At 32.8% G+C, this 72,089-nt stretch overlaps 3 protein-coding genes across 3 annotated transcripts; all 3 read left to right on the forward strand.

The window, feature by feature from the left end:
• The first annotated feature begins 4,156 nt into the window (after positions 1-4,156).
• LOC134717726 (carboxypeptidase N subunit 2-like) lies at positions 4,157-24,329 on the forward strand. The gene is made up of 10 exons (XM_063580218.1): positions 4,157-4,269; positions 15,814-15,885; positions 16,276-16,347; positions 16,745-16,816; positions 18,749-18,820; positions 20,102-20,173; positions 20,976-21,047; positions 21,864-21,935; positions 23,265-23,336; positions 24,254-24,329. The coding sequence occupies exons 1-10, from the start codon at positions 4,157-4,159 to the stop codon at positions 24,327-24,329; spliced, it is 765 nt and encodes a 254-aa protein (XP_063436288.1).
• A 467-nt stretch (positions 24,330-24,796) lies between these two features.
• LOC134719500 (protein slit-like) lies at positions 24,797-35,536 on the forward strand. Its single transcript, XM_063582488.1, has 5 exons — positions 24,797-24,862; positions 27,232-27,303; positions 27,946-28,017; positions 29,632-29,789; positions 35,219-35,536. The coding sequence occupies exons 1-5, from the start codon at positions 24,843-24,845 to the stop codon at positions 35,338-35,340; spliced, it is 444 nt and encodes a 147-aa protein (XP_063438558.1). The 5' UTR covers positions 24,797-24,842; the 3' UTR covers positions 35,341-35,536.
• A 24,812-nt stretch (positions 35,537-60,348) lies between these two features.
• On the forward strand, positions 60,349-61,291 carry LOC134719501 (GTPase IMAP family member 9-like). The gene has a single exon (XM_063582489.1). It carries the CDS (start codon positions 60,351-60,353, stop codon positions 60,810-60,812), a length of 462 nt encoding a protein of 153 aa, XP_063438559.1. The 5' UTR covers positions 60,349-60,350; the 3' UTR covers positions 60,813-61,291.
• Positions 61,292-72,089: the final 10,798 nt, after the last annotated feature.

Consider the following 72,089-nt stretch of genomic DNA (forward strand, 5'->3'; position numbering starts at 1 on the left):
TGTCATCTTGTAAGTCAAAGAATTTATAATTGTAAATAGAAGATAGTTGTTTATATTGATACAACACCAAGAAAAATAATGTAGAATTAAATTGGGCAAACATATTTTCAATTTTCATTTTCCATTCTCAATTTTATATGAATTATTCTCTTATTTCCATCAGTAACGTAGTATATAGGGATCTAGTTATACAAGCGAGCTTTGCGAGTTATAAATTAGCAATTATTACACGCGCTTATATATTTCAATATGTTTGTCAATTATTGCATATGCCTCTGGGTGCGAGAATTCCTCGCTACATTGAAGACCTGTTGGTGACCTTCTGCTGTTGTTTTTTTCTATGGTTGGTTTGTTGTCTCTTTGACACATTCCCCATTTCCATTCTCAATTTTATTTGTCACATTCAGTAATAAGCAATCGAAAATAGTGGGCAATATACTGTTGTTGCGATACATAGAACATATCTGTAACTATTCATATCAATCATATGAATTCGTCAATTTGTCAAGAGGATGAATTTAAAGAATGATTCATTTAAAAAAAAATCTTTTTTTTAGAGAACTGAACAATAATAACATTCAAAGTATCAACATAACCAGTTTCATAGATCTGCTCGAACTAAAAAGCCTGTAAGTATTGTATATTGCAATGTTTCTTAGACAAATTCGTACATGTAGCAAGGAAGATTACTCCAGCAAATAGAAAAATAACAGAAACATTTTAATGAAATATATGCATGCAGCTTTTGAAAGAAAAGTGTTTTAACTAGCATAATTTTTTTATGTTCAAATTTATATCACACTAAATAGCAAAAAATATATATCACTATTCATTACAGTACAGTCTCAATATCTTAATTATATCTTTAGACGGGTAGCATTCAAAATCGCTACTTACAAATATTTAGTTAGCTACGTTGTTTGCTTCACTGCAATATCATTTTATGTATCTTTTCTCAGAACATGTATATTTTTTTTCTTTCTATAAAGAAGAAGATGTGGTATGATTGCCAATGAGACAACTATCCACAAAAGACCAAAATGACACAAACAACTATAGGTCACCGTACGGCCTTTAACAATGAGCAAAGCCCATACCGCAAAGTCAGCTATAAAAGGCCCCAATAAGACAATGCAAAACAATTCAAACGAGAAAACAAACGTCCTTATTTATGTATAAAAAATGAACGAAAAACAAATATGTAACACATAAACAAACGACAACCACTGAATTACAGGCTCCTGACTTGGGACAGACACATACATAAATAATGTGGCGGGGTTAGACATGTTAGCGGGATCCCAACCCTCCCCTAACCTGGGACAGTGGTGGTATAACAGTACAACATAAGAACGAACTATAAAAACTAGTTGAAAAAGGCTTAACTCATCAGATGTCCAAAAATACAAGTGGGCGTGGCCGTATACTTATACTTCCCGACACAAAAAGACACAATGAACAGATCTGAGAGTACTCGCAGTTCTAACATGTTTACTCTAAACGGGGTTTGATTTAGACAGGATGTTTCTGATGTGATAGGTATAGTTGAAACCATACGTGTTTTTTTTTTATACCTGGCACCAGAAACCCCGATATTATAGTTTTGTTTTTGACGATTATCCGCCAAAACTGTATAACCACACTTTGCCCAGGGGAACTACACCATATACTTGATTAATTAAAAAGCCTGATAATGCGTGTTGTTAATAGAATATTTAATAATATAAAAAAGAAGATGTGGTATGATTGCCAATGAAACAACTATTTACAAAAAACCTACTATAAGTCACCGTACGACCTTCAACAATGAGCAAAGTCAATACCACATAGTCAGCTATAAAAGGCCCTGATAAGACAATGTAAAACAATTCAAACAAAAACTGACGGCCTTATCTATGTAAAACAATGAACGAAAAATCAATATGTAACACATAAACAAACGACAATCATTGAATTACAGGTTTATTCACACGTGTTAAGAAAGAGACAAAATGAAGGCAAAAACTGAAATTAACCTACTTGTCGTGCTGTTGTCGCCGATTTCAATAAAATACTTCCCAAGAAAGGAAAGAGAAAACAAGTCTTTTATTTTTTTTTTCAGAAATGTGCTACACAACAAGTTGATGCACGTCGTCAACGGCATGTTTTCGGATATTTCTAGTCTACAAGTATTGTATGTTTATTTATCAAATCATATATTTAACGTATGTTGTCCCATCAATGTTGAAAGCCAAGTTGTCTGATTTGGTCCCTGTCGCCTTTTTCCTTTTTCCTCATATATATGTATCTAGTTTTATAGCAAGAAACCTAATCATATCCAACTATAGCAGTCATCACGTGACTTTTGTGACGTCACACATCACCCGTATCAAGCCCAAGTAAATTGTATAGAAATGCATAGGGGCTTTCTGAAATCGATGAAATACATTACTTTAAGTTCATGATACTAAAAGTGTGGGTCTTTGTAGTAATTTCTCATATATTAAGAAATATAAATATTCCTTTTGGAATAGTTTAAATTTTGATCTTCTCCCTTCCAAATGCTTTTGAAAATTTGTCTTGTTGTCTCGATAGTTCACACTGTTAAATCATACAACTACGATAAATATTGGATTTTCTGTCGTCTTTAGCCTTAAATTGCGATTTAAACAAAACAGATGAAAATAATTGTGGGTCTTTGTGCTTATTATTATATTCATAAATATTTGAAATATCGTGTATAGAATAGTCTAATTTTCTAGTATGTCCCTTCCAAATTGATTTGAAAATAAGCTATTTTCAGAAAATCTGCTATTATTTTTCAAGATGGCGACTAGATTGACAGCGTGGGGCGACATGGTAAAAATATAATTTGTACGATTTTTACAATGAAAATTAAATAACTGTTGGATGCTCGCGTTTTCAGTCATTGTCTTACCTTAAAGCAGCATGTAATCGAACATTGGTTCCTTTTTATCAAGCTTAAACATGCTAGTAGTAGAGAGTGATCAGTTTTAGGCCTATGAAAAAAGGTAGGCACGCTGGCACGGATAAATATGGTCATGCCCCTCCCTCCCTGTCAATCAACAGAAGTCATGACCTTTCGGTTCGATTACACATAAACTTATTTGATCATAACGATCTCTGAAAAATCTATACATTCACACGTTGTATCCAAATAAGTTCATCGGATGAGGCTGAAAAGTTAGTGTTGCCTCCTCGAACAACATTTGCCTGGTCATATAATCAAATTTGGATTCAGATCGACAATGACTTCGTCGTCGTCGTGTGGAAGTATAGGTTTTCATAGATCGAAGTGAGCAAATAAGGACATGGAGGGAATTTGGTCACTATGAAATGAGAATATAAATTGATAGTTTTTCTTCACCACTTCATCATTCGTCATTTGACCGAGATAGAGAACGCACGTTGTAACATAGAGTTAAATAATAACAGATTTGTACAGGCCAAAGAATGGAAAGACCAAATCAGAATTGACGTGCGAGAATGGGAGCTGAAAGACGGAAAGTTAATCCCAACGAGAAAGGGAATTAGTAGTAGGGAGTGATCAGTTTTAGGTGCATGAAAAAAGGTAGGCACGCTGGCACGGACAAATATGGTCATGCCCCTCCCTCCCTGTCAATCAACAGAAGTCATAACCTTTTGTTTCGATTACACTGTCTATGAAAAAAGGAAGGCACGCTGGCACGGATAAATATGGTCATGCCCCTCCCTCCCTGTCAATCATCAGAAGTCATGACCTTTCGTTTCGATTACACTGCCTATGAAAAAAGGTAGGCACGCTGGCACGGATAAATATGGTCATGCCCCTCCCTCCCTGTCAATCAACAGAAGTCATGACCTTTCGTTTCGATTACACATAAACTTATTTGATCATAACGATCTGTGAAAAATCTATACATTCACACGTTGTATCCAAATAAGTTCATTAGGTGAGGCTGAAAAGTTAGTGTTACCTCCTCGAACAACATTTGCCTGGTCATATAATCAAATTTGGATTCAGATCGACAATGACTTCGTCGTCGTCGTGTGGAAGTATAGGTTTTCACAGATCGAAGTGAGCAAATAAGGACATGGAGGGAATTTGGTCACTATGCAATGAGAATATAAATTGATAGTTTTTCTTCACCACTTCATCATTCGTCAATTGACCGAGATGGAGAACGCACGTTGTAACATAGAGTTAAATAATAACAGATTTGTACAGGCCAAAGAATGGAAAGACCAAATCAGAATTAATGTGCGAGAATGGGAGCTGAAAGACGGAAAGTTAATCCCAACGAGAAAGGGAATTTCTCTCTCTTTAAACAGATGGAGGTCATCACTCTGACACGAAATCCAGATGTTCGTTTATTGATACATGTAGAAATGCACTTCATCTAGATTAATTAGACTTAATTAGTATCACTGATTAGCACGTAATTTCTATTCACTATTTATCATCGATAAACTGTGTAAAATACATACCAAATAAATAAATTGAGATAAATCCTCGAAATAATACGTCCAGTAGTATTTGCTGAAATTTTAGATGTCCGAAGTTCCTTTTAAATATACACGATGTCAAAATTAATTATTATGAATTAATCTGAATAACTAAAATGAAATTGAAATAAAATTATCAAATATCTCACACGATGAAAAGTAGACGAAATACAGAAATCATATATATGAATCAGCAAAGAAAACATTTATATATTTTGTCGATTATCATCAAATACACTTCAAATTGTCTCCGGAAAAATATAATCTATGTTGTCTTTTTCCACAAAGGCTAAAAGAAATTAAAACTTTTTCAGATGAAAATCTTTTCATTTGAGGAACACAGCACGAAACCCCTATAGAATGAAGTATACATGTATGTATGTGGCCACTAAAATATAATGTTTATTTAATTTAAGCCGTATTCTAAGTATCCATACTTCCAAAATTTGCATAATATATGAAGTACTCTTATTATTTCTATGTATGAAATACGTAATTCCACACATCTAGAATTTCATCCTTTTCTGTTTATGAATGATATAGGGTGTTCCGTATTTTATGTTCGTGGGTGACAATGCCGGGACTTTCTCAAAGTTTATTCTATAACAGACAAATAATACTAGATATCTTTCTGCTTTAAATATAACAAGATAGACGTATTGAAATAGTACTTTTAATAACTGTTTGGTTGTAGTAAATAAAATGTCTTGAGATGAGACCTTAGAGTGACCAATAGACGGGTCAAAGCTCCCATGACCACCTTTCAACACGTGCTCAACACACAGCGGGTGGGAAATGGGACGCTCAAAGGATTCCGAGACAGGAACAACGGCATATCCACCTATCAACAAACTAGAAATGGGTTTTCTTATTTCTATTGTAAGAGGAGAGTGTTACAAGACGTCTACCGTTCCCCTAGATTTAGAACTATGTCCAGTACCGATGAAAATCGACGAGTCCGAAACACCGATGGAAGTCGACGAAACTAACATGGAGGTCGACCTAGACGATAACGAACGTTATCTGATTCATCTTTTGAAAACTAACTTTGAAAGTGACTCTGAATGACATTTGACTTGTTTTTTTTACTTTTTGTGTTGGTTCCCATACATTTCCTATAGTAAAAATGGAGCCTCGAAATAGATCCATAGCTCGATTTTAAACGACGCAAATTCTATGGTGATGACATTTAAAGGAATCAAAAACTGATGAGTTTATGAAATGAAAACGATCGAAAACGCAATGGAAATAACATAGGACAGTGATTATTTTCCAATGTAGTTTTATTTTTCCACATCCATTTTTCAAAATGTATGAATTTTAACGTGTCGAAATTGAAAAGGTATGACATTTGATGTGTTAACCTATGTCTTGTTTTTTACTTTTTGTGTTGGTTCCCATACATTTCCTATAGGAAGAATGGAGTCTCGAAATAGGTCCATAGTTCGATTTTAAACGACGCAAATTCTATGGTGATGACATTTAAAGGAATCAAAAACTGATGAGTTAATGAAATAAAAACGTTCGAAAACACAATGGAAATAACATAGGACAGTGATTATTTTTCAATGTAGTTTTATTTTTCCACATCCATTTTTCAAAATGAATGAATTTTAACGTATCGAAATTGAAAAGGTATGACATTTGATGTGTAAACATAATGTATTGTTTTTATAAATGTATTCTTGGAATATCTTTAAAAATGATATCGAATTGTAATTGTCTAATGTTTTTGTGTCTGTAAATGATGTGGATATTTGAATAAATATATGTCATGCTGTAACATGTGACGTCTTATTAAAGGAAGGACTTGGGTGCATGAAACTTCGAAAGGTGTTTTTCAACGTCACAAAGTACCTTAACCTCGGCAAGTAGAAAAATACCTCTTGATGTTCCATGATAAACAACGTACACGATCGTTTAATCTACATGTATTTTTATTGAACACTTGACATAGACATCAACTTGATACAGTCACTTGGTCACTTGGTCTTTTACCGGAATTCCGGGAGGTCCTAGTTTAGGCGTCATCGTCTTTTTTCTTGGATCCTTGGCCCGTCTGCGACTTTTCACGATCGGCTAAGAGTGTGTGGTAGCGGTCGTAAGGTACCAGTATCATTTTCGTACCCGAAACGATCATAGTAAACGGGTGTCGAAACAGGAACGGACCGGACGGCGGTTGTTCTACCACCGCAGGCATGGGCGGCGGCGGCGGCTGTTCTACCACCGCAGACACGGGCGGCGGCGGCGGCGGCGTATCCCCATTACCATGCTGATTGCGATAATGTCTCAATATGACATCTCTCCTGGAAAACCGTCTATGGCAGGTAGGACATTCCATGTTCATACATGTACTTCGATATCGAATCCGCTATCCTCTTATAACTTTTTTTCTAAAATGCAGCAAGCAGAATACGTGATCGTCCTTGAATCGGCACACTCGTAATCTATCGTCTCTGACGGTGATTTCCAATAGTGTCACCTCGCCTCCTCTCGTCGTGCGGTAGAGTGGTCTCTCGAAGACGACTTCCATCGTCTCGTCCCGTCGCACTGCTACGGATTGAAGTAGTGGTAAATACGTGTCTCTGACGTACGATTCTTCCCTCACCACGTCGGAACATAGGTAGACCCTGCGCGTGGGTATTTCGAAAGTAGGCACGAACGTCATTTCCAATAGGGCACACTCCCACGTTCCATTCGTTAAGTGTGATCGAGGTAAACATACTGAGAACTGACCTCCCCTATTCTCGGGAAAGAGATCGAGCGAGTCTCCGCTATTGACGAATAAATAAAACTCGTCCATGATTAGATGAAGCCCGTGTTCTCTCCTTCTTATAAAGTTTTGAACAATACCGCCGCCGCCCCGCCGCCGCCCGTGTCTGCGGTGGTAGAACAGCCGCCGCCGCCGCCGCCCATGCCTGCGGTGGTAGAACAACCGCCGTCCGGTCCGTTCCTGTTTCGACACCCGTTTACTATGATCGTTTCGGGTACGAAAATGATACTGGTACCTTACGACCGCTACCACACACTCTTAGCCGATCGTGAAAAGTCGCAGACGGGCCAAGGATCCAAGAAAAAGACGATGACGCCTAAACTAGGACCTCCCGGAATTCCGGTAAAAGACCAAGTGACCAAAGACAATAAACCATGGATTACGCTCTAAATATGTCTTTGTAACATGTGGATGAATAAAAATGTAGATCAGACTATCGAGGTGATTTATTTCTTTTTATTGTAGACTGGAAAGTCAAGAACTATTTTTCGTTATGACAAGGAAGGGAGGGGAGATAACGACGAAAAGTAGTTTTCGACATTCCGTCAGGCCAGATGAACAACAATTTACACTCGAAAAAATGAATACAGTTGGAAAAATGATCTATCAAATTTAAAAGTTCACGGAAAAATGGTCCTAGTCTCGTGTAATTTCCATTACGTTTTAGAACGTTTTCATTTCACCCAGTGGTCGTTTCTAATCGCTTTCATTTACCAAGAATGTGTTTTTAGTCGTTCAAAAAAAACGGAACTACACTACTGGCTTATACAGATAGTGCAAAGATTTAATAAGTACTGGATTCTTTTACACCGGATCGTGTAACCTAACAATGGGAAAAAAGACGACTGTATACAAACAGAACATTTAAAATGGGAACCCAATTATCTCTTCGCTATCACATCAAATTCCCGATTTCGACATTTCTGTCAGTGTGGTTAAGCCAATCAAACCCACACGTCATCACGTGATCAAAAACCCTTTATAAACAGCGTTGGAATCCAACGTTCACAGAGTCTCCATAAACTATCGAGATGGAATCAACACAAACCATTACTGAGGGTAAAGAGATTCGAATGACGATTGATATATACTTGTTCTTATATGCTAGAAAAGTGGTAGAAGAAGTCAGACTTTTAACCAGAAAACATTGTTTTTGATGTAGAAACAATCATCCCAGTCAGAGAAATCATTCCTGTATCATGATGTCCGAGTTAGAACAACTGAATATATACTTCGACGATGCCTTGGAAAATGTTGATTGCGAAGAACTCTTAGAATTGTGGAAAAGGGACACTAAACTTACAGACATACCATTGGAATTAAAAAATACATTTATAAACCTTTTACAAAACTGTGAATGGCGAGAAAATAATCTACCAGACAAAGATGGATTCTATGAAATGACAAAGAAAATAATCCAACTTGGTGACCGCTTTACAAATTAGCATTGCTAATTATTTATGGATTAATAATAATATATAGATGATGTTTCTGGGTACTAGTATTTTGTTCAATTTGTAACTAATGTTAATAAATATTTAGTGTCTAATTTGCTTTCATTGCTTTTTATTATACACAATATACATTTATTGTTGACAAAAAAAGTCTTTGCATGGTGTTATGGGGTTTAATCGAACTTCGGTACTCATTCGAGTCACGGAGAAACTTCGACTGAAGCGATTCAAAAAGATCATCAACATCTTGGGCAGAAAGTCGTCGACGAGAAAAGAAAGAATTCAAGCTCTGCAAAAGGGAACAGAAGCCGTCGTTTGTCTTCTCGACGTCGTAGAAAGATGGAAAAAATGATCATGATACCTTACGACCGATACCAAACACTCTTAGCCGACCAGAAAAAGTCGCAGAAGGGGGAGGGAACCAAGAAGAAGACACCGAAACTAGGACCTCCCGGAACACCGGTCAATCACCACGTGGATTTCAAGAACAATAAAACATGGATTGTACTTTGAACACGTTTTCTTTTGTATCTATGTCTGTATCAAGTTGATGTCTGTGTCAAGTGTTCAATAAAAATGCATGTAGATTAAACGAGCGTGTACGTTGTTTATCATGGAACATCAAGAGGTATTTTTCTACTTGCCGAGGTTAAGGTACTTTGTGACGTTGAAAAACACCTTTCGAAGTTTCATGCACCCAAGTCCTTCCTTTAATAAGACGTCACATGTTACAGCATGACATATATTTATTCAAATGTACACATCATTTACAGACACAAAAACATTAGACAATTACAATTCGATATCATTTTTAAAGATATTCCAAGAATACATTTATAAAAACAGTACATTATGTTTACACATCAAATGTCATACCTTTTCAATTTCGATACGTTAAAATTCATTCATTTTGAAAAATGGATGTGGAAAAATAAAACTACATTGAAAAATAATCACTGTCCTATGTTATTTCCATTGTGTTTTCGAACGTTTGCATTTCATTAACTCATCAGTTTTTGATTCCTTTAAATGTCATCACCATAGAATTTGCGTCGTTTAAAATCGAACTATGGACCTATTTCGAGACTCCATTCTTCCTATAGGAAATGTATGGGAACCAACACAAAAAGTAAAAAACAAGACATAGGTTTACACATCAAATGTCATACCTTTTCAATTTCGACACGTTAAAATTCATACATTTTTAAAAATGGATGTGGAAAAATAAAACTACATTGGAAAATAATCACTGTCCTATGTTATTTCCATTGCGTTTTCGATCGTTTTCATTTCATTAACTCATCAGTTTTTGATTCCTTTAAATGTCATCACCATAGAATTTGCGTCGTTTAAAATCGAGCTATGGATCTATTTCGAGGCTCCATTTTTACTATAGGAAATGTATGGGAACCAACACAAAAAGTAAAAAAACAAGTCAAATGTCATTCAGAGTCACTTTCAAAGTTAGTTTTCAAAAGATGAATCAGATAACGTTCGTTATCGTCTAGGTCGACCTCCATGTTAGTTTCGTCGACTTCCATCGGTGTTTCGGACTCGTCAATTTTCATCGGTACTGGACATAGTTCTAAATCTAGGGGAACGGTAGACACCCCGTCTTGTAACACTCTCCTCTTACAATAGAAATAAGAAAACCCATTTCTAGTTTGTTGATAGGTGGATATGCCGTTGTTCCTGTCTCGGAATCCTTTGAGCGTCCCATTTCCCACCCGCTGTGTGTTGAGAACGTGTTGAAAGGTGGTCATGGGAGCTTTGACCCGTCTCTTGGTCACTCTAAGATCTCATCTCAAGACATTTTATTTACTACAACCAAACAGTTATTAAAAGTACTATTTCAATACGTCTATTTTGTTATATTTAAAGCAGAAAGATATCTAGAATTATTTGTCTGTTATAGAATAAACTTTGAGAAAGTCCCGGCATTGTCACCCACGAACATAAAATACGGAACACCCTATATCATTCATAAACAGAAAAGGATGAAATTCTAGATGTGTGGAATTACGTATTTCATACATAGAAATAATAAGAGTACTTCATATATTATGCAAATTTTGGAAGTATGGATACTTAGAATACGGCTTAAATTAAATAAACATTATATTTTAGTGGCCACATACATACATGTATACTTCATTCTATAGGGGTTTCGTGCTGTGTTCCTCAAATGAAAAGATTTTCATCTGAAAAAGTTTTAATTTCTTTTAGCCTTTGTGGAAAAAGACAACATAGATTATATTTTTCCGGAGACAATTTGAAGTGTATTTGATGATAATCGACAAAATATATAAATGTTTTCTTTGCTGATTCATATATATGATTTCTGTATTTCGTCTACTTTTCATCGTGTGAGATATTTGATAATTTTATTTCAATTTCATTTTAGTTATTCAGATTAATTCATAATAATTAATTTTGACATCGTGTATATTTAAAAGGAACTTCGGACATCTAAAATTTCAGCAAATACTACTGGACGTATTATTTCGAGGATTTATCTCAATTTATTTATTTGGTATGTATTTTACACAGTTTATCGATGATAAATAGTGAATAGAAATTACGTGCTAATCAGTGATACTAATTAAGTCTAATTAATCTAGATGAAGTGCATTTCTACATGTATCAATAAACGAACATCTGGATTTCGTGTCAGAGTGATGACCTCCATCTGTTTAAAGAGAGAGAAATTCCCTTTCTCGTTGGGATTAACTTTCCGTCTTTCAGCTCCCATTCTCGCACATTAATTCTGATTTGGTCTTTCCATTCTTTGGCCTGTACAAATCTGTTATTATTTAACTCTATGTTACAACGTGCGTTCTCCATCTCGGTCAATTGACGAATGATGAAGTGGTGAAGAAAAAATATCAATTTATATTCTCATTGCATGGTGACCAAATTCCCTCCATGTCCTTATTTGCTCACTTCGATCTGTGAAAACCTATACTTCCACACGACGACGACGAAGTCATTGTCGATCTGAATCCAAATTTGATTATATGACCAGGCAAATGTTGTTCGAGGAGGTAACACTAACTTTTCAGCCTCACCTAATGATCTTATTTGGATACAACGTGTGAATGTATAGATTTTTCGCAGATCGTTATGATCAAATAAGTTTATGTGTAATCGAAACGAAAGGTCATGACTTCTGTTGATTGACAGGGAGGGAGGGGCATGACCATATTTATCCGTACCAGCGTGCCTACCTTTTTTCATAGGCAGTGTAATCGAAACGAAAGGTCATGACTTCTGATGATTGACAGGGAGGGAAGGGCATGACCATATTTATCCGTGCCAGCGTGCCTACCTTTTTTCATAGACAGTGTAATCGAAACGAAAGGTTATGACTTCTGTTGATTGACAGGGAGGGAGGGGCATGACCATATTTGTCCGTGCCAGCGTGCCTACCTTTTTTCATGCACCTAAAACTGATCACTCCCTACTACTAATTCCCTTTCTCGTTGGGATTAACTTTCCGTCTTTCAGCTCCCATTCTCGCACATCAATTCTGATTTGGTCTTTCCATTCTTTGGCCTGTTCAAATCTGTTATTATTTAACTCTATGTTACAACGTGCGTTCTCCATCTCGGTCAAATGACGAATGATGAAGTGGTGAAGAAAAACTATCAATTTATATTCTCATTTCATAGTGACCAAATTCCCTCCATGTTCTTATTTGCTCACTTCGATCTATGAAAACCTATACTTCCACACGACGACGACGAAGTCATTGTCGATCTGAATCCAAATTTGATTATATGACCAGGCAAATGTTGTTCGAGGAGGCAACACTAACTTTTCAGCCTCATCCGATGAACTTATTTGGATACAACGTGTGAATGTATAGATTTTTCACAGATCGTTATGATCAAATAAGTTTATGTGTAATCGAAACGAAAGGTCATGACTTCTGTTGATTGACAGGGAGGGAGGGGCATGACCATATTTATCCGTGCCAGCGTGCCTACCTTTTTTCATAGGCCTAAAACTGATCACTCTCTACTACTCATGCTGCTGTTATTTTTATAAAATTTTGAAAAAATGGCGAACAAATAATTTTCAACTTGACGTAGAGGATGTTCGACACTTATTTTGTTAATGCACATAATTCAATTTATTTTCACTGTTTATATTGCAATTACATATGACACGTTATTGTAACTATAAGAATAGCCTTAGACATAGCTAGATTAAGGAGATATTAATCAAGTCATAACATCAACGTGATCAAAGAAAACAAACATGGCACCTAATTACGATGTAAGTTTTTTTGACAATACCCATGTAGATGCATGTTTTGACAATACCTATGCCGGTTAGTGTTGTCCGATTATCAATGAAATTCTTTGCAATATTATTTTAAATTCATAAAAGAAGACATCGAATGGATATAAACCGAGGTGAACTAAATATATTTTTCAATTTTCTTTAAATAATTCATCAGGTAACCAGTAAAAAATTCCTAACTGAACCAGTCACATGCAGAGTTATCGAACGTTATTATGACTGTAATAGTTGCATATGTATGACCACTGACTAACAAACTGACTAATAGTCTCTTTTAAAACGTATCGTTTAAGGGAAATTAGAAGATGTGGTATGATTCCCGAAATGAGACAACTATCCACTAATGAAGTGGATAATAAATTGGAGTAATTGTGCATATTTTTTAAAGTTTTATTGAGGAAATTGTTTCAATAATGTCCTGATTTTATATTCTGCATCTGAAAAACAATCTTACTTGATGCAAGATTCTACAATTACTTGTAACTTAAATAACGCGTTGCGTTTTTTTAGACACACGTGTCTATTAATGGTAAACTAATCGCAAGGAACTGATATAATAAACTATTGAATCTGAACCTACAATAAAAACTCGTGATTTATTGTCGAATTAAATCAATGTTCAAAGATATTTATAAAGATAGATGTTGCATGATTCTTTAAAATGGGAGTTTTTCCCTCATTTGTTTATCCCATACATATGAGCCTGTAAAAATCGGGGGCCCTTAGTTGCTTCCCTGGGCAACTGAGTGTTCATGTAACAGGTGATTATTAATAAAATAGGTTTAAAATTTAAAAATATAAAAAAAGTAAAAATATGTAAGTACTAAGTATGTTTGAATATATTGTGTGCACCATCAAATTATGAAATTATCAAATAATTAAACACACTGTTTTGATAATTACTTTTATCCTTGAAATTTGAAAAAAAATAAAACGAACATAATAATTTTATGATTGATAGTCAACATACTGCTGAGAATACTATATAAATAAAAGTTACACGCGATATGATTGCCAATGATACAAATATCCAACATAGTTCAAATAAAGCTAACTAAAGCAATTATAGGCCCACGCATGGAATGTAAAAATGGTAAAATAATCTTTACGGTTTAGTTTGCTTTTAAAGGCCTTGTCAGTAAAAATGTGAAACAATTAAAATGGGAAAATATACGTACTAGTATTTAATGCACCACAGTTGACAAAAAAATAATATGACAAACATGAACCACCGAGATCACATGACCTACATGATCTAATTCACAATTTGAAACTATCACAATTTAAATTGATGGTAAGCTGTAACGAAGTTTTCATGACTAGAAAGTGGTTCACACGAACAATTTTTAGTGAAAAACATTTGACCCAGGATAAACACATAACGAATGTGGCAGGTTCAGTCGTGTTTGTAATAGCTCAGCCCTCCCCTGGCTTGAAAGAGGGGTAGAACAGCAGAAGCCACACGGCATTAGATAAAACTTGGAAACTAAGCTGCAATAAGCCTGACTCAAAGGGTCGGAATATGCACTAAGACAATCAATCAATAAATATAAGACACAACGTTTCCGAAAATAATTTCGTAGTGACTGAAAGCTAGCTTTACACCACTGAGTCGATGCCACTGCTGGTGGACGTTTCGTCCCCGAGGGTATCACCAGCCCAGTAGTCAGCACTTCGGTGTTGACATGAATATCAATTATATGGTCATTTTTATAAATTTTCTGTTTACAAAACATTGAATTTTTCGAAAAAACTAAGGATTTTCTTACCCCAGGAGTAGATTACCTTAGCCGTATTTGGCACAACTTTTGGGAATTTTGGATCCTCAATGCTCTTCAACTTTGTATTTATTTAACTTTTTAACTTTTTCGATCTGAGCGTCACTGGTGAGTCTTATGTAGACGAAACGCGCGTCTGGCGTATACAATTATAATCCTGGTACTTTTGATAACTATTTACACCACTGGGTCGATGCCACTGCTGGTGGACGTTTTGTCCCCGAGGGTATCACCAGCCTAGTAGTCAGCACTTCGGTGTTGACATGAATATCAATTATATGGTCATTTTTATAAATTTTCTGTTTACAAAACTTTGAATTTTTCGAAAAAACTAAGGATTTTCTTACCCCAGGAGTAGATTACCTTAGCCGTATTTGGCTCAACTTTTTGGAATTTTGGATCCTCAATGATCTTCAACTTTGTATTTATTTGGCTTTTTAACTATTTCGATCTGAGCGTCACTAATGAGTCTTATGTAGACGAAACGCGCGTCTGGCGTATAAAATTATAATCCTGGTACTTTTGATAACTATTTACACCACTGGGTCGATGCCACTGCTGGTGGACGTTTCGTCCCCGAGGGTATAACCAGCCCAGTAGTCAGCACTTCGGTGTTGACATGAATATCAATTATATGGTCATTTTTATAATTAATTTAAATTTTCTGTTTACAAAACTTTGAATTTTTCGAAAAAAACTAAGGATTTTCTTACCCCAGGAGTAGATTACCTTAGCCGTATTTGGCACAACTTTTTGGAATTTTGGATCCTCAATGCTCTTCAAGTTTGTATTTATTTGGCTTTTTAACTATTTCGATCTGAGCGTCACTGATGAGTCTTATGTAGACGAAACGCGCGTCTGGCGTATAAAATTATAATCCTGGTACTTTTGATAACTATTTATATAGTATGAAGTATAAACATAATGTCAAGAAAGTAAACTCATATCGTTCATATGCAAAACTCTTTACTCATTTATTGACTTTTCCTTTTACATATTTGTAAACCACCCTTAGAAACTTGGATTACAACCATATCACAGCCATAGAAGAGTATGCCTTCTCTGGATTAAACAACCTGGCTGAGTTGTAAGTATGACTTTTTTATGGATAAAACAGAAACATGGTCCGCGTCATATTTTTGTTATTTGTTTTAACAAGAGGAGCCCTATTAATTATTGCTATGTTCTCAGTTTTCATAGCTAATATAAAGGTATTTAACCGATATGATTGCCACGTTTGTAGAAATATAAAAAAATAAACATTTCCACGTCCATTGCTTTATGTGTGTATCTACTCGATCCAGAAAGAACTGGACGATTTTGCATTTTTTTTAAAACTAAAAATCGATCATCCCTGTATTAGGGGAGTAACGAAAATTATTGCTAAAGTGCGATGTTTTAAAGACCATTAGTCATAAACATGTACGCATTACTTATGAAAATCTAATTTGAACTTATTCAAATAAATATATTACAGATACTTGAGCGGAAATGGACTGACATTCATAGCAAATACTAGCTTCCTTGATCTGCATTCGCTTCAAATACTGTAAGTTCTGATCAGTTGACATATCTTAAATACTAATGAGTTTTTGAAATAACACAATGATAGAAAAGACAATCGTGTATTTATAACATAAATTTTTACAGTATTGTTTAAATTGAATTTATAACAGTTTAACCATTCAGAGCTTTAAAAAATATGTCCTGATATAGCGATATTAGGTTTAATCATTATTAAACATTTGAAATCCAGATATTTATAAATACAAACAAACTTCGGAGCAACATGTCCAAAACGTCATAAATACAGATAAATTATATGACTATATGACATGATTAGGAAAATTGAATATTAAGAGGTTTTCGTTTCAATTGTCTAAGCAGAATATACCCTTACTGTTATATGATATTTTGATATGATAAATTACTTCCTCTTTTTTTAGTGACTTGAGTTACAACAAATTAAGTTCTCTACCTCCAGGACTGTTTGATACTTTGGAATCTTTGGTTGAACTGTGAGTATTGTATTGAGTCCTAATTTTTTCATTACTTGAACTTCTAAAAATCTACAAATATGTGTAGCAGGTAAAATGAGTATATATAGGTATTATGATTTAGTACGCCAAACGCGCGTGTCGTCTTCATAATGCCGGCGTCACACATTAGCGTATAGACCGACGTGCACCAAACATACAGAGAAAATTTACACAGTCGGTATACGTTAGTTGCACGCCGGAGAAACGCTAAGCAATCGTTAAACGCGCGTTGCATTATTTTGAAATACGTCTAAATACGAAAGTATACGCTTGGTGAATGCATACAAATTTTCATCCACCTCACGCGAGTGTGTAGCGTATAACTGTACGCTACACACACGCTATAAACACGCTACAAATAATGTTTGAGACACGTTTAGGACACGTTGTATACGCTTCGAGATCTTTCGACTTTTACTAAAACGTATGTGGGTGTGTTTTTAACAAACACACAGAATAGAACGTCTAAGATACCACCGGGACGCGTCTCAAATACGTTCAAGAAAGTTTTTTTCCTTCGTAGCGTTCATTCCATCCACGTTAGACAAACAAAAGGCATACGCAACCATACGTTTCTTGAACGCCCGATAAACTCCGAGGTACGCTTCTCGTACGCCCAATACACGCTTAAAGCTGTTTGTGCACACGTTACAGATATGATTGACAGGTTGAAAGCATCCAAAATTACTAGCGTATTAGCAGCGTACATGATTTTTCAACACGCCCAGTGTACGTCGGTCGATGTATGACGCCGGTATAAAACTCACCAGTGACGCTAAGATTAAAAATGTTATAAAGCCAAAAAAGTACAAAGTTGAAGAGAATGAAGATCCTAAATTTCAAAACGTTTTGCCAAATACGGCGGAGTTAATCTATGTCTGGGATAAGAAAATCCTTAGTTTTTCGAAAAAATCATGTTTTTGCAAAAGAGGGACGAAAGATACCAGAGGAACAGTCAAACTCATATATCAAAATAAAATGACAATGCCATGGATAAAAATGAAAAAAAATAAAAAGGAAAACAATAGTACACACGAAACACATAGAAAACTAAAGAATAAGCAACACGAACCCCACCAAAACTAAGTGTGGTCTCAGGTGCTCCGGAAGGGTAAGCAGATCCTGCTCCAGTTTTGGCACCCGTCGTATGCGTGTTGCTCATGTTATAACCAATCCGGTAAATAGTCTAATTCAGGTGTTCCGGAAGAGAAAGCAGACCCTGCTTCACATGTGGCACCCGTAGTGTTGCTATGTAATAACCAATTCGGTAATTCACATTCATGAAAAAGGAAGGGGATTTTAGTTACAACGTTAGGAACGTATCCGATATTATCTTTGAAACGTTTATGCCATAAGGGTCGATCAACTCATGATGGCGTCCGTAAAATGTACGGAGAGATGATATTAACTTCACCATTGGGACTCTTGGTTTAACAGCTTCCTTGTGAGCAGCAACTCTCTATCAAGAAAAGCACGATAGGAAATACAAGCACAGAAATATCGCATCAATTGGGAGATATATACCCCGCATGCATATGCTGCTGAAATGTTGCTACTAAGAAATGGAAATTGCACAATTGGAAAGCTCACATTATTTCTGTTGTCATAAAGTTTTGTTTTCCACCGACCCTCATTGTCAATTTCTAGATGTAAGTCAAGATATATGGACAGAAAAAACAGATCTGACTTGTTAAACTGAAAATTAACCAGCAAAAAGAAGTTTTAAACCATCAGGCAACATTATTACAAGATGTATATGTGAAACGGATGTGATCAGAAACTCTACGTTTGGCGATAGTTTATTTTTATATATTTTTATTAAAATATCGTCAAAAAAGAAAATGAAGTAATACAACTTCCATTAATTTATTGTACATAGTTACTTTTTTCTATTGACTGTTTTGTTTTCAGAAATTTAGAAAACAACTTGTTGTCAAGTATACCTGAATACGCTTTGACACATCTACAGAGTATTCAGACATTGTAAGTTACAATTACTTCAGAAATTGTTGTGTGCAACTTTAACCATAAACTAATTGCAACAAAAAATGTTTAAGTTCTAGTCCATAGCATTAATCTCCAAATAAATACAGAAAAATGTCCCAAAAGATATAATTTTAGGAAAACTCAAAATCTGCATTTTTAACTTCTGAAGGAAACTAACATTGGAAAGGAAAGATAATCGCAAAAATGAGTCTATTTTTGTTGTTTTTGTGTGGTGATTTTCTTAAAATTGACATAAAGCATGATACTTTGATAGGGTTATTATTATTTACATAGTGTGATAGTGACCTAATACGGTATATATAGGGTCAGTAATTCCATATGGGGTAAGACCAAAGCTCGAATCCCCATATGGAATTTACTGACCCCATATATACCGTATTACGTCACTAGCACACTATGTAACGAATTTATCTTACCGACTATCTTAACGTGAAAAATTTAGACTAGTGACCTATCAAAACGAGCAAGTCTTAAATACAGTTAGCATTAACATGATTAAGAAACTACTTTCTTTGATCCTACAAAAACAGATGCCAATAATGACAACTTGTAAGATTTAAATGTGTTTTGTGAATTTATTTCACTTTATCATCACTTTCTTCGTCTTTTGAAACCTTAAAGATTTTTTTCTCAGTACTGTTTTGTTTTTCTAAAGGGACGTAACACCACTACTAACCGTGTATGCAATAAGCCCCGCCTCCTCATTACCTTATATGGAATATAAATGGACGTAATTCCACTACTAACCGTGTATGAAATAAGCCCCGCCTCCCAAATAACCTAATATTAAATATACACGGTTTCCACGAGGACGGTTTTAACCAATCATATTCCTAGAAATGTAAAGGAGGTAAGATAAAAGTTCGTATTCGACTATATTATATCATATTCTGCTTGCAACTGAAAAAAACCCACTGGTTAACTTTTCTCGATGTATCTTTTGTCTCATGCATTACAATAAAAACTATATAGTAGTGATTAAATGTGTCAACTATAGTCTATATATTATGATGCCCGAAACATCTAGACGTTTACCTTTTTGATTTGCTATTGATATGTTACAGATACTGCTATTTTGAAAAACTAGACATATTCATCAAGTTTAAAGTCTTTAAAAGAAAATATATGTCCGCGGTTAAACATATAGTTTGGTTTATCATAGGGAACCTAACTAATGTTTTGTCTCGTATTTCTTTTTTTTTCCAATTTGAAACATATTTATTAGTGTATTGTTTCTTACATTCAATTTCGTTCTAGAACCTTAAGTCACCAAGCTATAACAACTATCCACACAAATGCATTCAGGGGACTTCGAAATCTAAAAAACATGTAAGTAGTCACTATTGTTTTGTCCTTCTTTTTCTCTGTCTATAATTATTTTGCTTTATATCTTTCTTTATTACTTACGTTCTTGCCTCGACTTATTCTGAATCTCTTATTATAACTACATTTTGTAATTGTAATAAAAAAACTAGGTCAGCATGTCAGACGATTTGATGCTTAATTTCATTTCCCTTTTGGTGTTTCAATATTTATACTCAATTGTTGTACGCCTCACGATTGAAAAGAATTTGAAAGGATCATTTTATAAAATTGAAAACAAAATGTAATCACGAACGAGTGTTGTTATACCTAATTCTAGATATATGATTCAGAACAAGTTCGGCAATATTGCATGTTATTCGTTAAACTACATGATTACTGTGAAAGTACTTTAAGTCGTGGCTTACCAATTTTCGTGGTTTTCGTGGATAACTTTATCCACGAATTTAAGTGGCCAACGAAATAAAACACAACCATTGTCCAAATCGAGACATGAAAGTCAGATTTCCGGTATTGATATGCTAGTATGATAAGGTGTCCATCATCGCTACGATTTATATGGGTCAATGTTTACTTTGAAATTTCCTTCAATCAAGACTATTTGTAACCTTCGTTTCTAAAGGCTTTATTTTGATTTTGTTTTAGATAATCAACATCTATGAACTTAAAAACAAACGAACATGTTAATATTGCTGAAAGCACAAAAAAGTGATACCCACTAATTAAAGTACTTTCAAAGTATAAGCAACAATGTATAATATTAGCGTTCTATGTGGTAGACATTGATTTGATATATGTTTTATTGTAGTGATTTGTCTTTTAACAAGATAACTAGCATTCAGCAAAGGTTGTTTGAAGACCAACAGCGCCTTCAAATACTGTAAGTTTGAGTAAAAAAAAAACAATTTATATTTGATCATAAATGATCATCAATACAAAGTCAACTAGCAAACACAGAGAATTTTTACAGCCTTCACCAAGAGTCGCCAAGAGTGTACATACCTTTTATTCCAATAAACAGAAAACACACTAGATATCTAACAATATTACTTAATTAACTCACCAACATCTTAAATAAAGCTGGCGTCACGAATACATTTGCATAAAAGGTATCATAATAAGGTCTTTGAGGAGTCACCTCTATTTTCGTTTTCTTTGCCCAGCATACTTTTCCATTTGTTTAAAATAGAAAACATGCGTTTCATTATTTAAAAACAAATAATTTTTATACATCAAATCAACTGCAGTCCGGTTCAGCTACACAAACAAAGTCATACATGTAAAAAGAAACACACTGTAACAACACACTTTCTTGAGAATGCGTTTTAGTTTTAGTTGGTTATGTATAATTCGGAGTTTAGTATGACGTCCATTATCACTGAACTAGTATGCATATTTTTAGGGGCCAGCTGAAGGACACCTACGGGTGCGGGAATTCTCGCTACATTGAAGACTCATTGGTTGCCTCCAGCTGTTGTCTGCTCTATGGTCGGGTGGTTGTCGCTTTGACACATTCACCATTTCCTTTCTCAATTTTATAATGGTATATCTATGATGAGTTTTGTGTAACTTAAGATAACAGTTTTAATTTAACGGAAATGTTTCAATGAAAATGACATTGGCAACCAATTTTATGTTATTGCTTCCATACTAGTCGTTTTGTTTTCGATATTTCCATCAAAATATTTTTTCACAGGAATTTAGGAACCAACTCAATAGCTGAAATTAAAGATTTTGCTTTTTCGAATTTGTCATCTCTTAATAGCCTGTAAGTATGCAAGAGGTTTGCACATTAGATAAGTTTAGTAAAAAAAACCAGTATATATTGAGAAAACTACCGCACTTCAAGGAAAACCAAACTACCCTTAACGTGTTTTATCAAATGGCAAAGTTAAAACACAACAAACGCAGAACAACTAGTATATTTCAACTTTGAACGACATTTTGTATTAAAACACTTATTTTAACAACAAAAGAAAACAATACGCAAGGCATATCAATTCATTGTAACGCATCTTTAACGCAGTTTTATAACAGGAGTCGTTTAACCAAACATAAAAGCTAGAGCAGCAAGTGATGAATTAATGTTTGTATTAAGGCTATTTGAGGACAAATTGACTGTACAATTACTGCCATAATGTATTGATTGAAGAAGCGAAACTATCAGGAGAAAATATTTGGCAAAAGCAAGTGGTTAACAATTCAGGTTGGAGTTTAACAGATCTAAGAACGAGCAAAACTCGAACTTGTAAACTCATAATATACAAAATAGTGATCACTGTAATTACATATTCTTATAATGACGTGCCTCTTTTGCTTTGTGAACAAACCCATGCTCTACATCCAATAAAATGTATTTGCTCATGCATATTTTGACTTCTTCAAATAATGAATTTTATCAAATTTTCATGAACTTAATATATTTCCTTAACTTTAAAAAAAACCCAACACATTCCTAACCTCTGAAATGGTGCACATGCTGTTACAAATTCATTTATAATGACAGTAATGTGTTGCATTCCGATATTGACATACTTGACCTAGACACAACAACCGTTCATGCTCGCTGTTCAAACTCCTCCCTCTGAAAAATCACAGTGCCAGCCGTTTGCTTATGAAAACAATAAAAAAGGAATTTCATGAACGAGCTACACAAACGTTTATACACTTAATATACATATCGGAAATAGACGTTACCTTAATTGTCCTATTTAGAACATAAATAATGGATGCAAGCTATACCTTATTGTAGTTTTAACATGGATAGATCGAGCAAATTAATCACGAATTTAGTGCCTATCCATATTAAAATACAATAAAATAAAGTTTGCATCAATTATTTCTTAATTACACCTGGCAACTGAGGCGCCTTGTTTAAAATTAAGATTGACCGTTTAAAAATACGTATGAAAAACAAAGCAAACAAAACCTAAGAACAAAATCTACATAAATTCACATATTTATTTTATTTAACCCAAAGTAAATGACTGTTTATATATTATAACGATTCAGAGAAAAAAATCTGCTCACTCCATGTAAGGAGATACAATCTAGAGATACTTTCAATAAATAGGAAACATATTTTCGTTTATTTCAGAGACATACGAGTTAACAAGATCACACAAATAACACAATATATGTTTTATGGTTTAGAAAATTTACGTCAGTTGTAAGTACATACATACGATTTAATTGGTTTGATTTTATTTGGAAATTATATGTGTTAATTAGTTTGATTCTATTTGGAAATTATATGTGTTAATTTGTATGGAATAATCGTAATCTATCGTAAGGGACAATAAATAGATTCACAAGTTGCAATATTGATTTTCACAGCACTTATAAACTACATTTTTGTAGAAGACTTTGCAGAAGATGAACAAATCAGAAAATAATATACTTTAATTGAAGATGTCCAGGTAGCATTTAAAAGTCACAAGCAGTAGATCAGTTGATAAACTACGAAAATACAGTCGACGAACACTTTTATGTACATGCTACTGTGGATTCATTATTATTCGTTGGATACCAATTTTCGTGGATCTCGTGGGAACAGTTGGACCCCGAAATTAAATGTTCACCGAATGACAAATTTTCAATAGGCTTGTATGTAGATTTCGGCAAAACCACGAAATCAAATATCCACCAATATGTAAGTTTTCCTCAATCCACGAAAATTGGTACCCACGAAAATAAATGAATCCATGGTATTCATTTCGAGAGTCTAGCTAGCAGCTGAGACCGTACTAAGAATGGTTTACCCTAATAAATTATGACGTGAATAGGAAGTTGTCTCATTGGCATTGATATCACATCTTCTTATATCTGTTAACACATAAAGCAGTGATTCTTCTTACATTTTGATCCGTATATTCATATGTTTCTTTTATGTCAAAAGGATTATTCGAGTCTCTGATTCATCACAGTTGGTGTTGACAGTCAATGAACTGTATTAACATAGATCCGTTGAATCGAATTTAACGCACTTTCATGGTATTCTTGTTCTCATTGTTACTTATATATAATAATTCAATCTGCATGACAATTGTTCCTCGTTATCAATCAAATAATTTTATCGTTCTTCAGGGAGATGCGTTTCAATCAAATATCAGACATTCATGCAGAAGGATTTTTCAGTTTATCTTATCTTCAAAGAATGTAAGTACATGCTATATATTTTTTCATAATCCGATTTTGATGAAATGTGTTTAACGGGATTAAGTTATTCTTTTAAATTTTTAATGTGAATTGATTTCATAGGAATAGAATTTAGTCTCTTCCTGTGAACTGCCGATCCCTTTGTTTAATATTTTTTCTGTGTTTTTGATTTGGTTTTGCGTTGGACAATTGATATAGTACAAATGTTAATATTTTTATTGACCTAATTGCATTTTTTGTTCACAACTAGGTAGCATGTTGAAACACTACAACGTATATTGTTAAACAATTCTTTAAAAATGTTTGTATTTCGAAACTTATACAAATTTAAGAAGTACTTTTATTATTATTTTTTGCGGTATTGGTGCATGTAAAAAAATCTGGCATTTTATAAGGTTAGGCAAAACGAAAAGTATAAGTATACAAATCTACTTAAAAGAGTTAAAGTGTTTTGTATATTTGCAGAATGTTGTATCAGAACAAAATTTCAACACTAAAAGACTTCACGTTTTCCAAAATGACGGAACTAAATTCCTTGTATGTAGTAAGTTTACTGTTACTCGTATTGTTTGTAAAATTCTCCTTATTCAGTGAACTTAATTTACTACACAATTAAATTTTCATATGAAAGAAGAGCGGACATTACCAACGGTCAATAAAAACTCACAACTCGAGGGGAAATTGACAATGCCATACAGAAAAAGAAAAAAAACACGACCATTAGACAAACAACGCCATCAACAGCCGGGATGGTTTCAGGTGTTCCAGAATTGAAACCAAAACCTACGTTATATTCAAACCTCATAATTCACTCCTATTCATCCATTTAGGAGATAACGATATTGTATTTTAAGCTCCGACGGCATCAATTGGGGATTTGATGATCGCAAATTAAGTTTACTGTTGACGCGTTAGCGGAGACAGTAAACGGATTTTTGCGACCTTCAAATCCCCAATAATGCCGTCGGAGCTTAAAATACAATATTGTTATCTCCATTCTAATGAAACTGACAGAAAACAACGTTAAAACATGTATTTAAAATCTGTCATATGCCGTCTGCGCTTGCGCATACGTCCCATAGCATCAATTGTCAAGAAAGTGACATTATCCAATCAAAATGAACGTTACAAACGATGTTTGTTTGTCTAAGTGATTAAGCATCACACAATAGAGGATAAATATTTAACACTTATCTTACCGTTAAGGTAGATTGATGGTATACCGCCATCTTGGATTGTACAATCACAGTACAAAATCGGTCTAGTTATTTACCTAAATCTGCAAATTTGGAGACGGATTTGCAATTTAATTGTTAGATTTTTTTTCTATTTAAAGAAAACTTGTTAATTAATTGTACTATACAAAATATTTCAACAAATATCAATTTCTTTGGTTTTAAAATCATTTTTTTTCAAATGAGCCATTTAAGGGGAGGTAACTCTTTTTTTATATTTACTTGTAGCAAGAAAACAAGTTCTGTGACACCATGTTTTCTTTTTATTTTCTTAAAACATATTATGAAACCTTTCTTCTCACAATTTATTTAAAAATTCTATCTCTTAGAATTTTTTTTTATGCACACTGATGTGTTTTTTCATAAACAAACTAACCAAATTTTGGCAATTTTCAACGACTCATAGCTTGAAAAATAGAACGGTGACCCATACTTTTTATTAAATTTTTGAAAAGAGCATAGACAAATCTTCATTTTGGCAAATTATAAAAATATTCTGTCTCAAAAAATATATACTGGTGATCTGCCTTAAACACCTTTGACATCACCAAATAAATAACTTTTGAAAATTAACAAATTTCTTTACATTGATTGATTGATTTTTGGTTGCTTAACGTCCAGTGGCAAATATTTTATGCATGTTCAGAACGAGATCAAGTTAACAATCAAAACAATAGATAGATCTTGTAGTAAAGGCCATCCGGGATGATGGTCGGCTAATATTGGACTGCCACTGGAAATGCGGGTATATTGGATAGGAACATAAATGTTGCCTTGCGACAGGCCATCTACGAACACCTCAAGGACTACATGTAGTCTTTTTGTAAGTGTTCTAAACTTGAAAAGGGAATGATACTCTCTGTACACGAGGCATCGGAACCAACGTCCACATTTTGACCGGACGTGACTGCGTACTTGATACATCTCGCACAGTCAAACGTACGTCCCTCTTTTGCAAGCATTTGCCAGTCAGAAGAAGACCAAGTGCCCATATTTATTTTCTCAAGTCACCATTTACAGTAACTCAATTGAATGTTTTAAAGTTTTTTTTTAAAAGAATACACAGACTGTAACTGGAACATTCCATAACGATTAAACACTTGGAATCCATTTAAGGAATGACTGTTATATGTTTTCTGTCTATGAAGAAATAATATAAAAAATGTGTTGCACACTGAATAATGCGCATAGCGGGTTATTTAACAGTGTGCACCACATTTTTTTTAAATGTTATTTCGAAAAGACAGAACAAATATTACAGTCATTTCTTATATTTCAAATCATGTGCAACAAAAGCGTTCAACGCAGTAAAAAAACGTGTTATTAAATGAGATATATCAACCACTTAAAACATACACTTCTGGAAGCGTGATGTTATAAATGTTAACAATACACACAAAACATAAATGCTTCACACAAATGAAAAGAACAATCTAAAATTGTTATACCGACTTAGCAAATCAATGTTAGAACCAGACTTTAAGTCTACAACAAGCCAATCATTAGTTCAAAGAAATATGTAAACACGTAGTAAGATCTACTTAACTGATGTCCTACTTTGAATTCATTTGAAATTTTCTAACCTGCTTGTATAGCTAACTAAACCTCTTCTCTGTATAACAATCGCATACACCTACATTATATTATTACGACGTATCATTATTTTTGTAGGAATCTCGGTCGCAATTTGATAACTGGGATAAAACGAAACTGGTTTGTAGGCTTACAGAAGCTTGATAGTTTGTAAGTATGTAACATTATTACAATGTGTAAACACAAGTAAATTAAAATGTACAATTTAGTTAAATGGAGACGATTACATAGAAGAAAGTGCTGATGTTTATTACAGTGCAATATTGTAGACAGATTCAATATATCCTACAAATGAATAAACGGACATTCAATCTGGAAAAAACAAGAAATTTATTAAAATAAATATAGAATTTGACTTCAGGAAACAGATATTCACCTCGTAACAGTTTATTTAACCACTCCTTTTGAACGATCGTTAAAATTAAAGATAAGCTTTCAAAGGGTGCGACGCCAAAACAATTGTAATGTGTAAAATCAATCCTTTAGAGGATTAGTTACGCAAAATTTACAACACATTTCCATTAAACAATACAGGTAATTAATACGAGTTCAAGGTGAAATTCGAGTAAAGTCTTATCATGGAAAAATTCATAGAAACCTGGAGCAAAAACCAAATAAGATGTACGAAGTCGAACGTGATATTTCTTTGGCATTTTTTCCAGTAATCATGGTTTTTTACTTGCCACTCCTATATTTGTTTTGTTAAATGTAAAAATGGCGATCTCTAGCGGAAATCCTGTAGACTAGTTTTATTTGTTTATATTGGCAAAACCACATTTTATATCATTGTAGGTCACTGTATTCTAACAATATATCCACCATCGAAAGTCATTCATTCGACGACCTTGTCTTATTGTCATCTTTGTAAGTATGAAACTGTTGGTTACCCTTGAAGGACAACTGACCTTTAAATTCCTACTTATATTAATTATATACACAGACAATCTAAATATACCACATTGTACTGAGAAATAAAGCCTGAAACAAAATCATATAACGTATAGCAAAATATATGATGTGTATGATATAACAAACGTGTATATAACAGAAAGATTAAACGACGAACAAGAATATAAACGAAATTCATTTTATTTAGCGATAGTTCAAACTGAACAATCAGACAACACCATAGTCAAAATACTAAAAAAAGTATTTCACAGAACGTTACACCAAAAGTTAACAAAATAATCCAATTAAAAATGTGGCATGCATATATATGGTTATTGTATAACGAACGCCTAAAATAAGTTTGTGGCTTGTTATATCATCAAAGATATTTAGGGTCCTATCGTAAATCAACCACACTGTATAACAACCAATTTTCAATTTCTTGTCTACAGCATAAACACTATAAGTATGTTTGTAAAATGTTGTAGTCTACGCCATATGATCCTGATAGGTTGACAGAAAGTTGCGCGTGTACAAAGTCAGGCTATTAGAAACGATTTATATTAGTTATTGTTTATAATGGTTTACCATTTTGTGTTTTTATGTCGTATGGTCAAGATTACTAAATATACGGTTGTTGCTTAAAGGTTATCTATTGTACCAAACAGGTACTTATAATATGTGTACACTGCAAAGTTCTACAATTTGAACAAGCGATATCAACATGATCAATGTTCAATGTTTAATTCTGGTATTGCATGCCATAAACATAATAAATATATATCATCGTATCCATATTTTGTATTCATGGGAAGAACAATCAAATTCAGTTTCAGGTCACTTTCCTTAAATGAAATTCGGACAATAGACATATCGTATGTTCATGGTCTTGTAAATATCACAAATTTGTAAGTCGAATTTAGCATGACATGTAGATCTAGCGGCAAAACGAATATGAAAATAGTACTAGTTTGGTTTTACATGTTTGTAAATAGTAGTTTATTTCGAATTTCTGTAGATATATATACAAGACTTGCTTTTTTGTAGCATTTAAATTTAAAAACATGGATAAATACATATTACATGTGTAGTTTACATTTATTATGTGTATATGGAAATATATAACATTACCGTATGCAACAATGGTCACCATTGTAAGTTTAATTTTATCTAGTTTTAGCGGGAGTCTTTACTGATCTCAAGCTAGTGCCAGTCGCATTCATACTATTGAACAATAAACTGTATTATAACTATTAACTTATCCTTTAATTCAGTGTGCTAGTGTGGTAATAACCAAATGGACTGCATACATAAAACAAATATTCACAATAACATAGGTAATGCATTTGACGCAAAGACTGCTCTAGCAGGTAAACAGAGGGAGAACTCTAAAAAGAAATAGAATGTTAGGTCACAATAATAAATTCATAAACTTCCAATGTGTATATGTGTTTAAACTCACACCGGATATGGTTTTGCTTTCTTAGAACTCGAAACACATGACATTTTTTGGATATTATTGTTTTTTTGTACACATACTTTAACACGGTTTTAAATTAATATGGTTACACTTTTAGATTTACATTTCAGAGATTTTGGCGAGAATCCAATAGAATGCAAACCATGTGGTTTTAAAGAGTTCGTAGAATGGTCGAAAAACAGGCAGCATATTGTTCTGAGGGGCTGGTGTGCCGATGAAAAATCAGCCATATCTGATGTCAAGGTTTCTTCTTTTGGCCGATGCACTGGTAAGTATAAATCTGTTCTGAAACATTGTTCTGTTTTCGATAGACGAATTTGACAACACCGATTCAATGTACAGTGTAGTGATACTTATCTAAAAAACAATACTCTCTAAGTTAATAAAAACAAATGCTAATTTTCAAAAGCTTTTGATGAAGATGCATGTGCAATGGCCACGCTAAAAAGCAATGGTCTTCCTTAACGTATTACAACATGTACAGAATTTTGAAGATGATCATTCGAGATGGGATAATCATGATGGAGGGACCATACAAAACAGAAATCGTGTTCCGACAAATTATTTCCATTTTTGTCCAGTTGCAGTTAAAACAAATATATGCGATGATCTATTATCAAACACGTTCTCATAAACATCAAACGAATAAACAAGCTGTACGTCGTTAAATTATCAATTAGTGTGTTTGGAGTACTTAAATTTAGTACTAGGTTGAATGATCAATAACCTTTGCTTATAACGTCTAAAGTGGTAAACCTCTTAACGGTAGTTCAAGTCATTTTACAAGGTGAGCAACAAAGTTTTAGTGATGATACGCAATGTAATGACTTTATGGTATCAAACTCTGGGTTTTGTACCTAATAACTTCATTGTACCCAATAAATCGACCTGTCAAATTACACGAGAAAGTACAAACATGTATCATTTGACAGACAGAGTTTGAACCCTTTACACTTCAGGGTAGAAATTATTAAGCTAGTCTTACATTACCACCCGCGCATTTCAGTGTGACAAACGCACTGCAGCGTCACTATCACGGTGTCGATTACACTCGATTGAGTTTCAGAGTCCTTGATAATATGAAAAAAGTAAAATCACTAAAATACTGATATGAGCTTCGAAAAATTTAAAACGGAAAGTCCCTAATCGACTGGCAAAATCAAAGAATACATCACACCAAGCGAATGACGACAACTGTCAGATTCCTGACTTGGTACATGCATTTTCAAACGTAGAAAATGTAGGATTGGACCTGGTTTTATAGCGCCAAACATTTCATATTTATGATAGTCGCATGAAATTCCGTTATTTTTACTGCGATGCATGAACAAAACAGACATAATCGGTAGTATAGTCAAAAGATGGTTAAAATAGTCATCATAATTGTGTTACAATCTCAAGACAAATAAATATATACAAAAAACACAAAAGCATCTATCAAATTAAAACATATATTCCTTGTTTCGCGTGTTTGTCGTCAGAAAATGCAAACGTCACAAAAATAAATGTTGTCGTTCATAGTCTATTTAAACAATAACAATGAAGATTTGTGGTATGCAGGGTTACATGTTTTATAGTTTTAAGTTTGTGAATCATTGAGCGAAAAACTAGAATGCCTACATATTAATTATCTCAATGCCATGCCAGATACTAGTAATCGATTATGATTTAGAGCCAAACAAGCATTTCGTTCATTAAAACAATCACAACAAATCATTTAGAGTTAGTTAACTGATTAGTTGAAAAGGAACCAACAATACTGTATAAATATTTACATCCCAGCTCCTCTGTTCTACCAGTGGTGATCACCCCTATTATATCACCCAGCCGGAGTTTCTATGTTTTGCATGCTTTATTTTGTTACATTTTGGCGGGAATGTCATATCCACTATAATATAGGAATGACAACAAGTACTCGAGTACAGTTTTAGTTCTCGGAAACTCGTTTGCCTGTTTTACATTTTTTACATCTTTATCTCACATCTTCACATTTCCACTTTCTTTAGTTCAGTTGAAATATCTCCTTCGTAATACTAAATAAAATAAATTAAAAACATAAATATATTTATCCTAAGGATATACACTATTTGTAACAGTAGCACCAGCAACGTCCTTTCCTTTCGAGGGAATATTTTCATGTGCACTACTTGTTACAAAAAATAGAAAGTCAAACAGTTTTTTGTCTGAAATTGTTGACCAGAGCATATTTATAAAACAAAATCAAATAGACCTGCGGCGAACCATAAGCAACTGATTTGAAACATTTTAAACGGTGTTTGTACACGGATCAACACTTTCATGGATTAATAATTTACTCATCACAAGCCGTAAATTTTACCTTTGTATGTTAATCAAGGACTTCTATGTCAAGTAAAATTAATTTGTATTTGAAACTTAATTTAAATGGTTTAATTTTTCGGAAGTTCGAGAGCCCAAAAGTCTAAAATAAACTTGACAATGTCATGGCTATTAAAAAAAGAAAATCAGACAAACGATAGTACAAAAAAAAAAATCAGAAAAAATGTTAGACTGAGCATCCCCCAAAAACATGTAAATTGTAATCAAATATTGTCGTTGACAAATTAATGGTCAGGTTGTAATATAAAAAATAACAGCTCATTAGGAACAGATGATACATATTGTCGGACTTTATATGCAAATATTTTTGATTTTATAAGAATTTGGTTCATAAACATGTACACAAACAACAATTGCTATTATGATAGGTTATTTGTAGAAACGGCAGTCGGTAATTCATTGTTTAACTGACACAAAAAACAAAGGCGCAATATTTGTGTGGAGTACGTTTGTCTTATGTTTATGAAAGGTATAACAAAAACACTGATCCCACCTAAAATCTATATTTTTCCATAGACGATTAGGATTCATTCGAGTACTCGCGAGTACTCGAGTATCATGGCCGAATATCCGAGTATTAAATATCAGATCTTTTGACATCCCTACAATAAAACATGATTATATTAAAAAGGCTATCTTTCAAAATTTATGTAGATAAAATATAGTGTATATCCTTTGCTTCGAACTCAAGGCCTTATGCATATCTACCCACGACGCATACCACTATATCAAGAAGACTAGATACATAAACAAGTGGGGGGAGTTAGCAGACCTTTATTCATAAGGTTTTAACCCTTTCCGTAACTAAGATAAGGAGAAACTGTCATAAATTTCACACTCGTTACGACGGCATAGCGGGAAACGTTTGTTTGTTTTAAATATAAAAATTAATATAATAATAAAATTATGTTTTAACCTGTTACCTTATGATAGCTATTATTCGTGTATTTCTCTGTCCTATATTTTTCTCCCATTTATCTGTTTATATATTGTAACCTTGTCGTGTAATGTTGTCATGTTAATGTTATATTTAGCACTGCCATTGAAGCGGGAGGTTTGGTATTCTACAAAAAAAACTAGATTCAACCTTCCATTTTTTCAGGTAACTCGTTTAAGGCCTTTTTCTGTAACGAAAAAGGAAAGTATGCTAGATACACTTACTGGAAATGTGAGGATATGATTGAAGCTTTAAACTTTCTGCTTGATAACATTTATGTACGTTTCGGCGATAAAGTGTATCGTCAGGTAGTAGGTATTCCTATGGGCACCAACTGTGCCCCTTTAATAGCAGATTTATTTCTATATTGCTATGAATCTCAGTTTATGACCAAACTCAGTAAAGACCCATCATTGTTACATTTGGTTGATACATTCAAAAATACCTACCGTTATCTGGATGATATTTTTTCGTTGAATAATCCAGAGTTCTCTAAATATACTTCAGAAATTGACCCAAACGAACTTACTTTAACTAAATCTAACATAAACAGCAGCAGTTGTCCTTTTCTAGATTTAGACATTTCAATTTCAAACGGGAAACTTCACACTAAAATTTACGACAAAAGAGACGATTTTTCATTTCCTATTGTTAATTTTCCTTTTTTAGACGGCGATGTGCCTTTGGCTCCATCATACGGTGTTTATATATCGCAACTCGTTCGGTTTGCCCGTGTGTGTTCTGATGTCATAGATTTTAACGAACGTAATCAATGCATCACTGGTAAATTGTTGTGTCAGGGATTTCGATACCATAAATTACTTAAAACTTTTACTAAATTCTTTCATAGATACAAAGATTGGATTAGTAAATTTGGCTATACCTGTAGAAAGCTTATTAAAAATGGTATTTCTCATCCTAAATTTTATGGTAATATTGTTCTTAAAGCGAGGAAATCACTATGTGATCCTTGTAAACTCATCGAACCTTTAAACAAACTTATAAGTAAGGGTTATCGTACCAATGTTGTAATTAGATCTCTGAATATAGTTCACATTGGCACTAATATTGATTTTGTCATTAGCAAATTAAAACATAACTAAATTTCATTATCTTTTGAGGCGAGATGTATAGGGGACACAGCCACGTTAACTTTTATTTCTATAGAAGTCGCTCTTCACTATACTACTACCTGTCGATACATTTATTTTTGGCATTGCACAAGTCATGTCTTCTTTGACTATTAATGACGTTAAAATACTAAATCCCTGTGATGTGTTTTAGTCGATTTTAGTCTCTGATGCATGATTTTTTACTATTAATTGGTTTTGGCTTTTAACTAGCTGTCAGTAACTGCGAGTACTCTCAAATCGTATTTTCTTGTTAATTCGACCTGTTGATACTGTTTATAATGCTTTTTTGTCATTTTTTATTTATATGGATCTTGTCTGGATACCAGCTTTGATTATTTGTAATATCTTCAATTTTTCACTTTTTCTTACAACATTTGTATAAACTTCAAGATTATAAAAAAACGTTTTTTTTCTAAAGTGAACATTGATTGGTTAAATATTTCTCAGTGTGTTTGAATTTGTTTGTTAGCCTTTTGGTCATGAATGTTTGTCTCTAATATTTAATTAACTGTGCATTTGTATTCAGATATCGCAGATCAAATTTATTCGTTCATTGTGTAAACATACGTTTTTTGATTGAGTTAAGTCTGCCAATTGATATTTTATCGTATGTTTTTCTATGTTGTGATGTTATGCTATTGTTTCAGAAAAAGGGAGAAGGTTTGGGCCCATTAAAACGTTTAATTCCGCTGCAAATGTTTGCACCTGTCCTAAGTCAGGAATCTGATGTACAATAGTTGTCGTTTGTTTATGTAATATATACGTGTTTCTCGTTTCTCGTTTTGTTTATATAGATTAGACCGTTGGTTTTCCGGTTTGAATGGTTTTACAATAGTAATTTTGGGGCCCTTTATAGCTTGTTGTTCGGTGTGAGCCAAGGCTCCGTGTTGAAGGCCGTACTTTAACCTATAATGGTTTAATTTTTAAATTGTTATTTGGATGGAGAGTTGTCTCATTGGCACTCACACCACATCTTCCTATATCTATTGTTTTTTATAGTTCGTCATGTGTGTTAAATTTTGGTGTTGTGTCTCTGTTGTGTCGTTGGTCTCTTATATTTGATACGCTTCCCTCAGTTTTAGTTTGTAACCCGGATTTGTTTTTTCTCTATCGATTTATGAATTTTGAACAGCGGTATACTACTGTTGCCTTTATTTAAAACTGTGCTTTAAATTTTATATTTGAATCAAATTTATTAACATTTTTTGTTTCGTTATATTCATATGTTTTTGATATAAGGATTTTGACATTTTTTAATTCTGTTTTTAGTACACAAACAACCAAAGGTACCTGTGTATGCATACTATATAATTGGTGGAGGAATTATAGTAATAATAGTCGCTGTAGTGGTGATAGTCTGGCATAGAAGGAAAAAGTCACTTGCAAATTAGATTTAATTCATTATTATGTTACATAATATCTCTCTAAACAGCTGTTATGTGTTCTGACGTTTTAATTGAACTAAAAAACTACTGGTTTTGATTTGATTTATAGTAGAAACCTGAACAATCATGACAATACTGATATTGTTTTGAAAAGGTTAACCGATATCAGATTTTAGAAGTAAACTTATGATATGTATCCTGAGCTGCGACTGCATTTTGGACTAAATATTTTTTGTAGATGTATCACAATAAAACAAATAATTATCAAATAAATAACTGAGAAGTTTAAATATTCTGACTTTAACATAAGCCTCATATAGGAAAGGATTTGTTTATCGTCCAGGAGTACCATAATTCACTCTTGTGTTGTTTTACTTTTTTTTCATAAGAGCTTTTTTTTTTTTTTTATGTCTGTGGTGTTTGTACAATTCAAAGTCTAATCTATCATTTGTCAATAACATATTTTCTTTCGGTCAAGTATTGAATTGACATAAATGATAGTGCATGAATATTATGATGTCATATAATGATATAAGAGTCAAATACCGACCCGCTTTTGCGCAATGCCTAATCATTCAATATATACTTTACAAACCTGTGTGTATTATTAATGTGAATTGTTGTCTTTTTGACGCATTCCCCTTTTCCATTCTCTATGTTATTGTATTATATGTTGAGTATGATATGATTTCCCTGGCAAGAACCGCTCACAGCACCCTTGTTGTTTTTCCCAATTTCTACATATGGAATTCGATACAGTCTCATTCATTCTGCTAAATAAATTTGATATTTAAATCCTTTACACAAGTACTGTTCTAGTCAGCTTGAAGACAAATTGAAGAAAGTATTTCTGAGTTGAATCATTAATCCTCAATTTATCAATTATACACTATTTTGATAAAAGAACTTATTTCAACTCTCTGTCTCTGCCAATAGGGATTAATTTTTTTTGTAATAATATTTCTGAAATTTCCGAAAGAAAGATGTTTATTGCCTTGTCATGTGTACTTTTATTTATCTATTCGTCTTTTCGTCCTGAATATGCATGAGATATTTGCCACTGGACGTTAAGCAAACAACAACCAATCAATCAATCTATTTGTCTTTTTTTCATTTTTAGCCGTGGCGTTGTCAGTTTATTATTGATTTATGAGTTTGACTATCCCTCTGGTATCTTTGCCCCTCTTTTGTACTGTTACACGGCAGATTTGATCACCGACAAACATGTAAAACTCCATCACATTCTGTATGTCATATTTGTTTATCGTAAAATGTTTTATTATTGAAGCAGTTCGTATGGTTGCTTTAAACTGAAGAACCTTACGAATATATTTTAAACGTTTTTATTCACCCTATGTTGTATACACAATACGATTGAGAATGGAAATTGGAAAATTTGTTAAATATGTTAAAGAGAAAACAAAACAACCAAAGAGCAGATAACAGCCGAAGCCCACCAATGGGTTTATATTGCAGCGAGAAAATCGCTGCTTCAGCTGGCACCTAAACAAACATGTAAACTAGTTCAGTAATAATGGACGGCATACTCAACTCCAAAATAAATTATAGCAACTTCATTTAAAATCATACAAGACTAACAAAAACCTGAGGCTCTTGAATTAAGAAAAGCGCAAAAAATCAGCGAGGTTACGCATGTTTTGTGAGATCTCAACTCTCCCACTATACCTCTAGGCCAACAACTGGTTTTAGAACAAATGTCTTTATATCCGATGCAAAAACCCAATTCCCAATTCCCTATTATACCAACATGTGAAAATCCTGATAACGATAGTAACTACATCTCTTCCGAATAATTAGATATAGGAAGATGTGGTGTGAGTGCCAATGAGACAACTCTCCACCCAAATAACAATTTAAAAATTAAACCATTAAGTTGGTTTAAAGGTTTGGTTGGCTTAATGGGTAAATGCCGACATTTTTGTGCTTTGTAAAGAATATTACAATAAATTACTGGATGTAAAATATCTTAACGTATATGATATCTGCATGTTGATTTATATGTACGAATGATGTCTTTTTTCTGATATCCGATGATAACATTTAGTAAATATTTTGACAAGTTGGTAATATCGAAATCCTTGGTGTAACAATTTTTCAGTTATACTGATATTTCTTTCATTGAAAACAGATACGTTGGCACATACACAAAAGAATCTAACAAATTGAGATATATAAACACAATAAGATGGTGACAAGGCAACGTCAATTTTTAAAAAGTTTATACTTATCAATTGGAAATGAAAACTTGTTCCTTTTGTCATGCGTGCTTGTATTAAGCATCCCTTTATATATGATCAGATATCAATCCAGGAAACGACATTATTCATTATTATATTAGTATAAGCCTAATTTAGAGTAAGTTCGGCAGGATACATTTCTCTTTATTGTGCATACTGGAGTCGTCATTATTGATAGCCAATAAATCATCTAAATATTTAAAATTGTTATTATATTTTTTTATCAGATGTGGTTTATGGCTTATATCTGGTCAATATTATAAAACTGCTTTTGGAGCCTATTGCATATTTTTCTGGCATATTAACTTTTTATGTACATCATTTCCATGATGTACATAAATGAAAATGAAAATGGGATTTGTTTTATCAATTGTTGGCACATTATTTTACTTTTTATTTGTTTATCATGTATAATTGTTAGATGAATTTATTAAAACACATTATTCATCGATTGACAAGCCGTTTGAAAATTTGATTGAGATTAGACTTAGAATGTATTCACAATAAGTCAGACACCTCACCATTGCTAATTACACAAACATAGAATAATCATATCGAAGTCAGAATGCAGCGACTTTAGTTCGACTTTATCCTTAGTAAACACATCATTGCGAATAAAACATACATAAATTAATCATATCGAAGTCAGAATGCGGCGACTTTAGTATACACATTTTTTTATTAGATGTTGAAAATAAATTTCGAGCTTTGTCTCACAAGGCATATAAATCGTTCTAAAAATTCTAAAAAGGTGCTGCGTAATGTTTTTTTTTCCCTAGATGACTAATATCTAAGAATATTATAAAAACGGAATTACCGCGTATAGCTTGAATATTTTAAATGGTACAATTAACCATACAACTACCGTCGTGAAATCCCATAAAGGAAAGCTACATTGCCGAGTGCTAGTATCGAAGCAATAATAGTTGTTTTATTGATATAGTCCATATAGTTTGGCATGTTTTCTCGAAACGAAACTTGTTCATGTTGTTTTAGTTTTTTTCGCAACAAATTTTGTTCATGTTGTTTTAGTTTTTCTCGCAACAACACTTGTTGTAGTATTTCCTCTGTATATATGTTTCCAATATTCAAGTCCATCATTTCATCAATCTTCTGAAAGAGTGACCTGACTTGTAACTTCATATCGGATCCAGTTTTTCTATTGTTGAAAAATATTTTACCGTAACATTTGCCAATAAAATCTTTTGTAAATAGTGGTAGCGATTTAATGTATTTCCCGACATCTAGCGTATCCCCAGCATATTCCATATTAGCCTCCCATATATCTAAATGGGTAAACACCACAATTGTAAAACGGTACATTTCTTCTCCAAAACAGACCAAACATTCCTTAAACATGGTTTCGTCTTCTGCTGTAACACGACCCATCTTTAAACACAATAAAAATACATTTGGACCTGAATTTGCATTTCTACAGATTGGATACGCCATTTCAACCGACTTTTGAATTTCTAATCGAGTGGCATAATCTAGTGTTCTGTTGTCTTGTAGTCCAGGTGTATCAATTACTAATATAGTTTTTTCAAAACGCATTGCTTTTTTCTTCAAGCAATTCCATGTCGCAATATCTCCCCCCGGTGAACATTCAAATTCTTTTTATCCAAGAATATAGTTTCCGGTTTCACTTTTTCCAGTTCCTGTTTTTCCAAGTATAACTATACGAATGTCACTAGGTGATGTCTATAAAACAAATATAAAAAAGATAACCGTTAATTGACATATTTATTTGAAATGCAAATCATACGAATATCTGTCTATAAGTTTTTTAATACTGCTTCCGCTTTGCATTTGATTACGTTTGCCAGCTATGTTTTTCTGAAGCCACTCCTTTTATTTCGACAAACGACATCTTTAAAACAACCGATAACAAAAGATGTAAAATCTTACAAATAATATAATTCGTTCAATTCAAGATAAACAAATTGGTTGATTTGCTTTTAAACAAAGACAATGCAAACATGCATATCACAAAATATACTGATTTCACTAAATGACTAAGGAAGTTTTTTGAAGAATTAAAATTTGTCAGTTTAATCTTCATATAACGTTTCACGTCATAACATCCCACTTAGCTACACTGTATTTCTAGAGCGTATTATATTGATGTCAATTAGTAGAATACTATTAAACGATCACCTGCTTTTAAGTAACTGTTCAAACCATTCAATATCACAAATGTCCAGTGTAATCAATAAATAAAGGCAATAGTAGTATACCGCTATTCAAAACTCATAAATCCATGGACAAAAAACAAACTCGGGGTAACAAACTAAAACCGAGGGAAACGCATTATATATAAGAGGAGAACAACGACACAAAACTGAAATGTAACACACACATAAACGGACCAAGCATCAGACTAAATCCCATGAGAATAACAAATATAAAATCAAAACCAAATACATGAATTTGGAATGGACAAGTACCGTAACACGTCTAATCGCAATGTGAATTTACACTCACAAATAGGAGAAAACAAACGACGCAACGTTAAATGTAACACACACAGAAACTAACAATTATATAACAATGGCCATATTCCTGACTTGGTACAGGACATTTTTAAAGGAAAAAATGGTGGGTTGAACCTGGTTTTGTGGCATGCCAAACCTCGCACTTTAATGTCAATAAACGTACTATTTATACAAATCGGTAAATGTCAAGGTTTTTCAGGCAATGTTATGGTATGCGGAAATTTTCAAACTTAAATGCCAGGCCAAACCGAAACTCGGGAATATAAAAATATTTATCTTTCTTCAATTTGTCTATATCAACCTGTTCTGTCGCTCAGTAATTCTGGTATCAAGACTTCAAAACTGTTTGAAAGAGCTTATCAAGCAAAATAGCGGATTTGATAATTTCACTGTACATCAACGATGGTTTCAGAGTAATCAAACGTGAATGCCCTTGATTTTTGTTTGCTTTGAAGATTTCGTTTATTGTCAGGTTATCGGAATTTCAATAAGAACTTACTGTGCACCACTTATTGCAGACCTGTTTTTGTATTGCTATGAGTTACAATTATTGATTCAATTCAGACAAGAACCATCGAAACAACATCTGTTACAAACATTTAATAATGCTTTTAGATATTTGAATGATACATTGACTGTCAATAATGACGACTTCAGTATTTATACTAAATCAATTCATTATTTACAGTAAATAAAGCTTATACTAAGAATGGCAACTGCCATTTCCTCGATCTTGATATCTATATTATTATCTGAGAGTGTAATACAACAACAACAAATAATAAAAGATATTATTTTTCATTTCCAAACGTTAATTGTCCATTTGAAGATGCTGACATTCCCTTGTCATAATCCTATGGTGTTTATATATCTAAAAGTGTACATCGCGCGTATATGTAACAATGTTTGAGATTTTAACGAGGGAAAGTTATTTATTACTGAAAAAATATTACACCAGAGTTTTCAATATCACAAACTAGTCAAAACATTTTCTAAATTTTATCAAGGTACAAGGACATCATTCGTAAACATAGCTCAACATACAGACTTCTTATACGTTTTCCCTCTGAAAAATGACAATGCCTGTCAACTGCTTGTTTACAAAAAAAACCAGGTAGGCCAAATGGAGGGTGTGACTCCGAAAATAAAGAACTATAAGAACTTCAGACATACATTAAATTGACATAGATATAGGAAGACGTGGTGTGAGTGCCAATGAGACAACTCTCCATCAAAACAACAATTCAAAAATTAAACCATTATAGGTTAAAGTACGGCCTTCAACACGGAGCCTTGGCTCACACCGAACAACAAGCTATAAAGGGCCCCAAAATAACTAGTGTAAAACCATTCAAACGGGACATGCCTATTTAATGAGACTTGACAAAAAATAACAAAGATTAACTACAAACTTACGAGTACAGAACAGCATTAAAATATCAAAAGCAAGATACTTAGGATGATGTTACGATTCTAATATAATTTGCAAATCATGAATATTAAAAAGTACTAACTGAATTGTAACTATGTGTAATCATTATAATTTTGTAACCAATACATCAATACTAGATCTCGTTCGAAAAGACAAACGTATTGAGCTTATACCCTATCTTTTAATCTTACTGCTCAATGTTAACAAAATGACTCGATATCCGACTGATCACCTTAAATTGTATACACTTCATATTCGTCAGAAGGCAAATCGCTGGAATAACACTTGATTGCACAAGTTTAAAACACGCAGATCTGTTTACTTTAAAGTGTTTTCAAAATGCATAAACCGAAGTTAAAATAACGCTGGATGCTTACCATTGCTCGCAATTGTTTCTTTTATCTCAACCTTGCATGCACAGTTATTTCAGAATTTAAACAAACATATACAAACATACAAATAAAACGCAAAAGATGATATCAACAAAATACCGCGAGATTTACTGTAAAATTTATCTTTAGATTTGGCTGTCACATGTATCTGCGTAACTTATTTCAGAAAAATAAACAAAAATAGTAAATATCGAATATGCATGTCAAGGTGAGCTGATATCAGCGGACTGGTTAATTGTAAAAAGTGAAACAATGTAACCGAATCCTAAGTTTAATTTACAAAGAGGGAAGCATATAAAACTAAATAAAATATTTATATATTTATCGCCAAACGGAGCAAAAGGAAACCATCAGTCATGTTCCTGCCTTCTTCCCCATAGTTTTGTGGAGAAAATTTCGAGTTTTCATGTTTTGAAGGCTAGCTAAACGTCTCATCTGTATTCCAGTTATAATAGATTCGTTGTAGTGAGCAGCCAAACAGACAGCAACTGAAAGTGACACAAATTGGCATCTAGCAACCCCAATAAACAAAACTTATATAACATACATTCAACACAAAAGCAAAACATATTTCACACAGAACGTACAAATAAATCGAACTTAGTTACTAACAACCACTTTTTTTTAGGTAATAGTAAATTTGACGATGTTGCAAAACAAAATTATGAATGTTAGTAGGAAAACAGCTGTTCAGTCGTTGTACTCATTATTTTGGGTTGGTTGATAACATTAACGGTACCAATTTTCTTGCACCAGATGCGCATTTCGACAATACATGTCTCTTCAGTGATGCTCGTGGCCAAAATATTTGAAATCCAAAGATTATATAAAAGATGAAGAGCTATAATTCAACAGGTCCAAAAAGTGTAGCCAAATCTGTGAAAGGAATCAGAGCTTTGCATGAGGGAGATACATTCCTTAATTTATATTAATTTCTAAAATTTTATAACAGCAAATTTTAAAAACACAAAAAAATCCGTATTTTCATAAGTTTTTAGTAGTAAGGCCAAACCATAATGAGAAACAGTGTAGGTTAATGTTCATACGTCTCTTCTGACACAGTGTATACGTCATTACACATGGCGATGCCTAGACGATGTAGAACATACATACATATTGATTGTAGTTATCGCTTTAATGATATTTCAGAAATAAGGTAAAATGTGAAGGAAATGGTAAAAAAAAATGGAAAAATTGTAAAACAACTTATGCATACGCACTGTTCCACTGAAACAACTGAACCAGGAAACTCTCAAAATAATGAAACCGATATCTGGACACATATAAATGTATTGCATATTTCACCAATATGGATTTGTGTACAAAGAGATTAAAAATCGCCTTTTATAATTAAGAAATAACATTATTTCTCATTGGTATTTTAGACCAGTCATGGTTTAATTTCTACTTGTAAAATTAATTCACTTTATTTTAAAGCTATCTTTATTAGGTATACATGTAGTGTTTTGTACCTTTAACACAGAAAACACTAATTAAAAAAAGTCATCAAATTCGGACACAGTTGTCAATCTGTGTCTTATACCCTTTCACCTATGCTTAATCTACCTGCAGGTAAAACGAAAAGATCGAAAAAGTTGTGTCAGGGCCTTTAGGGAACATGTATTGTTTTGTTAATTCACTATTTTGCTATATCAAACGACATTCATCTTTTCCTCCAGAGCAGAACTGTCCAAAAATTAAAATTTGTTTGTGTAAGGTATATTCTTCATATAAAAAAAGACTTGTCCCTGAGGTAGGAGAAAGCTGATCTGTTTCGATGAAATAAGCAATTCAATGACATCTAAAAAAAAACATCGGTAGATAAAACATCCGTTTATGGCACCTTGACGTTAGTAGAGGAATTGATTAAATGCATCAGTTAATAGACAGACGTGTTTACAGATGTCCTCAATATTTTAGACATTCCCCGATAACGAATCTTAATTAATGATTTGTTCACTGTGAGGAACGTTTCATCAGTCCCAGTGTATATAAAGTGCGAATCCAGCTAGTTCATTTTTACTGTTATATGCGGGTATGTCTATTGTAGAATAAAGGATCATGGGAAAACTGTATTTGTTTACGTTTTGAAAATATCAAGTTAAAGGATTTTAAGTTAAGGTTTTACATATTTTCATTGTGATATGTCTTTATAATATACAAACATAGCATTAAAGTTCAAATGAGTGTTATAAAAGCATCATAATATAGCATATCGATTATAGAAAGCGATCCATTTTAACTATAGATGCGATGAATTATCACTGTTAGTGCAGTCATTATTAATGTAGAATTTTCAAAGATGCAAGGAATTTTTATTGTAGAATTATGTGACAAATGCACTTGCAACAAATGAAAAAAACTTAGTTGATGACTTTAGGATTTATGATACATGTATTTTCAAATTGAAATACAAACTCCTCATTCATTCTTCATCATATATATAGCTTTTCAAACTTGTAACAAAAGCAATTCTCAAAATGTCATATTGTATTCTTCAGATTACGTTTCTCCTTGATTTTAACTTATACAGGAAATCACTGGAGCGTGACAGCAGCGGGCCCTCTTAGGCAGTCAGTGTGCCCCTACTTATGAAAAATTCTAGATCCACGAATGGATACTACTGCAGAGGTAAAACCATGCACATTTGGGTTATTGTACACGAAATGCATGCTACAATACATTTTTGTTGATTTTAGACCCTTTGGAACTCTATGTGGGCTATTTCGGCAGCTAGGCAAAAAATCCCAAACTAGATACACGGTTAGATTCAGCATGTCAACGAATTCCAAATATCTTTATTTAAGGACTTCTGTCTATAAATTTGGACCCCACAAAATTGAAAAAGGGACCAAAAATATTAAAAAAAAATGCATGCATCGGATACATTTGTTATTAAAGGCATGACTGTAACAATAGGATGAATATACAAAAATACCTTATTCTGGGGTCTCATTCAGGGGTTCTGATCCCGGATCCCGCTTACTGTTTTGGCAGATTCCCGTATAACGCTTATTGTTTTGTCAGATTCCCGTATCCCGCTTATACTATGCAGTTCTAATTTTTTGTAATTATCCGTGTCCCGCTAGACTTCATTTCCCGTTTTTCACGACACAATCATTTGACTTTCACCTGTCACGCTTGCAAAAAATCGGCAATCCGGCGTCACGCTTATACCCAAATGCGACCCACTATTTTACTCTATTCTGGCTCATATTAAGCCCATAATAAATATATTAAAAAAGTAGCGTGGATTTTTTTATCCTTTTTTATCCCGTCTCGTTTCGTTTTTGAGCCTCAAATAGATGTCGTATGTGACAATGAGACAACTCTCCATCCGAGTCACAATTATAAAAGTAGACCATTATACGTCAAAATACGGTCTTCAACATGGAGTTTTGGCTCACACCGAACAGCAAGTTATAAAGGGCTCCAGTGTAAAACCTTTTAAACGAGAAAACAAAGGTGCAATCTATATCAAGATGTACGTATTTAGTGGTGAAGTGTTATGGAAATCGATAAAAAAAAAAAAAAAATAAGGATAAAGATCCCTATACGCATTATAAGAAACTAAATGGAATACATTTGGAATAAATTTTATTAGAGTGTTTTAAAACCAAACTTTCCTCCGTAAGTTAAATTTTATCAAATCTTTCTCTGACTTTATCTATTGTTTGAGCAAGTCGGCTAAATTAAGGCTTTACAGCTAATTTCCCAATGCATGTAAAGCAAAACTTTGGTTGGCTTGCTTGCTTTGTTTGTATAATTGTTTATACAAACTTTGTAAATAAGATTGACATTTTTTAAACAATATGAATATGTAAGCATAGTTTTACCTGTATTTTTAATATTTGAATTAAATTGGGTGTACTTGTTGTCATAATGATTATCCTATAAAAAAAAAAGCAAGCAAGTCAACTAAAGTCTTGCTCTACATGCTTAAAGAAATGAGCTGTTATAGATAAAAAAAAAATGTACAGTGAAAATGCACCGCATATACAATACTAATGATTCGCTCCACAGTGAAAATGAAAGAATAGTATCATTATTCGACAGTAAACATGACTAGCATAACGAAATCATCATAGGGGAATTTAGTTAAATATGAAGAAACTGAATGACAAAACATATTCTACGTTATACAACTTTAATAATTGTATTAAAAAGAATATTTTTTACTGCAACAACATCTTACCTGTTAGTTATAAAGCACCTGCACGATCTGTTCGTGAAATGTCCTAAATATTCACATATTTTGGTATATATTTCACAGCTGGATGGCTTTAGGCGCGATAAAACTCCGCTCGCATCTTTTACTTTGTTTTATTAGTATAATGTATTTCTGGACATATACATTTTACCTAATTTTCTTCATTTTCTTTAAAAATTAAAAAAAGTTCGTTTATTTATCATTCTACATTAGACATTTATGGCATATACAGTAAAAATGATATTTTAGGATCCGCACTTTACATACACGGAGTCCTCGCGAAAAAGACTAATAGTATTCTTTTTTAACAACTAAAAAAACTAATCAATATCTCGGTCCACAAAATGAATACATTTTTTCATCTTGGTTTAGGCCTACAACTGCAGTCGAAGATGATTAAAAATGAAAATATATTGCATAATGAATAATTTTATCAAGTACATTTACTATTGCTAAGTTTATCTATAGTAATACATACTTAATAAAATTGAGAATGGAAATGGGGAAAGTGTCAAGGAGACAACAACCCGACCGTAGAAAAAAAAGACAGCAGAAAGTCACCAACAGGTCTTATATATATAGTCTCACTCCATAAAATTAAAGAGAACAACACATACACAAAGACGATGTGGTATGATTCTTATCGAGACAACTCTGCACCACATGACACTGCAGGCATTTAATAGTATAGGTCATCGTACGGCTCTCAACAATGCACAAAACTCATACCGCATAGTCAGAGTGGCAAATGTAAAACAATCAAAATGTCTTTTTTTTTGTTTATCATTGAAAAACACTTTTAAAATTAGGTAATTATATAAGGATCTATCCTATTGAAACTCGAATCATTACATATTCCAGATACCTTAATGATGTGCTAAGAACAAGTGGTTTAGGTAGCTGTGTCAATTGATTCCTTGTGTTTTACCTACGATAAAAGATAAAATAGTTTCCTAAATAACACACATTGATCTTTTTTAATGAGACTTCAATTGCTCCTGAAAGATCATATGCAAAATTATAAGTATATGTAATATTTTTCTTCTTACAAATTAAGGACGCAATAATGTCAATGTTATACATTAGTTTAAAGTCGAAGGCAGCCTTTTCCTGCTATTTAAAAACTGAAAGATCTTACAAAGGAGCTTCACAACTTATCTATAGTTTTAGCTAAAAATGTTCCTTAACAAATGAATTTCGGAAGTATTTTCTCAGTTTCAAATTATATATTATCTTAATTTTTGTTAAAATGTAAATGATGGATCATTTTGTTTTTGACAATTATGGAATAATTTGTTTGAAAGCTGTCATTGATAGCTGCTCATACTAAATCATGCTATAATAATATTTTGTAAACACTATCTCAAGTTCGATGTAATAGATACGTTCTCCATAGTCCCTAAATTTAACTTTATTATGCTGCATGCATTGTGAACCGTCAAGGAGTAAAAAAAGAAAATAGATCAGGAAGGACACATGTTATGATTATATGAACATGACGGAAATCTGCTTTCAATAAAAAGTTGTCAAAACTTTCCTTCCATTGGAAAATTATTCACAGTTGAGGAAGAAAGGACATATTGGAGACTAAGAAGAGAAATTCAAAAACCAGTATAGATTATTTCACTGAATATTCATGATGTAATATTTACAAACGTCCTTAATAATTGCGACATTACCCTATATATAGTTATTATTTATGAAATTTGTGTATTTGGTCACTGTGAGGAACGTTGATAACATTAAGATATTCCATCAGAAATAGACTACTTGTACTATAAATACCATCTGATAACCAAATATCTCGGTACATGTCATAAGTACATTATTTGCAGTTCTAAATGGCACGTACAACTGCAATATATTACATAATCAATATTGTTATCACAAACATATAATAGTTGCTAAGATTATGTGTTATCAATACTTAAATTATTTATAGCCCTACTCTTTTATTCCAATGAAAATTGAAGAATGCACGTTTGATAACAAAATTAGGTTAAATATATCGAATTATATCCTGCAAATACGTGTCTCAATTTAAAAATGTTAATGGTTGATCCACATGTCCATTTTGGTTCTACTATTCTCATGCTTACATTTTGTTTTATCATTGCTAGTTACTGATACTTAAACATGCTAGGCTAACCAACAAATTGCATATGCAAACATAAAAGACTGAATAAACATCGATATCAATGACATAATGTGTATTTGTAGATGCATTTTTTTCAGTTCACATCTTTCTGTTTCACATTACTAGCAACTGCCGCACCTATTTAAACAGGAGATAAATTCCTGTAAAATTATTCAAAATAAAGGGAATCGGAGTTAATATTGAATTCAAAGTTACAAGACTTAAATATATGATGTTTTTACCGTGTTTCCAACCTTTCAATTTTCAAATTTCTATTGGTTTCTTGAAGACATTTTGATATAATTTTACACAGAGTTTATAGTTTAAAAGTTAACTTTTTAGTGATTTATTGTATTTAGATTGAGAGGTATCGTTTTGGTGATACATTGCATCTAGTTTAAGAGTTTCCGTGTTGGTGATACATTTTTTTTAAGTTAAGAGGTACCGTTTTGGTTATTCATCGTTTAACCTGCTGTAACATAAAATGTTGTCTACTGGAATGTTAAGATACTACTGCCGAGGTGACATGCTCGAATCTGATTCATTTTGTTATACTTTTAAACTGGTTTCTTGTAAGTGTAGATACATCCAACAAGTCTCTTTTTATTCAGGGAAAGTAAAAATATTTAGTTTTTTTTTGCGTTCAGAACCAAATATTTAAAATACATGTTGTTTACGTTTTTTGATTGAGTTAAGCCTTCCAATTGCTATTTTATCGTGTGTTATTTTATGCTGTGATGTTATACTATTGTTTCGGCAAAAAGTGAGAAGTTTTGGTACCATTAAAACGTTTAATCCTGCTGCTAATGTTTACAAATATCCTTAGTCAGGAATCTGATGTACAGTAGTTGTCGTTTGTTTATGTAATTTACTCATGTTTCTCGTTTCTCGTTATTTTTATATGGACCGTTTGTTTTCTCGTTTGAATAGTTTATATTTCAATTTTGGGGCCCTTTATAGCTTGATGTTCGATGTGATCCAAGGCTCCGTGTTTAATTTCGTACTTTGACCTGTAATGGTTTACATTTATAATTTGTTATTTTGATGGACAGTTGTCTCATTGGCAACATGTCACATTTTCCTATATCTATAAATATACCTGATCAATACACAATTCAAATGTGTAAAGTGTAGGTTGTAACTGATGAAAAGATACTATATATTTGATTTTTTTTTTGTATTTTTAAAATGGAAATTATTATTTGATATCGTTTTCATGTACCTTCTTTGATAATTAAGACTTTACAACAGAAATTTTACTTTCGTTATCCGGAGTGAAACAAAAGACTTGCAACGTGGCAAAAAGTATATCACAAAAATACGGCACTCAGAGAAAAATTCACAAGAGAAAAACCCTAATCATTTGGATGACAGTCGCATCATATTCCATGATAAAAACAACTATGTGTGAACAAAACAAACATACTTAATAGATAAAAATGTCACAAATAGGGTTAAAGTAGTAAAAATTGTGTTCTAATCTTAATCACTATCAAACAATCAAATGAGTAACAAAGGACCATAAAAAGGCATGAAGACAAAGAACATTAGCGAAAATAAAAGACCAGAATACAAAATTTACAAAGGCACAATGACGGGATGTTAAAGTACAGACCCACGTCATATGTACCAACGAATCACAAAAAGGCATTAGATTGAGCACATAAGCTCAATTGAAAGAGAACTGGCACAAGAATATTATAATTATCAAAGCACTATACCACACTGACGGGATGTATAAGTACAGTATAATAGAGACTACATGATGATTCCTTGACACATTTAGAAGTGTTTTAACCTTTTGCATCAGCTGTCGTAACACCATTTGTTCATCTACAAAAAGACCTAGGTTTCAACGCAAGAGCAAGAAATGTTAGGAGACAAAATATTCCACTTCAATCTTTTATCCAACGACAAATTCGAACAAAAAATGTCAACAGCATTCTTTTTATCATAATATATGATTCGGGTTTTATTTATGAAAGAGGAAGAAGTTCGTATACGTTTTTATTAAAATGATATTTCATTTAAAACAATTCTTACTTGTTGAGTTCGTTTCAGCATCGACAGAAAGAAGATCTGGCATTCCAAGTTAGAGAGGATTGATTTCGAACAGCAACTGAGTATCAATATATCACTGATAGTATTTCACTGGTAGATAAAATGTTCACTAGCGAACATTTAGTGAACCGTCTATTTTATGTATTATGTGTATTCTTGAAATATAAATTAAGTATTTTCAAATTGACAACATGCTTGGTTTTTACCTGAATGGACTGGCAATTGCTTACCAGTGACCTATATTTTAAAACACATCCACATGCCGTACTATTTTATTAGTCAGGGGTTCATGCATAAGAATAATCGCTCGCTGTCTTATGTTCAATGGTTTGATCGGTTAAGGGTAATACATTCCATCAGTTTTGGGCTTGCAAATTTAACTTGTATTCCAAAAATCCATTTATGAAACTTTAATATCTGTACTAAAATAGTTTCTAAAAAGAAAAAAAACACAGGTTTTGTTTTGCAAAGTAAACGAGACACAATAACTTCTTATATGCTTCTGATTTTAAATTTCCTGAAGCGTAAACATTAACTTTTTATCATTAAATTGGTGATGGTGTTTGTATTGTCCACTTTTACTGGCGTTGTGGTCCTGTTCCGCTTAACTAGCACAACTTATACAAATTTTGATATCGATTCCTTCTGGTTTAGTTAGCTATCTTTTATCACGTGATTTTGAATACTTCAATATCACAAATCAGACTGAACATGTTAAAGTCGACCTTGCAATATTAATCATCAATAAACAAATCCGGAAAGATTTGATTTTAGTAGAGAAGATATCGTGAACCGTTCAGTCTGCATATCTTCTACACCAGATAACACCGTGAAATGTAGTTTTGCTCCTTAAAAAGGTAAGTTTCTGAAGATTTTGTACATTTAAATAGGTTCGTTAAATGCTGATATGTCATTTGATTGAAATTGATTAAACATACAAACATGCAAGGTTTGGGCCCATTAAAACGTTTAATCCCGCTGCAAATGTTTGCACCTGTCCTAAGTCAGGAATCTGATGTACAGTAGTTGTCGTTTGTTTATGTAATATATACGTGTTTCTCGTTTCTCGTTTTGTTTATATAGATTAGACCGTTGGTTTTCCCGTTTGAATGGTTTTACACTAGTAATTTTGGGGCCCTTTATAGCTTGTTGTTCGGTGTGAGCCAAGGCTCCGTGTTGAAGGCCGTACTTTAACCTATAATGGTTTAATTTTTAAATTGTTATTTGGATGGAGAGTTGTCTCATTGGCACTCACACCACATCTTCCTATATCTACATAACTTTCATTTCAGGAATGACAGCAATATCAATAATGTTGTTTTGGGTCTTTGAAAATATGCCTATTTGACTTATTTTTCAATGCATTCGATTACATTGAAGATTAACAACGATTTTTCATAGAGACAATGAGTCGTTCAACTTACTTTTTTATATTTGTGTCTATATTATAACATGTATAATTTCTTAATTGAAAATACATAAAAGAAAGTTTGAACAACACCCAATTGTCTTTTCCTATTTCAAATACCTTTTATCTCGCACTTGAAACAATTCCCTATGAAATGGTCGTTTTTCGTTATCAGTCCCTAATTCCCACTTCGTTTCGACTGGTGTCTTTTGACTCACATCAATTGTTTGTGTGAATTGTTTTGGGCATAAATCCGACCGACGTTTTTCAAGTTTCAAGTGTTCAAAAATTTTAATTTCAAGGCCTTATATATTTTTTTATTTGGTGGGTGATTTGTTCAATGTCGAATACTGTTGACCGTATTGATTACTTCTACGTCATTTGGTCTCTTGTGAATAGATGTATCTTTGTATCCAATAACTTAATAAATATTTGTCTCGAATTTCCCGTCCATCATTACTATACAAAATAATTTCATTTACCCGTGCAAAACATTTTTTCGCGGCATTATGATCAAAGTTAGGGTTGACTTTCTGAAATCATTTTTCTTTTATCTCATCCCTTATGTTTTTACATTGTGTCATAGATGAAATTTATTCGTTTAGTTTGTATTCACTTGTTTGATTTTGTAAGTCTTTTGGTTGATTTAAAGAAATCCATCCCGCTGCAATTTTTGCACCTGGCCTAAGTTAGGAATCTAATGTTAACTGGTTGTCGTCTGTATATGTAGTTTATACCCGAGGATATCACAAGCCCAGTTGTCAGCACTTTTTGTGCTGACATGAATTGTCATTGATATAGTTATATGTATAAAATTTACTGCTTACAAAATTTAGAATTTTTTGAAATACTCAGGCTTTTCTACGCCAGGCATAGATTACCTCAGCTGTATTTGGCCATACTTTTAAGAATGTTGGTCCTCAATGCTCTTCAACGTCGTACTTTATTTGGCCTTTTAAACTTTTTTGGATTCGAGCGTCACTGAGGTGTCTTTTGTAGACGAAACGCGCGTCTAGCGTTTACATAAAATTTAGTCCTGGTATCTATGATAAGTTTATTTATAGGCGTTTCTTATGGAACGCCAACACTGTCTTATTAAGCCCATTTTTCATTATATGTTGTGCATTTACCTTTATATGATGTGCACTTGTCATCATATGATGTGCAAACACCTTTATATTATGTGCAAATATCCTTATATGGTGTGTAAACATCCTTATATGATATGCAAACATCATTATATGATGTGCAAACATACTAATATGATGCGCATATATACTTATATGATGTGCAAATATACTTATATGATGTGCAAATGTACTTATATGATATGCAAACATTCTTATATGATGTGAAAATATACTTATATTATGTTGAAAGATCCTTATATGATGTGCAAATATACTTATATGCTGTGCAAATATACTTATATGCTGTGCAAATATACTTATATGCTGTGCAAATATACTTATATGTTGTGCAAATATACTTATATGCTGTGCAAATATACTTATATAATATGTACATATCAGTATATGATGTGCAGTTTCCCTTATATTATGTGCAAACATCTTTATATGGTGTGCTTGTGTCATTATATTATGTGCTTGTAATCTTATATTATGTGGTTTTATTTACTTCATTATATGATGTCGAAATGTCATTATATGATGTGCTTTCATCGTCGTTATGGTCAATGAACATGATTACGATTAGAATGATTACTGCCTACGTCATTACTGATTTCGATCTGCTTCTGCGGAGTAACCGTTACTACTAATTAGAATCAAATCTGTAGCTACCGTTTAGAAAATGGTTGAGACTTGAGATAAACCTTGCCATGTTAGTACCTCGTTTTAAGATGCAAAAAATCACATCTAATATTGTTGGAAAATTGTAAAAATATATATGAATTGCAAAGTTTTGTTTAAATCGACGAGTCTTTAATAATAAACATATTCATACGAAGTCTACAATACGGTTAAGGTTATTAAATTTAATAAATAATTCTTTTATGTCATGCTCTATGAACATTTTAACGAGGGAAGGCATTATATTTGTCAATTTCAGTATACCTAACGTTAGCATTTTTTCTATATTTTTAGAAGATAATACACGAAGTTTAGTATTGTCATTTATGTAAATATTGCCTTTCTGATCATTTAAGCTGGTCCTAGACCACCATTGTAGTCCCTTAATTTTCGCTCAAATATATTCCCTAGTGTTGACAGTGGGTTACTTGCCATTAACTTTTATACCCCTTCGAAATTTATTTCTCAATGTTTAATGCCTCAAATTGAAAGTAGGGGGATGAAATTACAAGTTTAAAAAAAAAATTGGGTCCAGAATTTTAAAGAAAAGTAGTGATTTGGTCCAGCTGAAAAAGGTTGAAAATTAGCACTTCAGAAGCTGTCAAAAGTTTTCAAGACGCCCTAAACCATACAATTGTCCATATTTTGAGTTAAAGACGATGAAGTTTTCTATAAATTTGATATAATTTGTCCCAAAAGTAGTACAACACTGTAAAAGTTTCTTTGAGAAAACGCAGGTGGATTTTTTTTTTATTTTCATTAATGTTCTAAAAGAAAATGCACTACGAAATTATTGTGTTCTCGGACCAGCTGTTGGAGTTTCTCTTTATATATTTTCAAGATAGACACAAACAATTGGGAAAAAAACCAGACTCTGGTAGAGTAATGGTTCATATATTAAGGAACCGGTCATTTGTAACCCCAAAAAAAGAGGGGATAGAAAAAATAAAGGGGGCCTTTCATTTTATCATTTTTGGAATGGAAAAGTGACATTCAATTTTATATAGCTATAAATTTGCCGCGGTATAATTACCTGAAAATTTAGTTTCAACAATTTCTTCTAGCAGAGAATTTTTCATCTGTAGCTATTATTGAATGAAGGCGTGGTAAAAATTAATGAAACCACAAACGGCAAATCCAAACTAAGTTCCCTGAATTCGCAAACAACTTTCATACTTCAGTACTTCGATTATATATGTTCTTGTCTATACCTTGCAAGAAAAGGTTTCTCTATTATTAGTTTTAAATCTGTTATGTTTCCAGGATAAACGCAAAATATTAAAAGCCGCTGCCGTAAATCTTCACTTTGAAAAATTCAAAACACCACTCTCAATCTGTAAGAGAACAACAGGTCTCAGTAAAAAATAGATAAATGCAGTGTTTTAAGTTCATTTAGACACCAGATTAAAAACGCTCAATTCTCCGGTTTTGTTGGATTGATACACCCCCTCAAAAATTTGAAGGCTGAAATTTCATTGGCTGATGTAATATATACAAGGACAGAAAATAACATGACGTGTTGTCAGATCCTTGTATCCAACGCTTAAACAGATGATCTGTACATTATATATTTATAAATAAATGTGGTAGACACCGACTCTAGTTTGAGGGAGTGGGCACGTGCATTCCTTGTTCGAAATTAATTTTAAAAAACACAAAAAAACATGTTTTTTTTTTTTTTAAGTTTCATCATTGTTTTATTTTTTCCTCATTTTAAATGAAAACAAACTATTTCGCTTCCCTTCTGAAATAGATAAAATTTCTTTCAAGAAATTTAGAATCAAACATTTACAACCCCCCCCCCCCCCCACACACACATAAAAATATATCAATGGTCGGTACGTTAGCCCTGTTTAATTGAGTCTAGAGGAGTAACTAGTATATAAGCGTCTTCCCACGAAACCTGTTATATTGCAGGTTACTGCATGTCTAGTGGTGGTACTTTCGTTGTAGCATGTTCGCTTTGAGTGCGAGAGGTCGTGGGTTCGAATCCCGGCCGGATCAAAACCAAAGACTTTAAAATTCATATTTACATGCTGCTTCCCAGCAAATTATATAAGCACGAGGGATTACGGATTAAGAGCAAAAGCTGGTCGGCTCGGAATCAGAAAAATGTGTCCTGGTAAGGTGATATAATGTCTTCCTTCGGAATGCTACCTTTTGAACTAGCATGTTAAAACATCCGACTCAGAATGTCGGTCTAGTACAAACAGGTTTAATATTCATATCACATTAACATGTTCTTGTACGAATATGCATATATCAATTTGCCGCTGAACCTCAGGAATCCACCCATAATCATCTATAGTTGAAACTGTGAAATATATGCACAAAAACATGATAAAAAGCTGCTCGTAAATGTAATGCACCGAGTTCAGGTTCATTCCATATCTCCTTTAATCCATTTCGGGTGAAAGTGATGGGCGCTCGGTGGTCGAGTGGTTACATTGTCATTTCGGGGCCTTTTATAGCTGAATATGCGGTATTGGCTTTGATCATTGTTGAAGGCCGTATGGTGACCTATAATTGTTAATTTCTGTGTCATTTTGAACTTTTTTGGAGAGTTGTCCCTTTAGCAGTCATACCACATCTTCTTTTTTATAAGTAGTCGAACTGCTGTATCACTAGCATGTCAACACTTAGGTGTGCGATTTCAAATTCCGCACGTGGCAGGTAAGCTCGATTCCAACCTTAATTGACCAGAATTGTCTGTTTTCCAAACGAAGGTCAGAGGGTCTCTCCGGGCACTTCGGCTTTCTCCACCAATATAAACTCACCGCCACGAAATAGCATGAAAGTGTTGAAAGTGGCGCTAAATAACAGTCAATCAATAATCCATACCGGTATACTTATGGCCTCTAAATCTATATATTTGGTCTCACAAAGTCAATGTATGACATCAGTATACAGAGATAAAAATAATAACTATTTACAGTATATACAGAACAAGAAAGAGAGGTTTCAAAATGACTAAGCCAGCTGGAGGACAAACGCACGTGTTTATAAATTTTTTTTATAAACGAACAAGCTGAAGTTGACATTTTACAGAAATCTTATACATCCTTCCTGTTTTCAAGTTTTCGTACATGGCTTAAAGCCTTATCGGATAAATGTTTTTTGTCATATTAAAATATCCCGTTTTAGTAACAAAAATTCCCAAATAGTTATATGGTTTTCTCATCTCAATGTTAGTATCATTGTAAGAAAATCGGAGATTTTTTTGGCTTCCTTCCAAAAAAAACAACCACAAAGACTTTAATTTTGTCAACTTTCCTTTCAAGTTCCAAGCCTTACAATAATCATGGAAAGCATTGAGTTGAGTCTGCAGGTCCTGTGCTGTTTCAGCCAACAACACCGTTTCATCTGCAAACAATATAACAAGACACTTAAGATATATTTCTAATTCTATTTCTAGATCTTCTGGTATAGTTCTGTTAAGTCCTGTAATATTTTTAGTCACTAAGAAATTAATTTAGTCAATCAAAAGTAAATAAAATAGAAAAGGTGATAAGTTTTTTCCTTGTCGAACACCATTGTCACAAGCAAGCAAAGTATACCGAATTATAAATACTACCGTGTATCATCGGTACTCCGGATATAGCTTTATAGGTACTTCGAAGCGTGAAAAACTATATACCCTACATTCATTTAACTATGCACCGTACAGAAGGATTCATTTGGTCAGCTATACACAACGCTTCTTGTCGGAATAAAATATCGAAAAATAACTTATGTACAAAATATTTCAATGCCAATTATTGAAAAAGCTATACTTATTACGCACTAACAGTGGCCTTCTATCGGAAAAAGAGTTGCAATGGATATAGAATCATATCGGACGAGACGAGCGCCAACTTCTTTGACAAGTATTTGCACATGTTTTTTGAAAGGGTTCTTGTTTTGGGCAAATAGTGAGACTTCTCTAATCACCACCCTACGACCAAATCATTTCTTTAAAAAAACAAATATGTTTAGATTGAAGTACACATTGATATAATGTAAACAAAACAAAGATTTTCGTACCGTGTCAGAAGAAAAATCGATCACGACCCCTTGGTTAGTACCTATATCCGCTGTACCGACGATACACGGAGATGCCCGCGAGTGGGCAAGTGTTGAAACAAAGAGTGATGACACAGTAATGAGGTAGGCACAGTAATGACAAAATTAATCCTTTTATTTTTTTAAGGAGACAAAAAAGAGGAACAAAATGCAAAAGACGGGCGTCACCCCATTATTCTCGGTTGGAAAATAAGAATATTAAATACCCTAAATTGGAAAAAAGTGTGGCAAAGTGTGATTTTCAGTGTATTGTTTTCCCTTTTAACTCAATAACTGTATCGTCTACGTAAAATCCGTTGACATTACCGAAAAGGATCAAAATAAGTACCACAATGGGGAAAATCCAAAGTAATCGGAAGAAAAATTAAATCTAAAACACTTCATCAGGAATCAACCCCTTGTATCTCAGAAATCGTTGACGCTACTCCAAATCTGTTAACATACTAGTACTCATGTTTCAGAATTTTATTAGCAAATCAAAAAATCTCCATTAAAATGAGTTGAAAATAAATAAATCTGTATATGCCAATATGTGCTCATTGTTGAAGGTGCCCTATAGTTATTAATTTCTGTGTCATTAGGTATGTTGTGGAGAGTTGTCTCATTAGCAAAGATACCACTTTTTCTTTTTTTATAATTAACCACATAGCCATTTCGCATTTCGCGGGCACTACGTCGATTAAGCTTGCAATCTTCGAAATTGGGTATTTTCTCACATAATTGGCGTTTTCTGTGGAAAAAATATTGGTTCAAAGACAAATTAAAAGTAAAAAACACTACATGTAAACGTAATATCACAAATATTTCTGACTTTTTATGGTTTTAGAGGAGTTGCGGCTCAATGAAATCGGTCTCTTCATTTAGTGGCATACATTATATGATATACTACATTTAATATCATTGTACATATTCAATAGTACATTATACATCTTACCATTTACAGATTAATATTATTCAATAACATTTTATAAATCAAACCATCTCGCCATATTATGCATCAGTAGATAATTTTGTAGCTATTGTTATGAAATATTTTTGAAACAGACTGTGATTTCAATGGTGTCTTTTGCAATGAATAGAAATAAGCAGATGTAATATGAGAGCCACTGAGACATCCAAGTCATAATTTGTAAGAGGAAACAATTATATACCTGTACCAAGTCAGTAATATGACAGTTGCTATCCATTCGTTTGATGTGTTTGGACTTTTGATTTTGCCTTTTGATTTTGGACTTTCCTTTTTGAATTTTCCTCGGAGTTCAGTATTTTTGTGTTTTTACTTTTTATAGGTCATAGTACGACCTTCAACTCGGAGCCTATGCTTAAACCGAATAGCAAGCTATAAAAGACTCTTACATTTGTGATCATTTTCTCCACAGCCGGGAATTTCTTCAACTAGCTCCTGCATTAACTGGTCTTAATCTTCAATCGAAATGTTTGAAACGTTGATTTTGTTAAATTGCTTTGTCTCATTTCCCCTATAAATTGCACTTTCTCTAGCGATAGATACATATTTGAGCCGGGTTAATAGTTTACAGAAGCAGATCGGAATCAGTTATGATGATGTAGTAATCATTCTAATCGTAATCATGTTCATTGACCATAACGACGATGAAAGCACATCATATATAATGACGTTTCGACATCATATAATGAAGTAAACCTAACCACATAATATAAGATTACAAGAACATAATATAATGACACAACCACATCATATAAAGATGTTTGCACGTAAAATAAAGAAAACTGCACATCATATAAGGATATGTACACACCATATAAGGATCTTTGCACATGATATAAGTACATTTGCACATGATATAATTACATTTGCACATCATATAATAATGTTTGCACATCATATAAGAATGTTTGCACATCCTATAAGTATATTTGCACATCATATAAGTATACTTGCATATCATATAAGTATATATGCACATCATATAAGTATGTTTGCACATAATATAATGATGTTTGCACATCATATAAGGATAATTGCACATCATATAAAGATGTTTGCACATCATATAAAGGTGTTTGCACATCATATAATGACAAGTGCACATCATATAAAGGTAAAAGCACAGTATATAAAGGTAAATGCACATCATATAAAGGTAAATGCACATCATATAATGAAAATGGTCATAACAAGACAGTGTTGGCGTTCCATAGTTTCTCGTTGCTATTTTTTTTATCTAGATTATACCGTTGGGTTTTCCCGTTTTAATGGATTTACTCTAATAATGTTTTGGGCACTTTATAGATTGCTGTTCGGTGTGAGTCTAGGCTCCGTGTTAAAAACCGTACCTTGACCTATAATGGTTTACTTTTATAAATTGTGACTTGGACGGAGATGTCTCATTGGCAGTCATACCACATCTTCCTATATCTATCATCAAAGATACCTGGATTAAATTTTGTTTTTACACTAGACGCGCGTGTTGTCCAGAAATGACTCACCAGTGACACTCGAATCTAAAAAAGTAAAAAAAAAAAAAATAATGTACGAAGCTGAAAAGACTTGAGGACCAACATTCCTAAACGTTTTGCTAAATACAGCTAAGGTAATCTATTCCTCATGTAAAATAGCCTTAGTAGTTCATGTCAGAACAGAAGTGTTAACTACTGGGATGGTGATACCCTCGGGGAATTAAAACTCCCACTCATACCCAGTCAATAAGTATACACTATGATCTTTAATGCATTGCAATCAAAAAGGGTCATTTATGTTTCAGAACAATATGGATGATTTTAAAAATGAGATAAGGATTGTGTTAGTTGGAAAGACAGGAACTGGTAAAAGTTCTACTGGAAACACAATTCTGAATCGTGAGGAATTCAAGGCTGAATGTCAAGGCCTAGCAGTTACGGAAAAATCATCATTTGGAACTAGAACATTGAACGGAAAAAAGTTGATTGTAGTAGATACACCAGGATTTCTTGATACACATCGCGACCGGGAAGAAATGAAAACGGAAATATCAAGGAGCGTTGGTATTTATGTTCCCGGGCCACATGCAATTTTGTTGGTAATGCGAATTGGTGATAGACTTACTGATGATGACCAAAACTGCATACAGTTATTTACCGAAATGTTTGGAGAACAGGTTTTTAAATATGCTATAGTAGTTTTTACAAGAGGAAATGACTTAAATGGTAAACCTTTAAGTCAATATTGTCAGACAGTTCCTGATGCAATCTAAAATCTTTTGACAAAATGTAGTAATCGTATGGTTGCATTTGACAACAACGGCACATATCAGGAAAAAACCGAAGCTGTAAATTCTTTGCTTGGTATGATTGATAACATGATTTATGGACAAACATATTATTCAAATGATATGCTATTAAGTGCCCAAGTTCCTTTCATGGCAAGGTTAAGAGAAATAAAACAGCCAGATGCAGTAAGAAGGGAAATTGAAGCTGGAGGAACTGCATTCGAAAACGTAGTGATTGCTCTTGGACTAGTCGGGGCCTTCTTTTTCTTGATTGATGGTCCATCTGATATAGCTGAAAAAGTTGGTGGAGCTGCAGTTAAAGCGGTCAACGATGGTGGTTCTACAGTTGTAGCTGTAACTGCAGAAGCCACTGTAGCTGCAATTACTTCCAATCTTAATTTGTAGTTGACAACTGGCGTTACGTTTATTTCCCAGAGGTTAATGTTTTTAATTTTGAGTGTGATATTTGGCAAATAAATAATGCATAATTGACTATAACAGTGTCGGTATACGTAGTTTATGTGAATTTACATTTTTTAAAACTGCATCAAAATTTTAAATATGAAAAAAGTGCTTCCTATGTTGATAGAAAAACAATAGTTTAGTCAAGATATGAAGTATGCTTAATATTCAATTAATGAACATATTTCGAACATATTTATTTCTCATAGATCGCACTATTTTTTTTCAACTTCTGGTGATGAAATTAAAAATAGAAAATGCCTCATTTAATTTTTGTATTTGAATTATTTTTGCGTGAATTTTCCGAGTTAATATTAACATATTGTAAATGTAATTCGGGTAAGGATTTTGAGAAAAAAACCCAATAAGTTTCTATTTGAACTAGTTTATAAATTGATAAAAATCCATTATCATCTTAATTTTGCAAGCATAACAATATGTTACCTTAAATCTCTGTCAAATACAGAAAATAAATCTCTTTTTGGTAATTCACGAAAAGTGTAAATTTGGATATTCACTATTCAATTTAAATTCGATTTTCAGATAATATCAGAATAAAAGCTCAGTATAAAAAAATAACACCAGAATGAGTAATATTGATTTGAATTGCAAACAACTGCCATGAAAACTTCATCAAACTATAGTATTGTCTTGCAATTTCAGTGTTCATCAGGTCGCCGTCTTTTAGAAGCTTCCGACAACATATGAACGAACGGCAATCGGCATAACTAGACTTAACTTGCCGTCACGTGAAAAGGGGTAGTTTTTGTTTATTTAGAATATAAGCTATCCACTTTCTTTAGATATGAATTATTAAGACCAAGGATAGTAATCGTAAAAGAGATGTTGATATCATCAGGTGGAGATAAATGTTGAAATTTAAATGTCGTAATAGACATCGTATCTCTTAACAAATTTTTATTAATGTAAGTGTTTATCAAAGAAGTTAACCATTTTAAACATTATAATTAATTCGAACCTCTATTACCCATCGATCAATCAGCACAAAATACATCATCAATTCGTTAAAAAAATTATAATATGTCAGTGATCTGACGGATATATATCTGACTTAACAGATGCACTCTATTACGTCACACGTTTGTCTTTTTATATATTTAGTTTACTAACATTTCGTCGAAAATCAATCAACAAACATAAAAATACCGTAGCAACTGCAATGGGAGATACAGGAGTAGCCTTAACCAGAATAAAACATGACTTGATGGTCGAGAAAAGAACAAAGGTTAACCACTGGTGTGTCTAAACTTGTCTAAACTTGCATATTCATTGATCGCTTAACACCAGGAGTGATGTACGGGTCAAAGGGTTTATCTTCTTTTCCCAATACTCGTTGTTTGTATCTTGTAGCAGATGAACAGTGGAGGTATTTGTTATTTTATTGTTTTGATACAGCAACATGCATAACAAGAAAAGATATAAACTTGTAAAAATAATTTTCTTTGTACTTTTCTATATTTTGTTTTATATCTTGGATGTCAAAGATACATGTTTAACCAAATATAGGTATTTTTCGGTAAAGGCTATGTGAACTATTTTGCCAAGGTAAGATGGACAAAATTTACCAAGGCTAGATTATCTCATTTGGCCGAAGCAAATTGGAGACGTTTGTCCGTGTTCCGATGGTTAGTGTCGGATTAGGCTAGAAATCAACTTTTGACTATTAAGGACGCATTTTAATATAAATGATGTTTTTATTTTCAGTTCTTATAACTTATGTTATAAAAAATGTATTTACAAGCCGCTTTTGTTTAATATCAATTTCTTATTAATAAAATGCACAGAAATCTGCAACTTAAGACACTTACATGTTCAATTGTCAGAAATATATTGCTGGCAAATGGTGAGCAGTACCTAATATATAGTTATGGGGACTGTCTAAGAACTCTGCATTCATTGGAAACAAATTCAAAAACCCATTGTTGCTATATTTTAAACGCAAACAAATTTTTCCGGTAAATTTGTTATTTTCCTTCTTTAATAATTTCCTAATTAATTTCTGTTATAGTTGATTGATTAACAGGAATGTCAGATTGTGTTTAGACATTTGCACCAACGAACGTCGTCAAAACTTATAAGTAGCGATTTTTGTTTGGAAGCTGGTAAAATAAAAATAATCTAATAATAATGTTAAAGGTTATAAAAGAAGTGCCTCAGATAACTATGTATTTATAATTTTGGACAATGCTAGAAAGTAGCGAAAAAAAAAAGCTATCAATATCCATATGGGGCATGAAACACTACCGTTCTACCTACAAAGGTAAAGCCGATTGTTAACAACTACATGTATTATGTTATCGTTAAAAATCTAATGAAGCCAAACTCTTTTTTTTTAAATTGATAATAATAGATTATTAACAAGTCCGGATTTTCAGGAAAACATATCAAACATTATGAAACGGAATTCCTTTTGTTGAGTAAAGAAGGTATATGATTTATATTACCTTAATCTTTTATTAAAAGTTACTTGAATCGCGGAATTCAACAAGCGATAAAAACAAAATATTCGGTGATGAACATTATATAAAATATAACCTTGGTATGCATGTATGATACTTTTAAATATCTTTTTAGAAAAGATTAACCTTTGAATACATTCAATATTAAATGCAAATCGATATCAATAGACAAATTGATTTAAACGCACATGTTATCACAAAGTATTGGCACAATATATTAAGGGATTAATACAAACTTCATTATGAATAGAAACATTATACATCAGCCACATAATGTTTCTGAAACGTGTGTATTTGATCATCACAGTACTCAGGAAAAAGATCAATGTTATTTTAAACTCTTTGTTTTAACAACACTTTTGGCACGTCCAACTGTGATGAAGTTATCTAAAATATAATAAATAATGTTATCAAGTTCAGATCATTCTACCCTTTAGACTATTTACTGTAATGAAATACGGATTTATATCATGTATATAGAGCAAAAATATGTGAAAACGAAGAGTGCATTTGAAATTAATGTTATATTTATTTTAGTTGTTTACTGTAACAAACATTTCCCGGAATTCGGTAAAGATATACATGTATCTTGTTAGTACTTAAATAATTATACAATTCAGATACCTTAAAATGTTACTGGTTGGAAAGTTGTCATATGCATTTTCACTTTTGAAATTATTTAGTCCAATACTAGGTCCGTTGTACTATAGCAGGTCTCTAATACTCATTTGTTCTCGAATAACTGGGTTACAAATATAAACACAATAACAGGGGACATGACTTTAAAAAGGCAGTTGTTCGGGTTGTTATATGCAAATATTTTGTCCTTCAATATTACATTGTTAAAATTATAAGAAATTGCCGCTTTTCACCAATAGAAAATGATTTCCCATAAGATTATTTTAAACTTAGACAACATTTATTTACTGAGGTATAATACTCTTTTATCGATTAAGGAAACAAATCAAGGTTTTAACCAACAATCTATGAAAATTGCACGAACTCAAAAGGGAATTAAAAACCAATTGTTCAGAGAACCATTGATGGTCTTTCCACCAGTTAGAATATTTTTATGTAAAAAATATTAAAATTCAATTTTAAATGTCAATTTTAGCGTCAAATGACAACTTATTGAACGCTGACTCCAAAAATATATGGTTTCTATACAAAAAGATATAAATTAGGGAGATCATTGTTTCCTTCCGGTTTATAATATGTTACTTCCGGTAAGTTTTGATAGTTTACTTGCCACTGATTCAAAAAATAGATGGTTCTATATACTTTGACATTAAATTAGCACACAAATGGCTACTTCCAGTTTACAAAAGGTCACTTCCGCTTGATTTTTCAAGGTCACAAGCTTTACTTTATATTGTTTATGAGTTATATTACCATACAACTAATATAAAATATAAAGGGGGTAAACTCACATTAAATGTTACATACCCTTTTAGGTGACATGACGCAACTAACAACTGCCTAAAAATATTTTGTCGATATCTTATAAAAAAGAAGATGTAGTATGACTGCCAATGAGACAACTATCCACAAAAAACCAAAATGACACAAATATTAACAATTATAGGTCACCGTTCGGTCTTCAACAATGAGCACAGCCAAAACCGCACATAGTCAGCTATAAAAGGCCCCGATAAGACAATGTAAAACAATTCAAACGAGAAAACTAACGGCCTTATTTATGAACGAAAAACAAATATGTAACACATAAACAAACGACAACCATTAAATTACAGGTTCCTGACTTGGGACAGGCACATACATAAATGATGTAGCGGAGTTAAACATGTTAGCGGGATCCCAACCCTCCCCCTAACCTGGGACAGTGGTATAACAGTACGACATAAGAACGAACAGTAAACATAAGTTGAAAAAGGCTTAACTCATCAGATAGACAAAAAGTACAAGTCTTGTTTGATTTCTGACAGAGAAATAAAAAGCCAAAATCAAAAGTTTGAACATGATTTAAACCTATAACCTTGACCTCATTTTATATTTTTTGGACCCTGGACCTCCAATAAAAAGACCCTAGGTCTCTATCACTTATGATTTTTCAGTTACAAATTAATTTCACTTATTTCAATACAAAAGGGGAAATAACTTTCATATGGGGTCTTCGTAAAGCTTCGGTCAAAATAAAACCTAACATCCTGAGGATATGACGATCAATTTGGCAAAATAAATTTGTCGCTTTCTTGCACAGTTGCAGAGGAGATCTGATAACAGGAAAACAGCGTTTGGAGAGACAACTCTTACAAAGAAAAGTGATCGGTTGGACAGGGCTGGGAACAGTATATCTAACTGGAAATGAATCTCGTACGCATTTCAGTATAAAGTTATTTCACTCCCGTACGTCACGAGACTTCGCGAGATTAATGGAGACTGGAAAGCGTCGGACTGAAAGCTATCGTGACTGCTAATGAATCATCCACATAATTCCACACGTTCAACAACTTTAATGAGTTGGTAAGTTTAAGCATAAAGAAGATATATTTTTTCACATGAAGTAACTAATATGAGAGTGATTTATTCTATGTAAAGTGTTTTATTACGTTGGTGCCATTTTTTTGTATTTTCCGATTGCATTGCCCAACGTTTTGTGATGAAAAAAATGCGATCATGACAAATTTGAAGAGACAGTTTACAAGTTTAGTACACTAGCTTCACGTTTCATGTAGTTTGGATGTTATTTTATTGGTATTGATAAAGAAATCAGTCATCATTCGCGGTCTCATTCCGAAATGCCACTGTCGCCATTTTTATTATCCCCCTCGTGCATTGTCCAACGTATTGTGATTAAATGAATGCAATTATTACAAAAAAAATGTTGCAGATTACAAGTTTGATACACTGGCATCCCGTGTAACTTAGTTTTAATGACATTTTATTGATATTAAAAGAAATATCGAGTCATCAATTTTGCCATTTTTGGTCCTTATCTGGCCAGTCTGTGTACCCAGGAACATTTTTATTATATTATATTATTCCAAGGTGTACCTTATTTAATCTCCATCACAATAAAACTCCTTTTAAAGCACATAAACACTAAACTAAATATAAAATTTGACATGCATATGTGATTTTGATGTTTTTATTTATAATATATAAGTATTGCAACCTTTATTTGTCCCATTTTTTTCAAAGTTTTAGATCATAAATGCATCATTTCTTCACAAAATTTAGAGGTGGCTTATGAGGGTGTACACACGAAGCGAATGTAGGACAGGAAGTCACAATTATTTTTTTCTGATTATTTTCTTTGAATAAAAGACGCTTATTTATACAAAAAATATTTTTGTATTATACTTGACCTATTGTATATAAACAAACTTTGTAAACAAAATTTATCAAAAAAAAATTAAAGATGATCAAATTATTGTTAAAAAAACAAAATGTCAAAGTGGCTTGGCACTATAGCTACATGGCTGCATGGTGCCAAGAAATATTATTTTTGCATGATTAATATTAAATAAATCTTCATTTTTCAAGTATAATGACACATTTCCTAAACTTTAATATGAATATATGTATATGTGTTCAAAAGTAAATATATATGAAAAAAAGGTTTGGATCCATTAAAACGTTTAATCCCGCTGCAAATGTTTGCACCTGTCCTAAGTCAGGAATCTGATGTACAGTAGGTGTCGTTTGTTTATGTAATATATAAGTGTTTCTCGTTTCTCGTTTTGTTTATATAGATTAGACCGTTGGTGTTCCCGTTTGAATGGTTTTACACTAGTAATTTTGGGGCCCTTTATAGCTTGTTGTTCGGTGTGAGCCAAGGCTCCGTGTTGAAGGCCGTACTTTAACCTATAATGGTTTACTTTTTAAATTGTTATTTGGATGGAGAGTTGTCTCATTGGCACTCACACCACATCTTCCTATATCTATATAATCATGATAATAGTTTAGTTTGAATTTTTGAAGCTTTGCAGCAGGGGTATAATTTGTGCCGTATGGACACATTCCCAATTTATATTTTATCAATTTAGTAAAATTATAATTTTTATTGCAGATACGTATACAGTTCATACAGATACAGTGTTTTGGGCCATCACTGAATTGACAGTATTATGTGATATAAGCAGTGTTCAGACACCAGCTTTCCTTATTGAGCAAGATGAGACATAAAAAAATATCGAACATTATATTATCTACCAATGCGATCCGTTCTCTATTAAAGAGAGCATATCAATATATAAGTTTGTTTGTTATTTATTTCATTATTAATAAAAAGTCTAACTGGTATCGTCACAAATAGAAAACGTTAATCAATCATTGCAAGAATTATAGCAGTTAAATTATTGATTGCCAATGAGACAACTATCCACAAAAGACCAAAATGACACAGACATTAACAACTATAGGTCACCATACGGCCTTCAACAATGAGCAACGCCCATACCGCATAGTCAGCTATAAAAGGCCCTGATAAGACAATGTAAAACAATTCAAACGAGAAAACTAACGGCCTTATTTATGTAAAAAATATCATTGAAAAACAAATATAATATACAGAAACAAACGAAAACCACTGAACCCAGTCTCTTGACTTGGGACAGGCACATACATACAGAATGTGGCGGGTTAAACATGGGAAAATACTTGTTATAGTTATTCAATCTAACTAGGATACAATTGATATGAAGACTTAAAATATATATACCAAAGAACTGGTCATGATTGAGGTTTAAGGTTTTCCATACTAAAATATGCACTGACAAAAAAAAACATTCTTAAGCATTCGCATTGCAAATGTTAAGCTGTCTTTCAAGCACGACAAAATCTACACCTTTTTCGGAAAATTTATGTATATATTTAGGAACTAGAAAAAGTGCGAAAAGCTTGCACAATCTTATCAAAAAATGTAAGTAAGCTCATGTGCAATCATTCCACATCTGGTATCATTATGTTTTTAAAGCACTGCAATAAATATATATATTAATATGTCTTCTTTTCTAAAAAGACTTTTGAGAAAAGAAGACATATTAATATAGGTGTGAATAGAAGAAAATTCCTTTTATTCTTGTAATGCCAATCTTTTTGTCGTACATGACCTCTAAACCCAGCAATTGACTTTTACGTCTTATCATAATCTGGACACTGATAACAGGGTGTGTTCAGTTGGCTAGGCTGACATGGTGTTGTTATTGCAATTTTAGACTTTTTGGCAGCTAAAGGTTCAAATTCTTCATCTGAAAAACTCAGCAGTGTCAGACTCTGTTTAGCATTCTAGTAAACCATCAAAGTCCATATCATCAGACCTAGAAGAGAAGTTCTCTTTTTTCTTCTTCTGTGGGTTTTTGGAAAGTTTGCTATAGCAATAAACTTTCTTAAGGCATCGGCCTAACCGGAAAAGAGGCAGACCATCAGACCAAGATAAGAAGTTCTCTTTGTCGTACATGGTTAGCAAATGAATGATTTGGAATTACAAACTTCATTCTCATGTTGTGGGCTTGTGTGTATTTTGTCATGAATGTTGAGGAATCATGATCAAAGCAAGTTTTCTCGGTCGGCTTGGGTTGTTTTTCATAATATTTTCATCATTTTTAATTAGGATGATATTTGTTTTAATTGCGTTAATCAAATCTTTTGATTCGCAATCAAATTCGAAATTACATTTTAATCAGCTTAAAAGCAGTTTAATAAAAACAATTATTCATATTGGAACCTTAAGTTTAATGAGGACTTGTATAAACAAGTATTTTTGTAATTATTTCACTATGCTTACTTATTTAAAAGAATTATCCAAGGCTTTCTATTTTAATATGGAAACTAAAATAAATCATTTAAGAACAAAAAAGCTATTTTCTCAAGATAAAACGATTTTCTAGAAGAGGTTTGTTTTTAATTTATAAAAAAAAAACTTGTTCAAAAACTTTTTATTTATTTAATTTTGAAAGAAGGAGACGATTATAACAATAATTTGCCGTTTTTAATCCAATATTTCTCTTTTTTTTATATTGTATATTTATAATAGTGATTCGTTATATTCCTATTTCAATGAATAAAGAAAAACAAGTTTCCAAACCAATAGTTTTTGAGCTGTTTCGAATAGGAAATGTAGAGCTGTTAATTATCGACCATAATTGCGAATACGAATTTATACCATGTCCGTTTCCGTATCGTGTCATTTATTATTAAATTCACGACAAGGAAATCGGTGATACTTAGGTAGTGTCAAGTCCCGTTAATATATATGTTCCTGCACAGGGTAAGTTTCGAAAGCGTATAGACTGTATGATATATTATACAAAAATAATAAGCGATATCAGTTGAAACGTTTTACACCGCAAGAACAAAATTAGGTGGAAGAAAAAAAAAATAATCCGAAGAAATTCAATAGGTCTTTCCACACGGAAAGGTGGAAAGACATAACAAGACACAATCGACAATAGTACATATACAATTTCTCCTCAAATTTCTTTGGCATAGGTATATATATATACAATTAAAATCAAAATTAAGGGATCTCATGTTAGCGTGAATCGATCACCTTTTAGATCTCGAACCCGAGCTCGAAATTAAACCAACATCACAGTAAAAATTTGGCTATGCTTTTAAACTTAATCCGCCTATTTATAATTCTTTCATCTAAGAGAGGGTATTATACTTATTTGCTATAACGCAGAAGACATTCCTTATAATTTTGACGACTAAAATATCAGTATTTAGTTCAAATTCAATCTTAAATCAATTTTAATTCTATCTGATTCATTCAAATGTGACGTCATTTTTGTCATTTTTTACAATAATTAAAATATGACGTTACTTGCAATTGGCCGCGAGGTTTAAACTTAATCGGGTGTGTGTACTTTTTGTGTTGCAACTGTCTGGTTAAAAAATATATTTCAGTTGTTTCCTGTAATAAGTTACTACTTCAGTTTTATCAAATACATCTTTTGTATAGTATTTTTTTCAAATTTACTCTTTTCAAAAGTATAAATTATTCTAAATAATAGAAATGTTCTGGTAGCTGACAGAAAACCCTGACCGTTTTTGGCACAACATTTTTTATCTTTTGGTCCTCGATGCTGTTCAACTTTGTACTTGTTTCGGCTTTCAAACTTTTGTATCTGGGCGTCACTAGTAAGTCCTGTGTGGACAACATGCACTTCTGACTTTTGTTAGATATTATCATGTGTTTCATGTCAATTGTGTTCTCCAATTTATTTATATTGTAGTCCTGTAATGTTATGTTGTCATTTTAATGTTATGTTTCACATGGCCATAAAAGAGGGAGGTTTGGCATGCCACAAAACCAGGTTCAATCCACCATTTTTTCATTAAAAATGTCCTGTACCAAGTCAGGAATATGGCCATTGTTATATTATAGTTCGTTTCTGTGTGTGATACATTTTAACGTTGTTTCTTTTGTTTTCTCTTATATTTGAGTGTAAATTCACATTACAATAAGACGTGTCACGGTACTTAGCAATTCCAAATTCATGTAATTGGTTTTGATGTAATATTTGTTTTTCTAATCGGTTTTTGTCTGATGATTAGTCCGTTTCTGTGTGTGTTACATTTTAAGGTTGTGTCGTTGTTCTCCTCTTATATTTAATGCGTTTCTCACAGCTTTAGTTTGTTACCCTGATTTTGTATTTATCCATGGATATATGAGTTGCATAGTATTGAAGAACTTTATCTCACCTTTTGGAGGCAATTCCGTAGGGAACGAATATTCACAACCGTTTCACAAATGATATCGGATATGTCCCTTACGTCGTAACTACAATCCCCTTCCCTTTCATAAATCTGACCTACCGAATTAGATAATTTACCGGATTTGTAATCACATAAGCAACACGACGGGTGCCGCATGTGGAGCAGGATATGCTTTCCATTCCGGAGCACCTGAGATCACCCCTAGTGTTTTGTGGTTTTCGTGTTGTTCATTCTTTATTTTTCTATGTTGTGTCATGTGTACTATTGTTTTTCTGTTTATCTTTTTCGTTTTAGCCATGGCGTTGTCAGTTTGTTTTATATTTACAAGTTTGACTGTCCCTTTGGTATCTGTCGTTCCCCTTTCAATAACATGTGTACCATAAGAAATTTAAAAAATAGATATAAATGAATTCCATAATATTTTTAAGAAACTATAATGCCAAATAAATTGGATGGGACGGCCATGAAAATGCAGTAAATGTGCGGGCAATAAAGACAAGGGGTACATACGTGTGTGAATTCTTTGGCAATACCTTGCAAATAATCTTAACATTTTTATAATCTATTTTATACCTTCTTGTGAATATATATGTAATGGTAATTTTTATATACTTTATTATTAAAAGCAAAATTG

Source organism: Mytilus trossulus, chromosome 5 (assembly GCF_036588685.1).
Source record: "Mytilus trossulus isolate FHL-02 chromosome 5, PNRI_Mtr1.1.1.hap1, whole genome shotgun sequence".
In the NCBI taxonomy this organism is placed as follows: Eukaryota; Metazoa; Mollusca; class Bivalvia; order Mytilida; family Mytilidae; genus Mytilus; species Mytilus trossulus.

Coding starts and splice junctions, on each gene's coding strand:
- LOC134717726 (XM_063580218.1), top strand. CDS start 4,157: ATGGAGAACGCACGTTGTAACATAGAGTTAAATAATAACAGATTTGTA. Junction 16,348..16,744: donor CTGCATTCGCTTCAAATACT/GTAAGTTCTGAT, acceptor CTCTTTTTTTAG/TGACTTGAGTTACAACAAAT. Junction 18,821..20,101: donor CTACAGAGTATTCAGACATT/GTAAGTTACAAT, acceptor ATTTCGTTCTAG/AACCTTAAGTCACCAAGCTA.
- LOC134719500 (XM_063582488.1), top strand. CDS start 24,843: ATGACGGAACTAAATTCCTT. Junction 28,018..29,631: donor CTTGTCTTATTGTCATCTTT/GTAAGTATGAAA, acceptor TTTACATTTCAG/AGATTTTGGCGAGAATCCAA. Junction 29,790..35,218: donor TTCTTTTGGCCGATGCACTG/GTAAGTATAAAT, acceptor TTCTGTTTTTAG/TACACAAACAACCAAAGGTA.
- LOC134719501 (XM_063582489.1), top strand. CDS start 60,351: ATGGATGATTTTAAAAATGAGATAAGGATTGTGTTAGTTGGAAAGACA.